This window comes from Sceloporus occidentalis, unplaced genomic scaffold (assembly GCF_023333645.1).
Source record: "Sceloporus occidentalis isolate IW3139 unplaced genomic scaffold, rSceOcc1.0.p SCAF_213, whole genome shotgun sequence".
NCBI classification, from domain to species: domain Eukaryota; kingdom Metazoa; phylum Chordata; class Lepidosauria; order Squamata; family Phrynosomatidae; genus Sceloporus; species Sceloporus occidentalis.
The window spans coordinates 1271953-1344041 of NW_028317193.1; the positions used below are offsets into that span (position 1 = coordinate 1271953).

Consider the following 72089-nt stretch of genomic DNA (forward strand, 5'->3'; position numbering starts at 1 on the left):
ATATGGAACTGATCAGTTGAAACAGAGAATGCCTAAATTTGCATATGGGGTTGGATGATTTAAAAAGGGGTAGAACCAATGCATTTTAAACATTGTTTCCAAATCTATTAACCTTACCAACCATGAAGATATTTTATGATCTTTCGACAAAAAAGGTTAGGATACCAAGTTTATTTTGATTGATTATAACCAGATACTGGAAAAAATATGGTTAACATACCCAAATATATATGCATATACCATGCAATAACCCCCTCCCCCCAAAACTACTGATTCCGTAGATGTTGCAATCAAGTTGTACACATTTTATAGAACTACTGCTACTACTACCAAAAATCCCCAGGCTCACAGCAGGTCATAATTCATATAACAAACCGCTTGCTGTATAGTCAGACTGGCCTCCTGGGCATCTGCAAAAAGATCAAAAATAGAAAGCATGATGTGCAATGTATTGCTCCATTTAACGTACGTTTGACCTGTTTGATGCTTTCAAGAGATAGGAATTTATTTTTGATCTTGTGACACATATGTTGACATGATGTTAAGAACATAAAAGTATCTATTACAAAAGTGAAAATCACACCATCTTGCATGAAATGAATTTAAACATCTGCTACACACTACCTATGAGCAAAATCATTACATAGAATTGCTTATCCCGTTTTAAAATAAACTTTCCTCTTGTACTTTAAATAATTTGTAGCTCTGTAGCTGAGGGATCTGTTGTCTTAGAGGAGCAGAGACCCGTTTAGTAGATGAGGACTATATTTTAGACCTCTTCTTTCCCTTCCTTCCCTCCCTTGCTGAAACCAAGGAAGGAACACATCCCCCAAGGATGGACCCCTGGAGTCCATGTAAATGTTCTATTGGGGTTCTCTTCAATTATAAAGATGAGCCAGGATGTGGACCTCTTTGCTCAGTGTAACCAAAGTTATTCTAAGCATTGTAAATGCTGATAAGTTAGTGTTGGGGTAGTTGGATTCTTTACAAATAGAAAGTTTTTCTTTTTTCAGGTATTCTAGCTAACATGATCTGTGGGAGAGAATTGGGAGAGCTTAACCATGCTATGCAAGTTCATGAAACTGGAGAATTTTTTTTAGCTTAAACCCTGTATAATCTCCTCGGTAGATAAGGGCACTAAATGATACTGCGTGTCCATTTTGTTTTTTCTCACTTAACAATGCTCTAGCTTATGACTGGTGGGTAGATGAGAAATTTAAGATACAAACCGTGAGCTGGTACAGCACAGTACACACATTCACCTGCACACTTGTTGAGTTTGTTTTATGCATATGTTTCTGACATTGGACAAATGTCCAGTGGTTGCTGACCAAAAGCACCCAATACAGCAGATTTGGTGTTGCAGCATGCAGCCGCTGGCTGGATATGGCTGGTAAGCGAGTATAAAAATGTAACACGCGGCCTTCATTGCATAAATTTACAGGTTTAACACATAAGTAAAAGCACATTACTAAGTATCCTAAAAACCTTTTTAATATTAGCTACCACTCCAAAAATGATCCATAATTCAGCATGTAATAGTAGGATATCATCATGCAATAATATTGGCAAACATTGATCATTGCTAATTTAATATTTTTATTATAATCGTATTGTTATAATAAACACATTCAAGACGATCATCAATACTTTTATGTTAAGTGAGGACATTTTATTTATTGCACTTTGGGTTTTTTTCACGGATATTTTCACCTACATGAAAATATTTAAAAAAAATAATAAAAAATGAAAATAAATTAGCTGCTGTGGCATTTAAAAAAGTACTCATTGTTTTATTGTTCTGGATCCCCAGGCAGAGAGCCTGTTTAGGTTGATACAAGCTGGACTGCTTGCAATAATGAAATGTAATGCTATGTATCTCTGAGCCAAGTATCAATATTCATCTAGTCCTTTTTTGTTTCGGGTACCCAGAAGGTAGTTAGAACAAAACTGCACAGCGATGCTAAAACATATCCAGAAGGAACCTGCTTTTTATTTTTACCGATAAGGTGACCAACTTTCTTTCCAGTTGGCTTGTAGGATTGTTATTTTACAACAATGGAAAATATGCAAAGTATAGCAGTGACTGGAAATGTTGAAGCATCATTTTAAAATATAACTAAATGTTCAATTACACTTTCTATATATTCATCCCCAAATAGTGCATGATGAATTACATATTCTCGTAGTCAGGTTCCATATATATATATATATATATATATATATATCATACCATCTGTGTTATCCTTTATCTTTAATAGTCTGGATCATAAAAATGTTGGGATTTGGAAAAGCACCTGCTATTGTGTATCATTAAGGTTTGATGTGCCTGGGCTAAAAGAAACCAGAATCATTTGACCATTGGCCATGTTTCCATTAAACATACATTGACCCCAAGAGCTCTAATTAAGCATCTGCAACACATAATGCACATATGTGTATCGTAGGAGTCGGTGAACAAAACTCAGTATTCCTTATCATGGATCATGTATAGAATGAACTTAATGTGGGTATATAAAGTGGCGAAATACTGGCTGGTAGAATTGGCAGTGATTACAACAGTACTTAATGCTCCTAGATATCATTCATGCTATTTTTCAATATGCATTTAAGCAAAATTAAAGTAGCTCATAACCAGCTTGCAGAAGTTAATATTTACTCTTCTATGTCATTTAAAAAAAGGACCAGTGAAGAAAGTTACAAAAATAACCAAGTATTCATGTTTATTAACCATTCATCATACTGAAAAAACTTTTATCCCTAAATGTTCACTATATGATTTGCAAATGACGGTGATTACGAATGTACAATTTTGATAACAGAACGGCTGTTGCCAAAGTACTTTTACGTTTCTTCATGCCTTCTTCACTCCAATGCAGGGTTTTTTTTCTGCTAAAATTTCAGATGAAATTAGTTAGATCAGTTTTCATTCACAGACCTTCAGATAAACATATGCCTCTATTTGAGAACTAAATGTAGAATAATACACAAAACATGTAAGTCCCGGTTTAATTAGTAGACTTCTAATCTTGAATGATTTTGTATAATCATTTAGACAGAATTAGGTCTTCTTTTTTGTGAGCATAAAACAGCCCCAAGTATTTATAGACATCAAGTTTTATTGTAAAAAAAAGTGTTGAAAGGCTATGAAGTCATTTGGGGATAAGGAAAAACTTGCTACACAGGCAACATGTGTAGAATCCTAAAATGGAATCAGTTGTTTCCTATGGAGCGTGGTACAACGTTAGACATTGCACATGTAGGGCAACCACCATGAAAAATACTGTGTAATAAAATGCCAGCCTGGTCTGACCCCAGAACAAAGTTTTCTAACTTTTAACACCGGACTACAAACGTCTCATTACATTAGGTCATTGTAAGAGCAGAACATCTGCCCTAAACCAAAATTGCACAAGACTCTACCCATTGGCAAATGGGACCAAAACAAAAGCGTACTTTTGGGCAACCCAGACAGCAAAGGCATCCATCCATTTGGGAGTCTCTTTTTCCTAAGATTAAAAGTAACTCCAGATGTAGACCACCTTCCTTATACTCCAGTGGGTTTTTTGGGGGGAGGAGAAGGAAGAGGTGGTGACCCTAAACATAAAGAATGGGAGGATTTGATTTCCATTGTGACCTTAATTGCACTGGTCTTATTTTTCATGATGAGGCAAAATGAAAAATAAGTGTGAATCAAAATTTAGGAGAAAACAGTCGCACCCAACAGAAACCCAACATGAGCTTATTAATGTCTCTGTACGTTAGATCTACTTTAGAACAGAACATCTCAACAGCTCTATATATAAATTCATAGGGCAACAAATCAACTTAACATAGCTTGCCCAGACCTTTCTGCCTTTGTGAAAGCGATCCAAACGTTCGCCCCACATTCATTGAGGCTGCCTTCTTCACTCCAATGCATCCTTTAGATATTAAAATGTGTATGTATGTGTGTACGTATATATATCTATATATACTGATATAAAATATATATATATTTACACATACCAATTCAAGGTGTTAACTTGTATTTCAGGCAATTTATTTAACCTCTTAACGTCCATTGACGGGTCAGGCACGTCACGCAAAAACGGTCAGGTGACGACCTATGACGTGCCTGGCAAGTTATTTCTTTAAACAAGCTTAGAAAAGGGATCAACGATCACTTTCTTCGCTTAAACACCGCTGCTGGACCCTCCCCAGGGCGTTAACATCCACCATACACTATATGGTGGCGGATGCCCCTTTTTAAAGCGTTTAGGAGGCAATCAACGAATCAGGCATTCAGGAACACCGAACACTCTAAACTCAGAACAAATAGTAGAATCTATTTAGCAGGTTTTTTCATTAGCTTTTTTGGATGAGTAAAAGATTATTTTTTTTTAAGTGAGGGTTTTTTTAAAAAAATTTTCAACATTTTTTTTAATAGGAAATTAGATATGATAAAAAAAATGGTATCTGAAGAAAGCCCTACTTGTCCTGAAAAAAACAACATATAACTTGTGTGAGTACACTAAATGAGGAGAAAATTACCTCTAAACACGAGCGCCGCAAAAAGTGTTAAAACAGCCTCGGCCCCAAAGGGTACAAAAAGTTTTTTTTAAAAAAGCAGCCTGTCCTTAAGGGGTAAAATAACAGAGCAAACTCTGAACTGGACATGTAAACAAGAAGCTGTAGCATAAACAGAGTAAAGCTTGAACTGCCAATAATATATTAATCGGCTAATCTGGATCAAGTAAATTATCAATACCAGCTCTTTTATTCACAATTATAAAGGGTCATTTCTTGCAGACGCATTCACAATAATGTTCATATATTTTTTTAACTGGCACTGGTGATCAACAGGTAACCATTAAGAAGCTTACATACGCTCAGAAATCAATACCTTAGTAGCATGGTCATTAATCGTAGCTGCGGGGAAGGGTTGTTTTGAAAGACTATCCTTGTGATGATGTGTTATGTAAGAAAAACATTGTTCTAATTTGCTCTTTTCGCAAGTAGAATCAAATTAAATGCAGTTTCTGAAACATGTATGTCAAATAAGGATGATTCAGCTGAAACAGTTGCATTGCAGTTCCCCTTCGATAATGATAATAAATATTCTTCCTAGAAATAATTATGTGGAATATATAGATGATTGATAAAGAAAAGATAGTAAAACTGATGGTAAAATGCTGGACATTTTTCTTTGTTAGTAGGTCTTCTTGTTAATCTAAAAGTTAAAGCTTGAGTTACCTGAATAGATTCAAGTTTAGCTTGATATATATATGTACAAAAATACCTACTCACATATACACTGTCTACACGCATGTATTTTGTGCTATTGCGTTGTGTTAACCCCTTAAGGGCAATGGGCAGTCCCTAAACCTATTGAAAACAATGCATTTTGAGCCCGTACATGTACGGGCTTTGTCATTAAGGGGTTCAGGAGGCTCCGTTTGTGTTTTCTTTAAACATTACGATATTCTGCCTTGACCTCGGTAGGAAAATACTATATTGAGTAACATCGGGGTAACAGTTGTCAACAAATAGCAATGCATTCAATTGCTGAGTCCACAAGACTGGTATCTGTGTTCACTGTACTAACGTTTTTTTACCGTTATCAGCTTGAACGTAAATTTTGCATATAGACCCAACGATCTACCCCACAGGTGCTGTTTATGGGTAAAGATTACTGTATTTCGGCCGTCTGACTCGGTGCCTGAAATGTGTTGTTTAGTGTGAGAATGGTCGCAAACAGATGCTTTCAGCATTTAACTACTAATTTCATCCTGTAACTGCATATTTTGCAACTTGCCGCAACCTCTAAAGCAATAACTGTTAGAATACCCAGTCTACCCAAGTAGCCTCTTTTTAAACACATTCATAACATAGAATGGGCTCTAATTTAACCCGCGAGTCTTTGATATTTCCTTGTGCTGTATGTAATGCCTAAAGGTTCTATTAAAAACCCATGGCTAAGAAGTACTGCAGAAGTATCATAACGAGGTAAGGCATGTTTTGGTATCATAGGACACTAGAACTGGTATATGTTACCACTTTTAGGGGGGTTTTTTCCCTTTATGTCCAATAAATATATTAGGTAATATTTATGAATCAATTTGGTAGCGAATGACAGTAATAATAATGACAAACATATGTAACCTTTATTAACACCGTAAACAGGTGACTAAGGATACCTATACCCATACAGCATGGTAATGTCACTAGGCGTTATTATTTTACCATTGGTATCATGTGATTTGCAGAGAGGCATTTCCCGGCAATGTTGAACATGTCATAAGAATATATTAATGCTATGTACACTATCTTCTGTGTAGTATATTACTGTATCTGAGTAGTTTTTCATAGATTTTGGTTGGTTCTCTTATTATAAATGTCCTATTTACTTGTTGCATTATGCAGTGTGAACAATATATTTAATGTATTCAAGTATTTGTATGATCAATTCCTGGGAGTTGTTGCAACGGTGAAATTATCATTCCCTACCGCTCTCACTACCTAATGTCTTTCCCCATTTTCTATCTTATTGCATTTCTGCCTCTTGGATAACCCATCAGAACGAAGAACTTCTATGAATAACTAAATAAATTCAATTTCTCAGCAAAAATAGAGTACAAAGTCAAGCTGAAGGAACAAACCCTCTCCAGTGGCACTCAATAATATTGGTGTTGTTTTTTTTAATCATATTCTATAACTTTGTAATGAAAATTACAGTTGAATTAAAGAATAAATTCATATTTCTGCTGGACACAGTAGGTGATAAACAGGGGAGGGCTGGCAGCCTAAGGCCTGGGGGGCAAGTCTAGTCAACTGGCCCGTTGCACCATCAAAGCGGCTGCGAGCGACATTGAAAGCGGCCGTCGTGCGGCAGTCACTCCACCAGCGCCTAATGAAATTAAAGTGGCCGGCGTGCACGCACCGCATGCCTCAGCTCTTCATCCCACCACTTTTAAGACGTGGGAAGAGGAGCTGAGGCATGGCCATTGGGTCTGACAGCCGCATGATGCAGGGGGGTACCGAGAGTATTTGGCACCTGTGGCAGACCCTGTATGTGGCACCCCCCCCACACACACACACTTTAAAACTGCATAGTTTCTATGGTTAGGCAAACATTGACAGGGGTACAGCATATTTGTTATCATTATATGCTTAGGGATTATGCGGTACCACCGTCAATGTGTGCCTATACATTGAGCCAGACACTGACAACCCCTATCACTATATACTAAGCCAAACATTGATGTGGTGTAGGCTTACCACTTTAGTGACTGGCATAGTATATAGTAGGGATGCACCGAAATGAAAATTCTGGACTGAAACTAAAAATTCAGCATTCACTTGGCCAAAACTGAAAAAAAAAACTTTAAAATACTTTATTAAAAGTAACACCAAAATTAGACAAAAAAATCAACAACAATATTAACATATATATACACACAAACACACATATATATAACAACAATCACAATCCTATCATGCCCAGGTTCTAGCATGTGCTGGCTGACTTAGCATGATAGGAGTGTGATTGCTGTTTGCAATTATATATATATATATATTAATACTGTCATTGAATTATTCTGTCCAATAAAAGTGTTAACACACCGAAGTTGGACCAAAAAATAATTTATAACAGCAATCACACTCCTATCATGCCTAGGCAGCCACTACATGCTGGAATCTGGGCATGAAAGGAATGTGATTACGGACTCCCTATGCCAAGCTATCCCCCAACACTTACACATCCATGCTATCTGAAACCCTCATTCACAAACATTCAGCATAACACCCATCACTCTCACACACTTACATTCAGCATAACACCCATCACTCTCACACACTTACATTCAGCATAACACCCACCACTCTCACACACTTACATTCAGCATAACACCCATAACTCTCACACACTTACATTCAGCATAACACCCATCACTCTCACACACTTACATTCAGCATAACACCCATCACTCTCACACACTTACTAATCCACTCTTTCCTACCTTTTCTTCTTTCACTCTTACTTTTCCTCCTACTCCTCTTCTTCTTCCTGTCCTTCCGGTGCACTGAGCGCGGAAGACGGTGGGCGTGGCTTCAATGTTGTGCCGCGCGCATCGTTTCTGAAGGCGTGCCGGCATGGTGGCACCCCTCAGATGAGCGGCAGCCGGGGCGGACCGCCCCCCTCGCCCCCACGCCAGGTACGCATGACGGCCGCATTCAATCCTGCTCGCGGCCGCTTAGTTTTTAACTTTGCGGCCGCAGCCGCATTGAATGCTCGTCCGTCCGGCCCACCGGCCCGGATTTAGGGCGGCCTGGGGGGCAATTGCCCCCCGGCCCAGTCCGCCCCTGGTGATAAAGTATCTTTTTATGACCTTTTAATTAAAATATAGTAAAAACACCTTTTTATGTTTTATTAAATCTAATATTGTGTTATCTGATAGCGTTAGTAAAAAAATTAATAACATAATAATCAGACTATCAATATAATTAAATAAAATAGCAAAAAAAACTAGGATTGTCAGGGAGATCAAGGCCATATTCAAAAGCTTTTTAAGTATGTTTATTTGGAAAATGGGAAAAGAAAGGATTGGACCATAAAACCATCAGATGGGTGATTGATCAGTAATGCTTTATTTTCCTTGTTTACACTAATAGTGGACCGTTCACAAAATCCCTAAGTACTACCTCACATGATCAAAGGTGTGATTTGGAACCCTATTCTAGACTAATTAAAAAAACATTAGTTTTGATCAATATGGACTTCTGTGATTGTTTCAGTTTATGCAGTGCCATACATCTCATCTTTTTATCCTGTGCTAAAGTGTTTCATATAATAATACAAAGGATATTTGTTTTTCAAGAAAGAGAATTAATCCTGAAGGAAAATATTTCTTGAAGGAGAGCAGTGGCGACTCTAGAAACAATATATAGGGGGGGCACACAAGATACCACAGTCAAACTGGGGGGGCATTCATAATTTCCAAAAGTAATGTGCTATGGAATTATATTGGGCTAAAATAATACTTAATCATTCAACAAGGGAAGCCTGAAGCCACAATTGAGTGCGACTAATCCTTGAAATAAATATTATAACACAATAAATAACTTTTCCAATAAATGATTTCAGGGCCTTGAACGTTTTGTCCCCTGAAGTCACTGCAACTTCAGGAGGGCATTTTATCTCTGGATAAATATAAATTAAATAATTCCTACTGTAAGTTAAATGCCAGGAAACAGACGACCAAACACACACACCAACACAGGCTCTGTCACACCAACACCCAGACACACACACCAGAACAGGCTCTGTCACACCAACACCCAGACACACACATCAGGACAGGCTCTGCCACACCCACATCCAAACACACACACACACACACTAGGACAGGCTCTGACACCCAAACACACACCCTAGGACAGGCTCTGCCACACTGACAACTGAACACACACACCAGGACAGGCTCTGCCACACCAACACCCAAACACCCACCAGGACAGGCTCTGCCACACCAACACCTATACACACACACCCGAGGACAGGCTCTGCTACACTGATAACCAAAAACACACAAACAGCAGGACACAATCTACGTCACAGACGTCTACATCAGGATGGATTTTTCACACTGCATTGTTGTTTATACCCCCCTTAGTGTTTTTGCCCCTTGTGTATTGATGCCCCTGCTGCCCATATATATTAATATTAGCCCCAGTTGCCGATAGCAGGTATAGATCAACACATTAACACACAAACCAAGCTTTGCATGTATAGATCAACTGAAATTCTCTTGTGATCTCAGCACTGAAGGTATATTTCAAATAAACAGAATCAGACATACAAATCCTGCATTTGCAGGTATACAATAGTATATGAAACATAGCATTGCAGGTATAGATCAGATAAATACATGGAAACAGCATTGCAGGTATTAATCAACTGAATAAGACATACAAACACTGTATTTGCAGGTATACATAAATAATGTATGGAAATATATAGATATGGATCTACAGAATAACGCAAAAACCCAGCTTTGCAGGTATAGATGAATTGGAATTCACATAAAAACACGTCATTAAAAGGTATATTTAAAACCCCCTAAATTACAGGCATAGATCACAGGTTGAAGCCAGCCCTGGCATCCACACTGCCCACACAGCAATCACACTCCTATCATACCCAGGCAACCAGTAAATGCTGGTACCTAGGCATGATGGGACTGTGATTGCTGTTAGCAATCACACTCCTATCATGCCAGGTCAGCCAGTACATGCTGGTACAGGGTGGCTGTAAGTGATGTGTAGACCCCATACTGCTGGCAGCATCAATACACAGGGGGGGCAGCTAGCTAGGTTTCAGCATGTACTGGCTGACTTGGCATGATAGGAGTGTGATTGCTAACAGCAATCAAAGTCCCATCATGCCTAGGTTCCAGCACTTACACATCCATGCTATCACACACACTCATTCATTCACAGATTAATTCGTCAATCACGCATACTCATTCAAACACCCTCCCCACCCCCTTACCTGCACTGCAGCTCCTCGATGCCGCTCACAGACTTCAGCAGAGGGCGCAGCCTCCCTCTGCGTTCTCTGGTACTGCACAGAGGAAGCAGGACTGGAGCAGAGTCATGTGATGTCACGTGAACTCTGCTAGTTTCCGCTTCCTCTATGCATTTCAGAAGACCCTCCCACAGGTAAGTAGCAGGGCTCGAGGTGCGGCCCGCGTAAGATCGGCTGCCGATCTTACGCGGGCCGCACCCTCTCTCCTCCGCATAAAAAAAATAATAATAATAATAATAAAGGAGGAGAGAAAAGTGGTTGTACAACAGGGAAAGGATTGCAAAAATGAAAACTTGCTCTTTTGTTGCTATTGTTTCAAATCATTGGTAATTTGTGATGCTCTTACAAGCATAAAAAACTAGTGAATGTCCAAATGACAGAGCCAGTAAGGCAAACGACTCACTACTGAGAGCCTGTAGGAAGGGTGAAGATAGCTTTGAAATGATGTGACTATTGTAAAGACACTAAAAAAGTAAAAGAGATAAATACCGGCTCTGGTTATAATTATAACGTTCCTCTGGCCACCTAGAACAAGTCTCTCTTCTTGTCCATTAAACATAAAACTACACATCAAGATACTGACCGTATTAGGTTTTGGATAAAGGAGACCGAAGGCTGAACGTTTCTAGTATAAAACTTAACTTTTATTGTAACAGTACAAAATAAAACAGCAGCACTAACAACCTGTCACGTTTCGGTAATGAAACTACTTCTGTAGTGAATGTCCAAATGTAAGTAGCAAAGATGAACACAATCCCAAGGTGTACTGGGTACGTGTAATTACATAAATGATTGCATCCATGTCTGAAATAAATCAATAAATAAAATGACTTGGAACCACACATATATATATATATATAACACAATATTATGCGGGAAATATCTTCCCTTATTGAATATATATTTGCTGTATGTGGTTGAACAGAACTCTTATTTGCAATTGTAACCAAATTCCATACACCATCCACATAGTTGCAAACAATTAGAGTATATGTGAAATGATTCATGCTCCTAATTAAGTTCGGAGCCACTAGTTACTCAATTCATAATTAAGAATAAATTAAGTTAATATTTAACTATAAAATTAATAAATAAGACTAATTTGAATGAATTCCTTCTAGAAGTCTGAACTTGAGCAAATTACCTATACTAGTAAATACATACATTTATACATAATAATAAGTTAGACTTCTGGATGAAATGGGCCACATCCCATTCAAGGCCATAAAGACACTCGCTATATCTTATCATTTTTCCTGAGGGCTATATGTGGAATTAGGAGTGGTCCCTACTTTGGCTGTAAAGACATACAAAATAGAAAATTTCAAAGGATATGACAGGAACCAACACAACATGCCCAAACGAAAATGATGGCTACATTCCTGATCCTTTCGGATCACCCCTTCTACACATAACATCGGATCACCCCTTCCCTTTGAACACATAACATTATAAATATTACAGTTTAATACTTCTATTCTTACAGAAAAGGCGTGATTATTTTTATAACATTGATAACTGCCTAAACTACAATAACAAACTCTTTTTTCACATGTAATAGAATTCAGTCATTTTATGTAAGGCTGTTTATCAATGTCCAGAGAATAGAGACATTATATTTTATACTCCAATTTCACGACCTACAGTCCCTTGGGGGCACATAGCCTTAAGCACATTTTCAGTATCAGAGTCATGTAATTGATTTCACACAAGATGCATGTATATGATCCCTAACCCCTCGTTTTTGTGTACAATGAATGAAATAAATTAATTTTACAACGCCCAGAAAACCAAGATATGGTATGAATGACTAACACAGCTATTCCAAGATTGTGTGTGTGTATATACATATATATATATATATATATATATATATTTATTATATATATGTATGTAATTTGAAAAGGCAGACCAGCGAAGAGTTAATAGTGGGGATTCTGTTCCTACAGATCTGTTATATTAGCCTTTGATGCTACAAAGGGGGAACCTTGCAGCCCTGACTACAAAGGTCATGGCGCTAACAAGCATAAAGCAGCACAGCTGCAAGAATCCAGCCTCATGTAAATGTAATTATTATAATCAAATAATTCTAATCGGTACTTCTAAGGAATATGAAACAAACAGAAGGTGAAGAGGGATGCAAATATCCTGTGGGGTATTCTAATGTGCAAATCTACAATTTCTAGAAATACATCTTTTTGGCTTCAAACAATGATTAGATAAGAAGTTGAATACAAAAGAATAGAACAAGTGAAGAAAAATGGACATCAAAAACTAACAATGGGTGTTGAGGTTTCACATATATTTAGACATATATTAAATTTTGCACTTTAAAACTCATTAATATGTTTTGTCACATTTGAAAAAAAAGGAATCAATTTGTTGTCATGCTGACTGATTATCCAAATGATTAGGTATAAGGACCTTTGAAACTAGGAGGACTGGAGAGTTTGCCAAAATGCCCCTCACTTCCATAAAGTAGGGCTGACTAACAACCAAAATAAATTTTTAAAGTCAACATGCTAAAATATATATAAAAAAAAATTGTATGTACTTTTGCTTGTCTAATCTTCCCCGACTAAAATTCAAGAGGACCTTACCAGGAGCTCATTATACTTATGGATCCATGGTCACTACTAATAATGATTTAGTGTACAATGTCCATGTTCTTTTGCAATAAAAGAATACATAAAAATATACAAAAAGGAAAAAAAGGTTCATAATATATATAAATATCTATCAGAAAAAACAAACAGTTTTTTCTCCCATTATCTATTATCTGCTCTTTTTAGTAGGTCCTACAGTTTCTTTAATTTTTCACAGTTCCATCATATGGGTGTATAAGTGCCTATGGAGTTAATTAACTGTCAGGGTACATATATGATAACCACATCGGCCATGTTTTCCAGGATACATGTAATTTTTACATATTGCTGACCAGCGCAGAGAAAACGCTGCCCTGTAATATGTGGGATGTGTAGACTCGTGGTAGGGAGGCAATTAGTCAGTTATACATCCACCATACTGCAAATGGTCAATGTCCATGTTCTTAACCACTAGGAGTGGATTAATGGTGTGAATAACATGGTAACCAACTTTCAGTGTAAGAATAGGAGTAGAGTTTGATGAGAAGTTTGAAACAATGGGATACCATTTTTAAAAAATTCGAGATATATAATGTAACATGGTTTCATGGCTTAATCATTGTTCTAGTGCAAAGTACACCCTTTCCTTATCACCAGAGATCTTCCTCGGTTTTTTTTCCTGGTTAACCATAAGTTACGGGTTCTCCTTTCACGACCAATCCTAAGGGACAGGTTGTCTGTTTTGACTGGAAGATTTTGGTCCATCAAGTCAAGTAACACATGATGCACGTTTACGCAAAAAAATAAAAAGTGTCACAAATGTAAGTCTTCTTTTAAAAAGCTTAATATACAATTCATCACCAAATCTAGAAACAAAACAGAAAATTGGGGGTTGCTTTTATTTAATGCAGATAGCCAAAAAAAAGTTTCCTTCTAGTGATTGGTTTCTTTTTAAACATCTTTTATGTGTAGCACCAAGCATTTCATATGTGAGGCTCATCTTAATATGTTTTTTTTTTACACATTTATATCTAAAGTGCAATAGTATGTGTATGTATTTTCAATGTAATAGTGCGCATGGATTTTGGAAGAGGCGCTGTATGCCAGCTCTGCATATCCACATCAATTGCCGTGCCATGAGCGATGTTATACATAAACGACAAAGCTTGATTATCCCTTATCAGATCTCATGGTGAAATGAAAAATGAAAAGCTTTTGCATTTGCTGGTAATATAATTGATGAAATATGACCTTGCTACTGAAATGAATGTATGGTTTATAACGCGCAAGACCAGTGCTGCTTACATGTCCACGTCTACAATATTGCAGTCACGTAGATGATGACAAGCAGGGGTTCTCCTTACCAGATGTATCCTCCCGGACGTGTGATTATTACAGCATCTCATTTTAGAGTGCTTAACAATATCATAACTTGATAAGTGACAACAAAATTGACATCTGAGGGTGATTTGAACATGGGGGTGGTTCCATTAAACCCAGTTAAATTATTTCAAAAGGACTGTGCTGTGCCAGCAACATAATTTGTGGTTTGCCACCTTTGTTTTAATTTATTATACAAATATGTAACCAAATTGTACAGTTTAAGGACACTGCCAGACAAATGTAGTGTTTCTACTAGTGTACCTTAGTGTCCATGCATATGCCCGTCCTATACCTCCCACCATTTCAAGCAACTGAAGGACACTTTTAGTTACAGCGTTTAAAAATATATTATCTTTTATTCCTATACATATTATTGTGGTAGGACTCTGGGACACATTCATACCCAGCAAACATTCTCAGCTTCTAGAAAAGAAGGACAAAGGGGTGATTTGGGTCCCAAACAGTGACACTTGGGAGGTATGATGTACATATACTTTGTAACAGGGACCTATTGTGGGTTTAATCTAAAAGCTATTCCCGAAAACATTTCTTCTCTGTCTTTCCAGTCCATGAACTGTTAGTCAGTAGGTACGTGATTTATTAAGTCTAGTCTAGTCTAGTTTTATTTTTATAACACGTCTTTGAAAGTTAAACTCTCTCCATCGGTTCCATCATATCTGAAATACAGAGTTTGATGCTCAAAGGCTTTCTTTTATTCGATGAATTATGAGTACAGATAGTAATACATCACCTTGAGCATTCCCTTTTTGTTATTGTGTTTTTATTATTAAAGAGAGAAGCACCAGATGTTTAGAACATATTTTTCAAACGATCAAGGAGATAAATTATGTGCCCAGGTTATAAACATTCCAGCAATTACTACAGTCACTAGTCGGTGGCACAGCAGCTCCAACACAGTACAACCCTTGTTTTAGAGGAAAGTACAAGAATTATGAGTCTGATAGTAGACCAACCAATAATGTCGTTCTATCTGGTATTGCATTTTGGACATGCCTCTTTTACTCTGTGCATATGTTGATTACAGTCAAGTAAACATCTGTTACATATTGTGAAAGAAATAGCAAATGTGCTAAAAAAAAAAAAAAGACTCCTTTTTAATCTGGAAGCATTTTATGTGAAATATAAGGTTTATAGGTGGCAGTCCCCTTGCATGAAATATATATAGGCCATTCACAATGTAACATACCTGGGAACTCTCTGGGTTTGGCTTGGAGACTTCTTGCCACCTGTTTGTGTCACTAAGGGAAAACTCTGGGTCGAGGGAGCAGCGTTGTGGCATGCCCCACTCCCTGCCCACTTCTCCATTAAAAATAGCGTGTGTCCTGCTACGTCAACAGGTCCACCCATCGATGTCAGTTTGATCTTGTACCCATATGCCGCAAGGGGGCTCCAGATAGCCAGAACCAGAAAGTTCTCAGGTATGTGTGTCAAGACCTTACATAGAGTTTTTCAGCGTCCCCCCCAGCTTCTCAGAGGAAGCTGTTCCGAAAGGCTGTCGTAAGCACATGTGTGTCTAGAGAGCAAGTCTGGCCCTGTATTGTACTATGACCAACTTCCCCTGCTCTACATGCACTATACTGTATACCCTTAATCTGTAGTAGTGTAGTTGTAATACAATGAAGCCCCAATTCACAACTAACCATTCAGTTGACCTGTAAGTTGGCTCCGACTGGGGAGGACTAGGTACCCTGGCACTTTAAGACCAGTGGCTGCCAAATGACATATCTGTGGCGACATACGCTTTTATACTTGCATAGTGTCTGGCGGCATGTATCCAGCCAGCGTGCTCATGCTGCAGAGCCAAATCTGCTGTTCATGTACCAGTATTGCCAAGTAATGCAGCCCTACCGGCTCACTAGTCATCTTCTAGGTGTGCCACATGTCCAGTCCAGGCTTTCCTGTTATAGTGTAGATATACCCAACGCTTGTTAGTCTGATCAACAAATATTGAGTTTTATCATGCATATATTTATAGGTGAACATTCAACAATGGAGAATTGGAACATGCCAGTTTGGAGAATAGAGTTGGCCAAAATATATATTTTTTAAATTGCTTCTCCACCTGCTTCCACAATAACTCCCGCAGATGCACAAATGACTGAATGTGAGCAACATATTCATATTCATGATGTATATGTCAGTGGGAACAATTGTTCCAGCAGGAGTTTCCCCAAGGTGGTAAGAAGTGAAGTTTCTGAGATTTGTTTGCCCAAGTCTAATAAGGAAATGTAACTAGAACAGTACGCATAAGGTGACTCTGAGTGCATGTATCTGTTGCACTGGTAATCTTGTCTTATTTGCATTGAGGTCACTTGAGTGTATCTGGGAATAGATGACACCATTGACGAGGTGCTTATATTTTCACAGTCTTCTAACTAAGCAAGAACAAAGTTGAATGTTAAATGTGGAGGCAGAAAGCTAACTGATAGCACAATGTAAGCTTTTCAGATTCAAGTGTGACGTTGATGAATTCAGGCAGAGAACAAATTAGGCTTTTAAGACAGCATCTACAAATTTATTTTTATTTTTTTTTTAGTGTTTTGCCTGTGACCTAGAAAGAGTAAATTAAATGTCACTGCCATCACCAGACCATCACGATAAGACAATCCAGTGTGTTAAAGTTGTATCTCAGATTTGGATTTAGAATACATTGTGTGTCATACATATTGCAAAAAGGTCAGCTGTAAGTACTAATCTATGTGGGTCTGTGTTAATAAGGACTTAAGCACAGTCAGCTGGGTGTTTACCTATATAACAAATTTAAGCTTTTCATAGTTGCTATAATTTATAAATTGCTAGATTGTAAGCTCCTTTGAGCAGGGCCCTCCTAACCTGTTGTTTCTGTAAGTCACATTGTTATGCTACATACTACTTATGTCCTGTCTAACCACTACAGTGCTACGGAATTTGTCGCTATATAAAACAATAAATAATAATGTACAAAAAGGTTTGAGGACAGCTCAACCGAGAGTGGACAGCTGCTTTGATAGCATGCCTTACTGTGTGCCCCGGCTCAAGTTTTAGCTCATTTGTTCCATTATACTGGAAAAATGTCCATCAACATATCAGTAAACCAACTACATTGGTTAATGCCAGACCAGCCCCCTGCCGGAAACCAATAAAGTCGCTCTTATAGACCTTAATATAAACAAACATATGGGAAATACCAGATTTTGTGTGTATGGTGCCACATTTGAATATATCGTTTGTGGTTAACTCTAACAGTGAAATCCACATAATCATTATAAATAATAGATATGAGCCAAACATTTCTTACTGTGCAAGCTGATTAACGTGTAAATGCAGCCTCTGCAATATGTTCCAGTGAGTTATGTCACAGAACCAACAGGTCTTTTATCAACTTGAAAAAAGGTTTAAAACTTAATACAATGCAGAGTTGAATCCTATTTTCAAAATATAAGAATAATTTCCTGCCTTTCCTTTGAATTAATTTGCATTCAGAGAATAAGGTGAGTATACATTTGGTTTAAAAGTATATTTCACCTCGGGGAATCTGAGAATACTCACTCTAAACACCATACACTAACAAGCGCACACACGTTAACATACATTAACACACACACATGCTTACACACATGTGCCAACTCCATTCACTAACACACGCTACAAAACCATATGTTGACACACACTCAAACATAAAATATCTTGATGACTTCTATTTATTGCATGGAAGCGAGATTCCATATTATGATATTAAGTAATCTTTAACATGGTACTGGATCCAATAACTCCAGATTCACTAAAATGAAAACATTGTGGCTTCAAGACAAAATAATAGAAAGCATGAATTTACACCAAACTGTCTGCATTTACCTGCTGGTAAAAGTACAGCAAGAGTTAGCGCATTTTAAAAAAAAAATGTCTGCTCACTGCTGTCTTGCTGTTCTCTAATGACATCACAATTCTTGAGATACTATACCTTGACGTGTAAACTGGATGAATATGAAAATCAGCTCATAATGAAGTAAAGAATAACGCTAATACCATCAGATTCCAAATGAAGCTGCACTTAATTGCTTTCCCTGCTGTCCAGTCAATGCCATAATTACCATGACAACATCAATGATCGCTATTCCACCGAGTATCCCAACTACATTTTGACAGAGCTATGCATTGTGGGTACGAAGTTGTGGTTATGCCAGTAAAGAGCAGCAGCGCGTGTGATAGGATTTTTTTTTTTACATGCATTCCCATAGCTTATGTAGACTGCTGGGGTGATATTTGTCACACAAGAAATAGAAAGTGGCTTTCCAAAAAAAACAAAACTGTAATTGCTGTTTATTGAGTCCAGGGACCAGCGTGGTACCACTGATGTGTGGCATTGAAAAAAAAAACTATAATCTGAACAATATGGGAAAATGTTTGGCATTGGTTATCTCAAAAGGAGGATGTTTGATTTGATTTCCTGGGGGTTTGTGGGAAATCAACCAAGAACCTGCTGCACACTGCTAAAGATTAATTCTGTAAATCTCAAAATATACCACTGGGTATATTTTGGATAATGAATAAATGTATTTCCTGCTGAAAATATTCATTTTTGTTATTTTCACGCTTTTGTTTCCTTTTGTTATTATTTTATTTGATGTTCCTGAAGTGAATACCAAACAAAAAGTGCTTATCTAATTGCCTGCATTTCATACTCCAAATAAAACCACTTACATTTCAGCTTTTAAAAGTCTGGTGAGTTATGGTCAGAAAATCATACAATATATAATCCAGATCTCAAATGCTGACCACATACCCCTTAACATAGAATGGAATGGATGGATGACAAAAGTAGTAAATGAGGCAGTTACTCACAAGATTGGGGGTATGAAGGAGTATCACTCGAAGGTAGAGAAGGAGATATGATGGAAAACCATGTATGATGATCTGCTTCTTCGCTATTGATATTGATAATGATATTCAGCAAAAAATCATACATACATACATGCATAGTAACAGCAAAAAGAACCAACCGGCCTACCTAGTCTGACAACCTTTTACATATGAATTCTTTAGGATAGCTCTACGCGCACCCCAAGCCTCCTTGAATTACTTTGTGTCTGCACTACTGCTTCTAATCTATTCCTGGTATGTATGACCCTTTCTGTAAAGAACAGTTTTCTTTCTAGCTTTGTCATACTCTGTAGTGCTGGTACTCCTTTTTATATTAAAAATGCTTTCCCATTGGACCCGGTGAGCTTTAAAATACCAAATACTCAAAGGTGTTGTTAAAAAGCTGAACGACAGGTGCCGTCATCTGAAGATTCCTTGAACATATGGTATCATACACAAAGGATTTTATGAAGTTGTTTTCAATCCTGATTGACCTAAAGTAATTGTAGTTAGATTTTTGTATAGAACTGTGAGATATGGCAGGAAGGTTTCTTATATACCAGCACACGTGCCTAAATATAACCTATTACACTTGACCAAGTAATGCAAATAAATCAACCCATGGAACCTTCTCCAGGCATCCTCCTCCCAGAAAATAAGGACCCAGGATGCCATACTAGAGGTGAACTGACCACAGCTTTAATAAATAAATTTTAAAAAAAACCCTGCTAGTATACAGCAAATATATAGCAAGATGAAACTCGAAAAGGCACATTTTATTGGGGGACTGCTTTTGGTGTGAACTTCCCTCTTCGAGTTTCTTAGTAAATTACCCACATGGCAAGATGTCATTTAAATGTGCCGTCCACCCAATCAACTGAATGTGTCATTAGTAGCATCAACCCTAGTACTGTTGAATGTGAATTTTGGCTTATTCTTATTTTTTGCCAAGGACACCTAATTTCATGTGACACCGATAGGTTGTTATTTTTATGCAATTAACCCTTCAGATAATAAAATGACAGATCTCCTAAAATGTAGAATCCTATATTTTACTGACCTACAACTTTAATACAGTATCTCACACAATGTCAAAATGTTTTAATTTAAGTTTACAACCATGGAAAAGAAAATAAATATGCGTTTGTTCTACACGTTGAATTTGGAAACTGAAATAAAATAAATCTTAAAGCCATTAGCACAGCTTGTTTTTGTTAGTTTATTACACTATGCCAGGAGATAAAACCACATAAGTATATCTCCCAAAGTACATTTCATTCAAGGATGTGTATACATAGCAAGACACAGAAATAAGGCATACAATAATATCCTTAAATAGCAGCTTTTAAATGAATCAAAGACAAATAGGGCCTAACAGGACCCAGAAAAAGTCTCATCAGTACAATGATGTAAAAAAAAAAATTGCAAATGTGGAGAACTTTATTCCTTGTAATTAAACAATTAGTAAAACCTGAAATTTACTCAGTTCAGATCACCCATTTTTTGTACAGTTCAGTATACAGTAACAGTCATTAACAGGAGAGTGGGGGTTTTATACTACAGTTAGTGATAATTGCTTATTGTTTGGAAACATAAAAACTAACTGAAAGAATATCTGAAATAAAAATACATAATAAATCATATGTATTCATAAATTATTAATCTATAAAAACAGACTTTTGTCAGGCCCCATTTAGGCTGAGGAGCTGCTTCTCTCTAGTTCCCCTTGTGCTCTGCCGTTTACTTCTAATACTGTTTCAGTCCTGCTCTTAGCTTCAGCTCCTGTTTTCTTTATAATGTGTGCCCCACTCATTTGTTATGTTTTTCTCAGTCTGCAGTCTAAAGGTATGTCCTTCTCTGTTCTGTGTATAGATTTAATGTTTAGTTTCACCTTATTAGTAATTCAGTAGGCAGGGTTTAGCGTTAGGACCCACCGAATATTGGAGTACTTTGGTGTAGTTGTGGGCTAAGCATACTATGGCCATAAGATGTGACTAAATCTCCAATTGTTATCATATAGTCCTAGGCTAGTCCTGTATTTGTGTGTCAGTCTTTTATGTGCCTTTGCCCTCTTTTCCCTGAATCGTCTGAGGATCTCAGTTCCTCTCTCCTCTCCCCATGTCTCAGTTTGATATCCTATCCTTGCTTAAAGGAGAAGCGGCTGAGGATCTCGGCTCCTCACTCCATCCCTTGTGTTTCTTGCCTTGTGTCCTGTACCATGTATGTCTTGTCTGGCTTTGCTTCTTGCTTGGTCTCCCTGTTCATTGCTCTGTTCTCCTTGCTCGCTCTGTTCCCCTTGCTTGCTATGTTTCCCTTGCTTGCTATGTTTCTGCTGTTACTCTGCTTAGCTTCCCTACTCCCAGCCTGCAGCATCCTGCTCATTTCTCTGTAGAGCTATGTCTCATGCTTGCACCAAGGTGCCTGCAGGATATTACTTTTTGTTCTCGGCTGCTATGTCAGGGCCCTGGTATGTGGCCGCACAACCCTAGGTGTTCGCCACTTGGGTGAGTGTGGTTGCCCTGCACCAGGCCCTGTTCAACTCCGCTACTGCGCAATAACTCCTGAATTCCATCAATGGGCGCTCATCTGTATGGACCCAGTCCCTGACAACTTTTTAATAAAAACAGTACTTTATATATTAATAAATAACCCAATATATTAAAACCACATTTGACAAATTGCAAAGGCAGTAGAAGTGGTGAAAGAGTCCAGAGGCTGATCTAAGCTTCCCTAACATCTGATTGGATAAGACCGATTATATAACAAGTGTTTCAGTGCTTTATTAATTCTATTTTTCAAGTTAGTGCAACTGATTGTAGAGCATAATGTGAATTTCCCAGTGTTCCTTATAACAAATTTCATTTAAAAATGTTTCAAATGGCATAAAGTATGTAATATTTAGACTGATGAGATATCTGTATTTATAACCATTAGTTTGCGTAGAATATAATTATAAACACAATTTAAGTATCAACCTTGTTTTTGTTTTGTGCCCCAGTGTCCTTAAGATAGCAAATAGAAATAAAAAGGTATGACATATACGTATATACACACAGTGACGTATTTACCTTTGGAGCGGCCCTAGGCCTAATCCAGAGCAGCACAGCCTGACACCCCTTCCATGCCATTGTCCTTACTACTGGGTGTCGGGATATGATGTCATATACCAGTGCTCCACTTTTAAAGGAAGTGCAGAAGGAAACTATGGAGTATTATGCCGACTCTGCACATCCTTCCATACTGTTAATGGGCTGTTGGCTCTCCCTTTTAACAGGCCCATTGAGCAATGACGTTGCAAAGAACCCGAGGCTCCATATTACGCGGAAGAGGCCACAGGTCAAGGCCAAAATATGTCACAGTATACACAGAAGTATATATCAAATGTAATTAGCATGTGAAATGAATTTACATTTACAAGGTTCTTCTACTACATTACAAGCAGGAACTCGGACAAAAACAGCTCTTTAATGTGAAATATATTAAAATATTATTGTACCTTCAGATTTAGAATAGGATTGATGATTTCAAAAGAAATATACATTCCAGACATGTCAAGTCAAAGACTAGTGTATCGAAATTCTATGTACAATACTGTATACAGTGTCAATACAATACATAATAGGTAAAATAATGTATATTAATATACACAAATATATTAACTTCTACTATAGTAATAGTTAATGGCTCATTTCCCCAATGATCGTTAACCCTTTCTGCCCAAGGATTATGCAACAAATGTTGTTTATCATCCCAGCAGGAAAAGGTACTACATTTCCTTTTGAATCAATTAAAGTCAATTAAATAACAGCCTAAAAAGTTTGGCGCTAGCGCCCAGGCAGCTGTGGTTAGTAAGTTCTGCCCATGTTTATTTTTTTGCTTAGTCTAGACAAAAAAGGCAACATATGCTTCTAATAATACTAGTTATCTCTACATGTGCCAGGACCTGTTTAACAGTATATAGAACTATATGCTTTATTATTATTGTTAATGTTTTAACTAAGGAGTCTTAAGGATTTTACCCTTAAGAATTAATCTGTACTGAAAACACTCTTTGGTGGAAGATTTTGCACCACTACACTTCTTGGATCTCCTGGTTTCAAAGAACGATATCTCTAGAAGGGAATCTGCCGTGATATTTACGTGAATGTTCCAAGCACATTACATGTAACCATATTTCCCAAAGTCCAGCCTACTATATGATATTCCTAGTATCCCATCTGTAAATTAACTATATGTTATATATTCTATCAAGGTAATAAGTGATCTTACACAAAATGTATAGTTTACATTCTGACAACAAAAACGATTTAATGACAAATTTCCAATAAACCTTTGATTTAATAGGGTTAATCATAAAGACCAGATTGAATACCTATACAAAGTAAATGTCATTCATTTTATTGCTACATCAGGTCATTTTGTCACTAATCAAGAAGCATTTGAAGTTTGAAGGTCTATGTTTGTAACCCCAAGTACCGAAATACACATAACATGTTGGTTTCTTTTGTAGAAAGGAGATCATTTTTAAGGATCCCTTACAATTTATAAAACGCTATGTACTAAATTTTTTCTTAATTGTTTTATTTTTGTTTGCTCTAATCAGGGATGGTATCTTTCATCTTGTGTGCATCTTTCATCTTATGGTTGGTGTCCATTACTAACAAGTGATGAAAGGGAAGAAGAGGGGGAAAAAACTACAAAAGAGCAAATTTCCCCAAACAAATCCATATAAGTTTAGAATTTTGCTGTTATTCCCACCATCGAAACCAACACATTGACTGAAAAATGTACTTGTGGCCAAAGGCACCTCCGGAAGTTTGATAACACCCTTTTCTATTAAATGATGTGAATCCGAATATGTACCAGATATGTTAACATATCTTCTACAGCAACAAAAATGTCCTATAATTTCTTTTCAATCAAAAATGTTTGTTTAGTTCCATATCAGTCCTACCTGGCACCTAAGAGATTAAAGCCCTACATTCCACTAAAAAATAAATACAATTAACAAAATAAAATTTTCCCTCGCCCTCAAGAACTTTGAAAACGTTTTTCAAACTACGTAAGCTTGAATAACTACAAAACTCAAAATATTTTAACATTACCTAAAAAGTACAATTTATATGCATAAAATGTATTTTGTTTTTCCAAAGATGAAAATTGCACATCATACTAATTTGTAACATTCCAAAGCTAAGTTACACAGCTATAATAAAAAGTACAAATACAGTTCAACACTAAATTAATTCTCTATAAAAGCCCAAAAGTGCATTCCTATATTGCACTTAGTAAGAATAAAGTATTTACAGCAATATATTAACATTATCAATCCAAATATACAAATGCATTTGATATCCCTTTTGTAAAAAAAAAAGGGTTGAAATACCCACAAACACACAAATTTAATAGAACATTTTTAACAGTAAGCCAAGATCTGACCCAGCAGATGGAGTATCCTGACAGAGGTCCACAAACATGACCATGGCCACACACTGCCGGACCCAATCTGCCTTTTTAAAAGCAGCTTCAGTAAGTATGCAGCCCTACTGGCCACGGGTGTGGCAAATGGCCAGTCTTGGCCTCATAGGGTCTAGGGGCCATTCAGCTCACGTCTACACTGGCCGACATTGTCTCATGGTAAATGAGAAATTTTGGCGTAACCCACTAATGTTAATGGTGGCATTCACTCAATTTTTTTATATATTTTAGCAAAATGTATTATTGCCTCTTTGGTATTTTCATACCATTGTATGTAATTTACCTTGAAAATGCATTTCAGTATTTGTGGATTGGTAAAGGTCCTAGACAAAAGACATACAGTTGTTCATTTGGAACATAAACATGTTTTTCAAAGTGCATCTCGCAGATTTGGTTCGCAGCACATACCCTAAAAAAACTATGAAAAAAAGTGTTTAGAATTATACTATTATAGAGAGCTATTCAAGAAAAAACTAAGACAAAATCTTTTATATGAAAAATTTACATTTATAAATATATACAAGCAGATGGTCCTACCCTTGCCAGAAGTAAAATATTTGTCATTATTTGTGTGTCGAGCCTAAGGTTTTTAGGTTTTTTTTACATTTTAACGAAGATCAAATACATTTAGATTTTTATTATACATCTCTCCTTTTTAATCTATTTAGTGATACAATAATACGGATATTGGCAAGCGACATATTTGGGACCACTGAACTGCACGGCAGGACTGGGGATGACTAAGTGGACTTGGCATTTTAGGGCCAGCAGCCAAATTAAATGTGTGGCCGCCAGCTAGATTCCTACGGGCACACACCATGTGTCTATATTCATAAACTGCGGTTGTGCATATCCAGCAGGACCCAATCTGCCACTAGAGCGGTGGTATGGATAAGAATGCCGCCCTGTGAGCCACCATTTGCCCGTCAGGGCCTGTTCCTATCCTCTGTTGGATTATTGGACCCTATGAAAGGTAACGCATAGGCGCAGGGGTGGGAAAGGCTTCCAGATAGCAGGACTAGGCAGCAATTGGTAGGAGCTAAAGCTTTATATGTCTGTGAATCAAGACACTACCACGTTAGCTCTTCAGTCAATAAAAAGTATAGTGTAAGAAAATAACAAACTCAATGTGCTGTGAGACATCAGGGTATGTTTGGGTTAGCACCAAATAAGATTTAAATCATTTTTGTAAATATTAGTTGGAAGATTTTCACTCATTTTTCTTTTTTTGTCCTGTAGCGGAAACAATATTTTTCAAATATTTTATCTTCTGTTAAGGTGGAAATTACATACATACTAGTTTTAAGAAAGTTCCACGAAGGAGTAATGACACACTATTTTTTTTTACGAAATAAAAGAATCAAACACAGTGCTGAAATCAGTTACTGCTAGCCTGCAGTCATAAAAATCCATAAACCCTTTGTGTGCCAGTGCAGAAAGCAATAAATTGTATTGCTTACCCCACTCGCACTCAACAAGCTTTCCGGGTAGCACTATGAGTGATCTGGTCGGAAGCAGAACAGAAGGTATGGTTTCTAAGAATTTCAACTTGTGCTTGCTTGTTTTCTTCTGCCCTTGTTGTTAAGGCATATGGTCAGAGTTTAACACCGATGAGTGTGGCCGTGTGTGCGGCACTTATTGTGTTAACAACCAAGTAAAAGCTTAAGGCAAATGCCCTAATCTGCAAGCCCTATGGTACAATTAATAGATTGTGTTTACTTCCCTTTGAGTTAAGCAATATTCATACATATAATTCAAACCACTCCATTGAAAACTGAGTTGGTATTACAGACGTACTCAATAGACTCCAGCACACCTAGCTAATTTGTTTTAGCACTGGTGGAAAAGAATCACACAACTACATTAGAAAACACTGTTACACTTCAAATATTGTATCAGAGACTACACAAACCATTTAGAAAAGAACACGTGAAATAGACAAAATGCACAATAATTCTTTAAGCTGTAATATTCTACAGTACTATTTAAGTATCAAATGTCATCAGTCAGGTTCTTAGTTTGCTAAATTATTGAAATCCAAAGTATTCACTTAAGTTAGGAATTAGACCTATAATACCTGTTATCTCTATAGTTATTGGCTTAACTAAGCACCATATGTAAATAAGATGTTTTAAGAACGTTGTTTCGCACTACCGCGCAACTAAATATCATGTTTCAAAGTCATTTCGCAGTAAAACTCTGTAGATCTTGCAGGATTTTTGTGCCGATAAAAGCAAGGTTTTAAGGGACATCCTGTGACACCAAACATTTCATCCTCTTCCACCGAACACGTGGGCTTTCAGTCTCCAACACCTATAAATCAGGTGACCTGTATAAAAACCTGTGCACCTGCATGCAAAGATTATCAACAGCTTTTTAATAAGATATATCTCCAAAACTTTTCTCAATTTCTATCCTTCAAGGTGAAACTTTTAGTGGCTTTCCATTTTTATCGTATTGATAAACAAACATTTTAATACAATGAGAATTGGCAGGTGAAATCCAGGGGCTACTAGTTATAGAAAAGTTGTAGTTTGTGTAAAACTGAACTGGTTGTTTCTGGCACTTAAAAAAAGCCTTTAGTGTTCCAGCTGCCATTGTACGGAATCTCTTACTTATAAAACAATACAGGAAGAAATTAATTGCAGTGTTTAGCAAAGCTAACATGTTAGCGACATCTGTAACAATATGCACTAACCAGCTGTTATCTATGGGAGATACATACAGATGGTAGAGTATCATAATTATTCTTGGTGCCCAAAGAATGGCAAAAATAGAAGTGATTGTAAACAAAATGGCAGTCGTTTTTCCGGTGGAGTATCCTCTTAATCGAAAACTACTTTTCCTTTGGAGCTTGTATACAATGATTGAGTTAAGAATGAAGAAAATGGAGCATGGTACCAAGTAGACAGTGAAGCAATGGATCCAGATGAGTATATGATGGACCGATGTACTTGTGTAATCCTCAATCCAAATATTTGGCCACCAATAGTATGGGATACTAGTCACAAAACAGGTAATATAAACACTTACAATGACTTTCCTTGTGCGGGCTGGAAATGATACAGTATGATATGTAAGAGGGTGGCAGACTGCTATGTATCTATCGATTGTCAAAGGGACAGTAATCCAAATGGATGTATGAATGGAAGAAAACTCCAGGACTTCGATCACTTTGTTTAGGACTTGAGGCATTTGCTTGTTTAGGATAAAGTCCTCCAAGAGAAAATCAACAAACACGATGAAGAAAAGGACCATGATGTCTGCCGCAGCCAAAGCCAGTAGGTAGTTATAAGAAGATTTCTGCCTGCGGGCCACAAGCTGCGATAAGATGATTACTGTCAGGATGTTAGCTGTGAAGACACAAATATCAAATATTAGAATTGCAAAACAAAATTCACATATTCCATTCACATACAAAGGATCGTGTGAAGTAATTGAGTTAAGATAATGATTATCCAACATGTAACCTGAGAGATTTTACATTTGTGGAGAGATCCTGATCTGTATGTTGCTCAATTTTGACACTGTATGATATTCCTGTTTCTCTAAATTAGACATTAAATGGCAAACTACTGCCCAATTAAAATAAACTGAGAGGTTCATAACACAATCACCTTAATGTTTCTTTTGTAGGAAGATACCTTATTCCTTAAAAAAATTTAATAAACCATGGTAAGTGTCCTAATAATAATAATAATGGTTACCAGGGCTGGACTGGGGATGACAAGGCGGCCCTGGAATTTTAAGGTAAGTGGCTGCCAATTAAATTATCTTTCTACTTATAAATGCCAACAATTAAATTGTTATGTGTTGCTGTATGAAATGCTTACACAATCTGAAACAGTTTTGTTGGGTTCAATTGAATTGCTCTCAATGATATAATTGGTTAAAAAAAGCACTCACTTGGTTCTAATATTGTTTAAGGGGTTATGGACATAAATGGGAATTTTCCGAGTATGGCCCTGAGAATTCCGGGAGAAGAGCCGGTTCTCTGGTCAACACTTGAATCCTCTGAGTCGCGGTAGCGGGGTATTGACATGCCCCGCTCCCTGCCCATTTCCCATTTAAATGGAGGTAGTTCCCACTGTGTCCTGCAAGGGTAGGCTCCGGGTAGCCGAAGCCCAGAAAATTCCCAGATATGGTTAGGAAGAGTGTGTGGGACTCAAATGGCATGCCACAGATCTGCCCCCTATTGTTCATTGACTGCAGGGGTAACAAGCAGGGTAAGCAAAATGGTTGCAGGGGGCAATATCTCATACGAGCATTGGCTTTAGTTAAATTGTATTTACATTCAATGTAAGCAGCCTACCGTAACAATATTATCTTAATAAATGTGTGTTTTTAGCATCCACTGTAAAGAGGAACACAAACATCCGTCTTCCGATAACACACTTACTTTGTTTCATTCAGTAAGTAACCTTACTTCTACTGTTGACTACAGCTATTGTCAACATTTTCACTTATGTTTACACATTAAAATATCATTTTTAATTTAACACCAAAATAATAATAATGTATTAGTCACACCTTTACACATAGAAAAGGTAATTTTTGTGATTGCTAACATTGAGGGGCTGAAGGCTGCCACTACATCTTTGGTTGGCACATGGTGTCCAAACACCCAACATGCATTTCTTTAGAAGACGCTATATGTAAGAAAATGTTTATATCCTCACGATTTCTCTGTAAAGTTTTTATGAATGACGAAGCAGAATAGCGAAGCATTAAAACTGTGAGGGGGAAATAAAAATATTCGATACAATTATAGCATTAGATCTGGCAATTATTGTAGTTATGTTTTGGTAATACAAAAAAATATATATTATAATCGTAAAGGTAGATTGCTACCCCATCCAATTTTCAAGCAATATGACAAACCTGATAAATGATTCACATTTGCCTTTTTACAATAAATCCAGAACAAAACAAATTAAATCATGCAAATTTATGACTTAACTTTTCATGAATTAATCTGTGAAAGTCACTAAAATTAAATATTAAGCCAACAACAGTATCCAAACGCAGCTGTGGTAATTATTTTTTTCTATAATAAGACAGCTTCATAATTTAAAAAAAAAAAATGAAAAAATAAAACAAAAAATATATTTTAGCTTATAAAGCATTATTGTGTAGCCTTTCCCTAAAGTTGTTGACTTTGATCTTAGCAATGAATGCAAATGTACTAGATTAGAATGTCAGTTGAGCAGAGCAGAAAAATGAAATGTATTGCTCCTTTTGTTTGCACCGGCTCCTGTTTAATTTATTTATTTATTTAATGCCTACTTTGAATAAATATTCCCGTTTTCTCTTCCAAGACTGTATTTGCATTAATGCTTACACTAGTTTATGGCTCATCTGTGGCTGTTATTGCTCCCAGAAAGATTAATACAGCTCCTGATTTTCCAGGACAAGCATAAAGGCATTGTTCATATATGGGAAAGATTATACTACAAATAGGCGTGATATTAATACAAAAGATATGTGCAGGGCAAAAACAGAATTTATCATACATTGCTCATTAAAGGGCAACTGCCACCGTCACAGCTTTTAGCATCATTGTATTCACCTGTTAAAGCTGCCTGTAACTAGTGATTTTTGTTGGCGAATTAATGTAGTTACTTTGGATTACTGCCCAAAAAATGGTTCACTCTTCATAATCTGACATTGTTGGTGAATTTGTTAAAATTTGATCATTTTCCATAAAAAGCTTAAATGTTGTCTATCTTATTTACACATCTCTTTTTGTGCCTTGTTTTCCAAAATTATTTTGTTCTAATCTGTTATTACCGTAAATATATCACATTTCTTCATACAACAATATATTTCTGTGCTTCTCTCCTAGAATTGAAATATGTTTTTAGAAATCGGATTATTTAGAAATATGTGTAGCCATTTGACCAGTGGACTCGTGAAAGAACTGTAGGGAATGTAACAAATCTAATAAAACAATTAAATTATCCTAGAAAAAGCATTAGACTTAAACTGAGAAAAATATTAAGAACAAAAAACTTTCAGATGTGTATGCTAAATGATGAAAACCTTTTTTATATGGGTAAATTGGGTAAATATTTGATTCGATAAAGAAAACAGCTTATGTTCTAAATAATTTATTTTGTTTACTACATCGAGGTTACTAGAGCATCTGGAACAAATGAAACATAAGATGCATAACAAATAATTATTTTTAGAATTAAATAGTGAGTAGCAAGTTAGTAGGCAGGATAAACAAAACGGGGAAGAAATACACAAAAACTCTATTCTGTTCTATGGTGCATAGGATGTAATATATTCTAGGACAAGGAACATCTAGGCACAAGGACTACTGGTCACTCTCCAGTGGCTGTGGTTTCCTAAAGAGTGGGTTATTTCAGGATACCCGCATTGGGGCAGATACGAGGAGGAGTGTATGGGTTTGAGGACTTGGCCACCATCCCCCCCTTACAAGTAGGATTATCTTGCCCACATTAGCGACCATACATTCCAACATGGCCACGTGGCAGCTGCAATGGATGCATTGATTTTACAGCCCCTGGGAGATAGCAGGCCAGTGGGGCTGTGCTTGAAAATAGGGACTCTTCCGTGAAAACCAGACTGTTAGGAGGTATGTGTATGTAGGAGCAAGCAGGAAATCATAAATCCTCCTATGGTGCTCCTAAAAATTCGCACTCCGTACACATGGTTTTACCTCTGTCAGTGCATATTAAATTGGTACAGTAGTTAGAACAGGGCAGATGACGATTAGCCAAAATTCATAGAAAGAAGAGGAGATCATAATGTTTCAAAAAGCTTAACTGCTATGGGAAGAAGGGAGAGGCGAGAGCAAGCAGATGGGAGGGAGTGAGAATGAAGGTGGGAGAGAAAGGGAGGGGAAAGAAGGATGGTAAGAGAGATGCAGGGGAGAGAGAGCAGGAGGGGGAAAAGAGAAGGGCATGTCAATTAAATACATAATATAAAAGGGGCATAACGTTTTAAGGAACAATATACAATATGCACCTGTGTATAAATCATTTATTAGACATCCCAGTTTTGTAGGTAATGCTACAGCAAAATGTAAAACTGTATAAAGAAAACAAAAGAAACGGGAATGTAACAACAAAGATGTATTAGTCAAACTGGGAAAAGGCATACTTTACAAAAGATATGTGTGTCACGTATTCAAGATCAATATACAAATAGGCTATATATCACAATTACAGGAAAACAGGTCCCATCATCAACAAAGGAGCTTCTTTTTTTACAGTATGCGTTCAAAATGAATAGTGTGTGCTGCATACCTTCAAGAAGGCCATGTAAATCGTCCAAGATCTGCCTGATAAAATAACATCAAAGACCTTACATGCATTACTTAGAATAATGTAGTCACTGTGTTGGTAAGCAGACCATACTCACGCACAGAAAAACATGAAATGGTGAGAGAGAGAGAGAATAAAAATGTGTTTTTATAATGAAACATGATTTTATTCTGTGCCTGCTTTTTTGTGATTTCACAAGCATTGAAAGTTACTTTTCCTGCTTTTCTATAAGGAAATGTGCTTCAATATGATATTTAAAGTAGTCATATGGGAGCTGAAGGCCTCTACTGATGTTAGAGCTACTGATGTTAGAGAATCATGGTAGATCAGAGGATCTCCCCAACTGGCCCATGATCTCCACTTTGGACAATTTGGACTTTTGGGGGAGGTATGCCTAGGGTACCAATGCAGCTTTTCTCCTGTGTTGGTAAGCACGTTCATATGGGGTAGGGGGAACTGAAAATATTACATTCTGAGTAGAACCAGCCTGGGCATAGGCGTCAAACAGTATTTGTGGTAATACAGGACACATACACAGAAACAAGCCGTGTTCAATAAAAGGAGCATTTCAAGAAAAATGGTACAATAAATTAAGTCAGAATAGTTGGGTACTAAGTTTAGGAGACTGTAACAAGCCCTGCAAACACAATAATCTGGCAGAGCTTTTGTAGGCTGTGATCAGATAGCTGAATACACGAGACTCACAGATGACCATATCTGGGAACTCTCCGGGAAAAGCGCCGGTTCTCCAGGGTAACACCCGAATCATCAGGGTTGCGGGAGCAGGGTCTTAACACATTTTCCCCTTTTTAAATGGTGGTGTTTCCCGGTATGTCAGTGGGACCGCTCCACTGGGCAGTCCCGGCCATGTCCCGCAAGGGTAGGCTCCGGGTAGCTTCCGCTGGAGCCCAAAAGTTCCCAAGTAGGCAGATGACACTAACTCAACTTAGTTATCCAGGGTCTTTTATAGCAGAAGTAGGGTAAACTAAAAAAGCATCTTGAAAAACTGTTAAAGGACACATTCATATTCATCATTATAATGATATAGGCTTTTCTAATTTCTATACAACAATTGATGACTTACTGTTGTGTATCTTTTCCTCCCAGCCAATAAATATTTTCCTAAGGACTGTCCTTAGTGCCATGTGGTTAGCTGTCAACATTAGTGAGTTGCCAGAATAGTTTCTTTGTAATGGACTCTTAAAGGGTTAAGATTTGAACAGTCTGAGGGTCAGCCCTCTTAGAAAATTTCCAGGTACGGCAATCACTATAGCAACCAATGTAATGTTATTACTGATTTCTCCTCGGCAACCACTTTGCACCAGAATCACACTTTGTATATAACCCCCTTTGTTCTAAAGCAGAGTGTTTGATTCAGTTATTAATTGTCTCATTTAGGATTGGATATAAATTGTCCTCTAGTTACCCGGATTAATTAATTGCAAAAAATTCTTTAGAAAATGCCATGCGCTACAACAATACCATACAATACCTGTATCTCATTACAGCACTTGATAAATAGCCCCCAGGGCCTGTTGAATTAGAAGGCCTTAAAGAAATGTCAAACACACTAATTAAGTTCCTTTTTGTCAAAAAGATGAGCATGTTACAGGTTTTCACGGGGTCATGTATTATCCTGTTATCTATTTTCTGAAAGCCGAGTTGAAACAAGTCTGTTTTTGTATTCTTCTAGTTTTTATTGGTCTTGCATTATTTAATTGAGGGATCTATTTTATTAATACACTCTGTTGTGTATAAAATGTTTAGACATGCGCACGTTTGCTCCAACAGCACATGGAGACTCATCAAACAACCTTTAATCATCTTTAAACTAGTTTAGAATTTGAAATACATATTAGTTGCATAGGCAGCACGTTCCAAATCAGGAAAATTTGTTGAGGGGTTTGGCGTGAGTTGGGAGGGACAACAGAGAAGTGAACCGAATCATGTTCACCCAATGCTTTCAAAAATCAGGACTGTACTTCAATAACTGGGACTGTTGGGAGGTATGCACTTGTATATTAAATGCACTTTTTATGTTCGGCTTTGAGTCCTGCACTAGTTGCAAAACATGTTCTTTATCAATATATTAAAGGGCAAGCAACAGGGGAAGTTCAAGACCCCTGCATTAATAAATCAATAATTTGTCATCTTATTTTTTAAATTCATTTTCAGTTATTGTGTCCATTTTGGATTAGTGTTTCCCGACACCTCACTACCTCTTCTACAAAAAGTGGACTGGAGACCAGCCCCATGATACAGCAGACCTTCTCCCTCCATAGTCTTTTTCATCTCATGTACTGGAAGGGATTTTGCATCCCAGTGTGCCAGAGAGACTGGGAGAAATTTGTGCAGCATGGAGTGTGGGAATACCAGGGAACTCGCCAACCGCTTCTCTGGGTCAACTCCGGTCGCAGGAGCAGGGTTGGGGAACGCCCACTTCCCCATTAAAAATGTTGGGACCGCCCACTGACAGCAGCAGGACTTCCTACCCACATCCCACAAGGGGGGCTCTGGGTAGCCAGAGCCAGAAAGTTCCCAGGTATGTGTGTGTGTGGATATCCTGGTTTTCCAGCCTGGAATGTTGAGAGGTGTGCACAAACACTCTAGTCGGGATTCAGATGCTGCCTACAATACTTTTTGGGGGAAACACAAATATGTGGAATTATGTACATACTTTGGTATCTATGTGTGCCTAAAATGGCACAGAGATAGCTGTTTTACTTGGTGAACAAAGGGGAACATTTACTAATCCTCGCATTTGGGAAAAAAAATCAAACAAAATCATAACATAAAACAGCAGTTTACTTTTTAAAGCAAATAAATCGTAATAATGTATACTTATTTTTGTAGGAGGCAAATTATTTCTCTAACACTAGTAACTAGATCAACCAATTTGTCTATCTGCAACTTAACTATTTGGGCACCAGAGGGGTAAGTATGGCTGTGGTTTTATCTGGCTACTCTGTGAAAACTAATTTAAGAATTCCTTCATAAGAAATTGATTTACTTGTTTGTAAACAAAGAAATCCAATACACGTTAAATAGTTTTTACCATTATGAGAAAATAACGTTTCCTTCACTAGGGACGTTCCAGGGACGTTTTTCCTTAGCTCTCCTCTTTTGCTCCTTATGGGAGATACAGGGGGCAGGGTGGAGATGCAGGGCTGGCCATCATTAGATTTGAGTGGGGGGCAGGGAGTAGGCAGGGCCAAATAGGTAAAAGAATACATCTTCATACTTGGAAACTCTATGGGTTTGACCTGGAGTCTCCGGGTGAAGTCCTGCTTCCCAGATGTCCCAGTCAGTTTATTCTTTCTCCTGGCATGGGAACAATTTGTGGTCACACCCATACTCTGCCCATGTTCTGTCTACTTCTCACATGCTGTCCTTGCTCCCTGCCCAGTTTCCTCCCACTAAATGGACGCTATGTGTAACTAGCTCCGCCCATACACAACACCACTCTCTAAAAGGGGGAGCACTCTGGTTTGCCTACCCTGGAAAGTTGCATTTTGTGTTTACATTTACATTAGTTGGATGATCTGGAACATTTAAATGTGACAAAGAAGAGATCAGGGGCAAAAAACCCTTTTCATAGCACTATATATATATAATGTAATGAGTTTTCTCTTCCATTCTATATTAGTGACACTTGATGGATTACAGTCAATGCACAGATGCGAGGAGGTGCTTTATAACTGAAACACATTGTTGTTGACTTGCGAAACCTCCAGAGGGTAATTAAACTGCAAGATGGGCCAAATCATGCCCCCCCCGAAGCGTTTGTTTAAAATAAGATGACCTTCTTACAGCTAGTTAGAATTGCCTTTCCTTGGCTTGTAAAAAAAAATCATGTTCACCCAATGCTTTCAAAAATCAGGACTGTACTTCAATACAGTCAACGTAAGCAGAAAATAGAATACAGATAGAATATACTCATATAGAAAGATATTAAAAATTAGAAAGCAAATCGATTGTAAACAAATAGAAACTAACCAATAAGAAATGTATTGCTCAAAACATATCAAGTAATACTGAAGCATCATTCTTAGAGGTGACAACGAGTTACACATCCCAAATGTCCCATTTTCTGGTCACTGTCCCATTGTTCTGCTGTGTAGATCAGACCTAACTCACCGCTTCACCGTGGCCTGCTTGTGATGTAGTAAAGCTGTGCCGCCGCATATGACATCATATCCCAGTGTTTAAAAAATAAACAACACAATGTACTCACCTAAAGGGATCTCTATCTATCTATATTGCACCAACAGTACAAAAAATAAATATTTAAATTCCATTCCATCGCCCTAGTACTACATGCAAAAGGTATAACTGTTGAGTACCCCATAAAGGCCAGCCCCTATAAGCCTCTGTGTGAGCTATGAATGTGGTCTTCTAGAACATAAAAATATGTATGTTGGTTATGTCTTATCAGGGGATGTTATTTTTTGCGTGTTACTACAGCTTCAAATAAAGGCTTTATTGATATAAAGTGATCAAACTTTAAACCATCAAGTGCCCCTTTTTTGTCACTTTGCTTATTATCTGTCCACTTAAGAGTTATTGACAGCTAAAAGCCTTTAGGGTTTCTGTCCATCTATTTCTTCTTTTGATGCAGTAGGGAGAGATTTTGAACTGTGTAATTAATAGCACATCATTCATTATATAAGTTCCAGCAGGTTTGTCTTGAGCAGAATTTGAAACATAATGCGGCATGATGGATACAAATGTTATCTTAAACCAGTCTACAACCTTAAACATGCAGCCTGGCATCCACCGGAATATGCAGCTTGGGATCCACCACTAATATAATGCATTTTTCTTTTTTAATCTTTGAAGACTTAAGACCTGCAAAATACTCACCCTTAATGCCAGGGCTGGCCCAAGGCAAAATGCCGCCTGGGGCGAATTTTAAAATGCCGCCCGCGCCCTTATCTACCCTTCCTCTCCCTCCGTCCCTGCCGCCTCCCCCCCATTATCTACCCTTCCTCTCCCCCCCCTTATCTACCCTTCCTCTCCCCCCCCTTATCTACCCTTCCTCTCCCTCTGTCCCTGCCCCCCCCATTATCTACCCTTCCTACCCCCCCCTTGTACTTACCTTTCAGCAGTCCTGCGGCGAGTCTCCCTGTTCGGTCTCGGTGCCGGCTTGTAATGCTGAGCCCCGGAGATCTTCCGGCACTCAGCATTACAAGCCGGCACCGAGACCGAACAGGGAGACTCGCCGCAGAGGAGAGAGAGGGGGGCGCCGAGCGGGTACTGACAGCTTGGTAAGCGAAAACCACTCGGCGCCCCTTCCTCTCTCTTTCGCTTTAAAAAAAAAAAAGGGCCTGGAGCGGTTGCCCCATTCGGCTCCATTGTCGGGCCGGCCCTGCTTAATGCTACATTGCCATGATTCTCCATCATAAAACATTCCATATAGGAACTCTATCTGTCCTCAATGTGAGCCACTTACACTTTAGTGTATATGTACATACATTTGTATATGTATCCCTTATTTTACCTTTTTTTTTTTCAGTGGTTTTTGGCCTTATGTTTTATAAACAAAATCCCATTAATTACACGAGATTTGGAAATATAAGAGAAAAATCAAAATGTATTGAGGAGTGTCATAGTTATTTAATTTCACTTGATTAATCCTTAGTTCACCTTATTTCATCTTGATAAGTTTGATACCGTATTATATTAGCTAATATTAGCTAACGGGAAAAAAAAAAATTTCAACTCAGGCAAAGCCATTTGCCCCAACCTAAGTATAAGTAGATTTACTTACTAGCAAGACTGGGACAAAATCCTTGAGTAGAATATGTTGGAAATTTCCCTACACTCTAAAGTTTTCTGTAAGATCACTTTAAATTGTACAGCGCTGCAGAATATGATGATGCTATAAAAATCAATAAATAATAATAAAATTAAGAGCCGCTGACTGAGGAGCACTTCCATTAAATGCATGCAATATAAAGTAAGAACCTATACACGACTGCAATCTTTTTATTCTTGCTTTTATAAAACAGGGTCAATATTTTGTCTATAAATTAAACACTATGCGTTTTCTCTTTTTTTCTCTCTCCATTATTTTCAGGAAATATGGTTAATGCATCCTGTGCAAGGACATATCTATACTGGCATAGTGAAAAGAAGAGGACAGTGAGAAGGTCAGTTAGAGCTATAGAACTTGATAAAATCGACGGTCATGCTCAATTTCGTGGAGCAAAACAGCAATGAAGGTCCATTATATAATAAATTCAATCACGGTTACTGACTGAGCCATAACTGAAACATTAAAACTTCTTACTTCTAAGCACCTGGACTGTTTTTCAAATGGTGCGAATGATAGAAAGGAGGAACATCACACCAAATATATTTAGGTAACAGTTTCCGACCACAAACAGGTCAAACTATAATAAATATGAGTGAGGAAGGCAAAGGCCAGGTAGAACAAAGCTGAATGAAAGAGAGCATAATTAAGAGGTCTAAAGACAAATGTACACCAATATATATAAATTCAGGTGTTTTTCATGGCACATAAATAATATACAAAACTACTTTCGAATCTGTTAGGAGAAAAGGATCGCTGCAATATAAATGAATGTTATCAGTTGACTGAGATATTTTCTTACACGTTTCTATGCTTGAGATGCCTAAATTGATCACAAAGTCTATAACAATTATCCGGTCAGAGTTTGTCTTCTCCTAAATAATAAGCTGTCATTCAGTTAACTGCATATATTGTGCATTATATGGCCTTATTACTCTTTAAAACAAAATGTCTAATATTTGTTATTTTCTCTCAGGAGGTCAGAAGAAGCCCTTGAAGGATACCTTGACGTATGCTGTCTATGGACCATAGTGGCAGCCTTGCTGAGGACAATGAGGGCTACATATAAGGTACAAAGAACAGAGATACTACTGATGATAGTTCTCTGGGCTCCTACCATGCTTGCATTCTCCTCTTTTTACATAACCAGGTGATTAAATAAATGACTTTACTCTGTAAAAACCATTATTATTATGCATAGTATCAGTTTCACAAGAACATGAGAACCTAGCAGGAGCAACTTTCCAAAAGTTCCCTTGTTGCCAACGATTAGCCTACATACTGCCAGACACCTTATGATTCCTATCTCAGACCTTAACACTCAGAAGGTTACTTCTACCTTTGTTTTTTATGTGCCCTTCATAAGGACACATGTCTACAGTATCTATATATTGCAGCCAATTGTGTGTGAAAATCTTTGAAGCCTTGTGAATTTAGCAACTCATTAATCAAGATAGAATGCAAGATTCGTAATAAAGAAATCACCTTCCATCTATATTAAGTTTTAACCGGGTCAGTGGTTTGGTATAGGCAGTACTCACTATAAATTATAGTACACATATTTTATTAAATCTCTGTATTAAAGAATTTGATCACCTAAGTTTTGATCACCTTGCCCTTGACTTCTTCTGCAGCTGGGAATAGATGTGTCATTGAATACGTTAACATATTAAAATTTTAACCATTGAAGGATTTTCTAAATGCCTATTGCTTTACAAACACAATTTTGCAAAATGTTCTTAGTCAAAGATATCCGGTCATATGCAGAAGCCATAGTTTCAGCATGTGTCCAGTAGCACTCCCGTGACATCAATGAAAACTGAGCTCCCATTAAATCCAGGGGTTGCATCGGAACCCAATGGCATGTTTATCACTGTTTAGATGTGCTTGGCTGTGATTAAGCTCCTTTTGACTAGAATGTGAATGCTGCTGAGCATGTCGAAGAAGTCTACCGAGAACAGTAGAACAGCTGGGAGAAGAGTTAAACGACACAAGTCTCATTTGTTTTGTAAATCATTTTTTATTATGGCTTTATAAAGATGTACACTTAAGGATATAACATGCAAGTCCACAGCCTAGACACAATGTGCATGAGCATGTAAAGCCCTCATTGCTACTAACTGTATACCTTCACATTGATTTCACAGGCTTGCTCTCCCAGTATGTCATATCCCTCGAGTGAGAGGGTAGGGGTGAAGACGTCCTCGAAATAAACATAATGAGATAGAAGGTGGGGAAACTAAGGGGGGTGCACCACAGAGACCCAGTCCCAGCACCCAGGTAAACTGTGCGAGCACTGGAGCCCCAGAGGTGGAATATTCCCATATTCCACCTTCAGCAAGGTTTTAAACTCCTCGGACCCAGAGAAATCCAGCCAACCAAACCAGGTGGAGGTGTATAAGGGAATTTGATTAGAGGCAGACTTGATAAGATCTCCCGATCTCCTCCAGATTTCCAGAAATTAGGAATTAAACATTAAACACTGACGCCCCCTGACGAAGCTCATTGCAGCGAAACGTACGTTGGGGTTGGTACGTTTGGACTTGGCACCATTTATCACCAGGCTTTTTTGCTGTTTTCAGCCTTTTTTTAGGTTTGGTTATTTACTTTTGAGCACTGATGTACCATTGCTGTATGTTATTTCATTTGTTCCTTTTTACTTTATTGCTGTGGTCATCCTTGTGTTTCTTATTTGTGCCTTCATATACATACGTATTTCCATCCTAGTTCCTGTAGTTCTGTGCCCTTGTTCATAGGTACCTTCCTATATGTGTCTTGGTGCCGAGATGCTTTTTTATTATATATATTTTTTTATATGTATTTAAATCATATTGTCTAATAAAGATTGACTTTGTATATACCTTTTTCTCCTTACGTGCTCTCCTTACATTAGGTTTTGGAATTAAACATTTTGCAGCGTTCAGTAACTGCCTAGTCAAGGAGCGTTTGTACACATCTTCTGGGAATGTATGGTAAGTATGAACTGACTGGTCCTTCACATCTCTCCAGATCGGAGGTCAGAAAAATTTGAATCATCAATGTTGGTATCCTGTACTAAAAATATTGGACCTTGAACTCTCAAAGTAATTTTTTTAAAGCCAGCCCCACATTGACAAATAATTTTAGGAAAGACATTTTGTGGTAAACAGGGGAGGGCTGGCACCTTTTGGCCCAGGCATGTAAAGCCCATTGTCTCCTGGCCCCCCCTACATACAAACTACACACACTTACGCTAACACACATACACATACGTACACTAACATTTACTCATACTTGGCACACACTCCCTCTCACGCATATACACTAATGCTAACACACACAGACGTGTATGCTATTATAGAAACCCTTACACATACACATCCATGCTAACACAAATACACATTAATGCTCATGCACTTACACATATAAATAGCATAACAAAGACAGAGTTTGACTCAGACCAGAGACTCAGCTATAACACGGAATGTTCCCAGCTATGCATATTAGTGCCACTACACTGTGGCTCAGGGTTGTTTGTTACAACCAAAGGCATATCCGGCTTAGGCCAACTAGGCCTGGGGCATCACGTCCAGGCAGGCAACAATTCTCCTGTGGGGGCTGATTGCCCTGTTGGGTAATCAGATCCCCAATTGTGCTTCTGCTCAATTGGCCAGTTACAGTAGAGATCTCTGATCTCCCCAACCAGCCCATTTACACTATGTATGCTATGCTGAGCCAGCACAGCCTCCACAGACTTCATTAAAAGGCGCTGCAGGCCTTTAAGACATGGAACTCAGGGATATGACATCATATCTCAGCACATTATAGTGGTCTAGGGCAGCGCCAAAGTTAAATATCCTGATCGTTAGAAACCCGCCATCTCTGAATAGTAATTTTTGATACACTGCTAGAAAATGTTACAAACAAAGGTTTAATGACACTCTTCTGTTTTGGAGGTTATATTGGTGTCCGGTTCCGTGTCTTGCGGCCTGCGACAGTAATATGCATCCAGTTATATGTCTGTGCCTTAGTTTATGTTTCTTCAGTTTCTTGTATTTAACCTGCCCTGCCGTGTATCTCTGTTTCCTACCTGCTACTGGTAAGCATCCTGGTTTTGTCTCCCCTGCTTTAGTTTTGGTATTGTACTTCTTAGTTTAGTGCTAGTATAAGGACTTGCCTAATGTGAAGTGGTGGCAAGGTTAACAAAACCTTCACATGTTTTGCATTAGAGTCAGGTTCTGGAGCTCGCCTGAATGTTTCTTTATACTCATATTATATATGTGCTTGCCTGTATTCCAGTCCTTTACTCCTGTATGCATTCTAGATCTGACTATGCACTTGTATGATGAGACAGGCCTGAACATAGATTCTGCAGGAATGGCTCACATTTATGTTTGTTTTTCTACTGATGTCTAATACTGTGCACCCCTCTGCATATTATACTCAATCTCACAACACCAGACCCACTGTGGGGCAGGACAATGGATTAGTAAGGGAGAAAGTGGAACTAAACAATGGAATGGCTTACATTTGACCTTAAAAAAAATAAAAAAAATATATATATATATATAATCATCTAATTTCAGAAAAAATTATATGAAGTGGTGGTCACTTCTCAATGAGCTTTTTAACTACCAGATGACTAAAATGAGAGCATTTAGTCTTAGTGAACATTGCAGATATGAGTCATGTCTCAGTATTCTGGAGCTAAATTAAAAGAAATTGCTGCTCATTTTCAGACCCTGAATGCAGTTGGTAGGACTTGAATATTGTTTGGGCTTTGTTCTCTTAAACGCATCTTTTAGTTTGGGAACACTGTGTATTTTGTACCAATCGTCACAGTCGGCTATACATGGGACAGTTCATATTGCAAAAAGATGAAGAATATGACAAAGAAAGATAAACTGTATCTAAAGAGGTGTCACCTCAGGCTGAATACACAGTTTGACAAAATGTACCCATTATATAAGAATACTGTTCTAAAGGGAACATTAAACACCTATGAAATAGGATATGCGAGACAGGTGTGCTTCACAGTTAAAGATCTTTTGAGCTGCATCATAAAACGGTTTATTTTAATTGGATTATAATATGCTAACAATTACATAGAGAGTTTTCCCATTTATGAATTACACAATATACAGATGGACGCTACGCTTCTACATACATCCAGATCTATGTAAAAAAAAATTCCGACGTGTGCAAACAATGTACGGAATGTGCGGAACAAACTGGTAATTAGACTTGTTCGGTCCATTGATTTTTAGGACAACAAATTTCCCGAATTTTGGTTCAGACAAAATTCGAAGGGCTTTTTCAAGGAGGATTGGGGAGAGGCTGTCCCGCATTAGGTGATGTGGCCCTTTTTTGCATAAGTACTCCAAGAGTCCAGAATATTGCAGACAATTTCACGGAGAAAGAGGAGGGTTTTGCACTCAAGAGTTGTGGAAAGATCCACATGTTGGTAAATTTCTGTATATCCATTTTAGAGTTTGCTCATTTAGAACATTTTTCACAGTTGAATTACCGTATTTGCTCGATTATAAGACGACCCCCTAAATCTGAATATTAATTTAGGAAAAAAAAAAGAAAAAGCCTGAATATAAGACGACCCTATAGGAAAAAAGTTTTACCAGTAAATGTTAATTCTTCTAAACTATTTTTTTTTTAATAAAAGCTATGATTGAGAAAAATATTTTGGTTTTATTTCTTTCTATTTTCCAACCTGCCCCCGAGTTATGCACATCTGCCCCAGAAATGCCTTATACCCCCTATATGCCACTGTGCCCCATGATATGCCTTTTAACCCTCTAAATGCCACTGTACCCCATGATATGCCTTTTAACCCTATATGCCACTGTGCCCCATGATATGCCTTTTGACCCCCTATGTGCCACTCTGCCTCCAGAAATGCCTTATACCCCTATATGCCACTCTGGCATTTAGAGGGTTAAAAGGCATATTATGGGGAAGAGTGGCATATAGGGAGGTTTAAGGCATTCAGGAGGCAGAGTGGCATATAGAGGGTTAAAAAGGCATTTCTGGAGGCAGAGTGGCATTAAGGGGGTTAAAAGGCATTTCACAGAGCACTCTGCCTCCAGAAATGCCTTATGCCCGTCATTTAACACTCCCCCGCCCCCCCCCCAGCTTACCGGTGCTTCTGACTTCCCTGTCATGTAGCCAGGGCAGGGAACTCTGATCTCTGACAGCCGGGGAAGGTCTGCGCGATGGACGCAGACAACCCCGCTGCTAGCCACACCTTCTTCCTGCTGCAGCTGCGGGGGATCTGGATCTTAGTCATCTCATAGTCAGACCTATTTGAGGTCTGATTATAATACGACCCCGATTATAAGACGAGGGGTATTTTTCAGAGCATTTGCTCTGAAAAAAAACATCTTATAATCGAGCAAATACGGTAATACTTGTGGCAAAAATGTTTGATATGGTCTAAAATTTGATATAGCTGGCACCTGTAAAACAATGGGTTGTTATCCATCACATGATCACACCAGAGCTTTCATAGGTGACGGAAAAAAAGTCTGAAGAACACTGATCTAGAGTTTAGGGCAGATTGTTATACAATATTATTTAGCTTTTTAAGGACAATATTTGTCATTTAGAAGGGTATGATACCATTGAAAAATAATATTCAATGTGTTATCTGAAAACGAATATAAATGTATTAGTCTGCTTGTAAATTCCCAACATTCAAGCACTTTCCATGTAGATGAAGAAATGGGGGTCGTTTATGTCCTCCTTTTGATAGACTACAGGACATCATAGAGTCATCATCTTACATCAAGAAAATTACTCAAAACCAGACAATCCCAGGCACTTCATATTGGAAAATATACATACTTGGGAGCTCCCAGGGTAGGATACCTGATGTTCTCCCTCCTCTGTGGGAGTAGTTTGGTGAAAGGACAGGGCTAGCTGCGCATAAAGCCTTTCATGGGTGGGGAGTGCAAGGGAAATAGTTATGGAACAGGCATGTCTCCCTAGCCCGAAAAAATATTTTACTGACCCAGGGAAGCAGGACTTTACAAAGAGACTCCAGGTCAAAACTTGGAGAGTTCCCAGGTACAATAAAAAATATAGTAATCAATACATAACTACAGTGTTATGAAGTTATTTCTTAAAATACTTTTTCAAGTTTCAAAATTCATGTTCTGCTATCACTGTCAGTTTCTCGAAATGTCAAAGGGTTCAACTTTTCATTTTTAAGCAGGAGAGCAATTTCTTACCGCTTTCCTGTTATCTACAGCTACATTTGATGCTTACAGCGTATATCACAGATTGCCAAGCAAACTTGTCATAACTCTGATAAGAGGGTTTTTTGGACTGATAAGAAATATTGGAATTTTCTTCATCACAGTTTTTCATATTCTTTAGCAATACTTGTTTTATGATATAGCAAAGTTACACAAAAAAAAATACTGTTTTATGTTAGGATGTCAGGGAAGAATGACTGATAGAAGAAAGACAGGAACACAGAAAACATAGATGGGATGAGAACGAGACTGGAACATGAGAGACAGGTAAAGATTGGAAAAGACTAATGGAACAAAGATAGAAAATGGTAAAATAGAATGGAGGAGCAGTATTAACTACGAAGCAAAATTCAATACAATCCCCCCCTTTTATTAAAGGATATAAAACATTGTCAGTAGGCAACGTACATAGCTGATTTTGACCCATATCATCAAAGAATCATCTAGAACACAGTGTTCTTTGCAGAGTCCTAATGTATATTTTGGTATATTATACATCATTTCAAACTATTCCTTGGACCAGATGAGGAAATCTGTTTCTATACCACTGTAGGAGGATAAACTCAATAAAACAGTTCTTATTGTGAATTTATGCAGTTCTTATTAAAGTACTCAGCCTTCTTTCAGATCAGATTGTTCTAATTCTCTATGTGTTGAAAGCCTGTGCCGGGGTGCCTGATATTAGGGCTTCTTGTTTATCCTTTTCCAACAATCTCTGCATGATTATACGATGGTGACTCAGTTCTCCTCCATCACACTTTCAGCCTTAAAACGGAGTTTACTTTTATCCTAAGTGACAGAGGAGAGAGCATTGGACTCGTTGACTCTGAGTGGGTTAAACAAATTACATTAAAGCACCTTATGCATTAATATATTACGAAACACACAACCGAATACAGAAATGGAAATCAGAATTGGGATCCCCGGGAACTCAGATGGAAGCCAGGAATTACTCCCCCCTCTTCCCTGTAAGGAATGGGGAGTAGATTAATTAAGTAGGTAACTAATAATTAGTTTATGCTAAGAAACCCCTTCCCTAAAAATGATTAGTCACGTCCAGTTCCCAAACCTCATATAATAGTAATCCTCCAGAAAAAAAGTATTAGAAACCTTGGCCTCATAAAAATCAGGAGGGGATTTTCTTATGTGCACTGTGCGTTATGGGAAACTCGATTTTAATTGCATCATTTATGTACGCCTTTTTTTTTTTTTTTTTAATTAGAAGCACTGTGCTTGTGTTAGATAAATTAAATTGTAGGGTGTGCGTTCATACAGTAGGACAAATGTCTCTAATGTCCAAATATGACAGTGGCACATTATAATGACATCACAAACATCTGGAACTCAGAGGTTCAAGGTACATGTGATACATACATGAAATTGCTTGTTACGTTGTTATTATTGATCGCCAGCATCAGTAACAAAAATATATTCCGGACAAAGAAAGCTGCATTCCCTAAATTGGCTAACTTTATGGATTTTTTTGGGTGTTCTTTTTGTATTTCCAGAGTAAGGAAAAAACACATACCATATATTTTGTACAGATGTTTTCTTATTTCAGACTTTATTATTTATTACTAACTTTAACCCCTAAGCTAACAAAGCAATGGCTTCTATTGTAAAGTTGTTTTTAACATTTAATTCTATTTTTTTACCAAGCATTCCCCTTTACTTTTGAAGAGTGTTTAGACTAAAATGCAAGGTTAGCATAATCGCTACAGTATAATGTTACCATAGGAACCAAAAAGTCGGCTGTGGATGGAGACGGATTTTAATACAGACATAATATTTCAGCTGTATATATCCGATGGGCGTCACAAAGTATAAAATAATTATTTCTAAAAGTCAAATATGTAAGGGTACGTGAGACGGGCAAATTACCATCATGGTATTCCTAATTAATCCCCACAGTGAAATAACAGTGATAATATAGTAATGCTTAACGGGGATCTGCCATGCTTCCCAAACCCTGCATTTTAACCCCAAATAAACCTACGTAATGTGTTTACAGATTAAAATAAGCGATATATATGCACTGCACTAAAACCATACATAGAATTATTAGTTGGACTGTGGTTCTTCTAGTATTTCACCTGCCTTACTGGTAGACAGGTCTCTGTCATTTGTGTTCTGCAAGAAACAGAAGTGCTGTTTTTCGTTAATCCTCTGAATAGCAGGGAATCACAGGAAGAAAGTATATATTTTACAATTCTAAAAAAATATATATTAGTTCCTTGTCCATTCTCTGGTCACTCCTAGGCCTAGACTTTCTACTTTGTTTGGCTCATCTTTCAGATTGTAACCTGCTTTCCAGGCTTCAACGCGAACAATTTCATTGGTGATATATCTACATGGCCTATGTATATTTCTAGTTTACGCATGCCGTCTCAAAGTTTGCGTAACTTTCTCTATGTTGGGCAAATAAAAGGTATCAGATGAATCTAAAGTCTCAATTTTCTCTTGGGCTTATGCTGCGATATCAATTTTTGTTATCATACACTCGCAAAATACCTTTCTTATTTCTTAAAGGAATCAGATCATCTCTATGTATCTGTATTTAATCCATAATTTGCCTTTAAGGCTATTAATAATGTATGTCTGCTCTACAACACAAGCACCCTGTGCGGCTCGAACTCTTAGCAGCTTCTTCAAAGACTAAATGAATAAAACAATAATGAACGGTCTGAATGCCAGAGCATCAAATCCATCTTTTTTTCATTTTTCTATATGAAAATACCTTTCTTTTTCCAAAAGTAGAATTATTTTAATAGACTTTCTAGGGCTAATACTTAAAGGGTCGAGGACAAATTTAACTAATGGGATAACATTCCTTTTCTTTTACACGTCACCAGACCTCATTTTTTTTCTGTGGGCAAATGTAAATTTGATATGATGCTGTACACGATATATTCATCTCTGCCCATCAGGTGATCTCAAGTTAATGGAGAGGAACCACCTAATGAACCATAGCAGTTTCTATACACTATTTCCAGGCAGAGGTAGAAGTAAAACAAAAATCAAAAGTTTTTAAAAAAATGGATCAATGGTTCTGATTAGTCATCTTATAATATTTTGTAGCTACAGATTAGGCCCTTTATCTAGAAAATGCAAAAAAAATGGGCTGAAAAATATATATATATATATTTTTTTTTTAACTCTGAATAAATTCTTTAATCAAGCATTAGTTGATTAATATACTGAAAAAGATACAGGATCAAATAAAATATTCATGTATTTCCATCTAAAATGTTTTGTATTGTCCTTTTTGTAGGAAAACCTTTGAAAATGAGATAAAAAAAAATGCGTATCTGAATTAATGAGCCTCTAGAACAGTATTTCATTTTCATATAAGATCAGTTGATTTACACCACAGATGTAGAACAATAATTTTGCAAAAAAAAAAAAATCCACGTTATCTACACGTTTGTAGAGATGTTGTTAACGCAGTGGGTACATATTTTATATGCTCCACAGATTTGCTCTAGATTTGTTAGGTTCACCAGAGTAGGTTTTGATTTGAGACCTCGACACTGAAGGTTAATTTGTTTACCCTAAACCATGGTAAAGCCAAGTTTCTCATACGATCTCATCACCACCTTAAATTGTCTGCTCTTGTGCGACAAAAGAGCCTCCAGTCATTGGGCCAGATTATCCCATTTTCAATTCTGAAAATAGAACAACCTGACTAAGAACACCACCGAGTTTTTGTCAGCTACTGCATGTAGTAAAATAGAAATCCATGAGTAAACTAAAGGAAATACAGCACATCTGAATAAGGTTGGAATCTTCACAATAACCCTTTATAGAACAGAAAACATAAAATAACCCTTTTATACTACATACCCCAGCATGAAGCACTTCACTATTGAAGGTGCCTCCCTGACTGTGACATCATTTGTGAGTGAGTGATGTGCAATAACCTAAACTACAAACCATTCTGTCCGCAGTTTTAGGGTAGAACCTTTTTTTATTATATGTATTTGCAAATGATTGTTTTGTTATTTGGCTGTAATTCAGAATAATAGGTTATGGAATGGCTGGGACTATTCATGCATTCTTTTTTGCTTTTATTATGGCCATAAATGTTTGCTTTATTGATATGTTAAACCACTCTCCTCTCGACATCCCTTCCATGCTTTAGACTGCTGCGGATGTATCTAGAGGTGCCCTTCTGCCTACTGGATTACTAAGGTCAGGACCACTGTGCGGGTCACCAACAACATATAAATGTAGGACGTTCATTTTACAAACTCAAAAAGACTTAATGACGTCTTTTAGCTTGAGATGTTTAGAAATTGTAATGCTCCCACCTCAAATCTCAAGGAAGAATCTCACCTACTGGATTCATGTTGTGTTATACATTCACTTGAGCTGACAGTTATCATTTACATCCCTGTTATGGATTTTGGGGTTTGATTGGCCACTTGAAAATGTTAGATTACCTCTTATCTGTTAGTTTCTAATTCATTTTATGTTAAACTTGTCATTAAGAGATAAGGAGCAAGGATTAGGGTTTACTATCAACCTAGATTAACAGCCTTTGGTTTAGAAACTGTAGGTGATTATTGGTGATCCATCAATATTTCTGTCACACTGGGTTGATCAATAAAGTTCCTCTGTAACCCATTCATTGGGTTGGGGGGTTTCTCTGTGGATTTAGCATCATGTTACAGAAAATAGATTGCTATCCTTACCAATGGACTAACAATATATACACAAACATAACCCTTCTTATAGTATCAACCCATTTTTGTAAGACACAAGAGCAGGTAGTATCCACCAAGAGGTGAGACTAAGGCAATGCCTGGGCTGAGATTAATATGATGTCACAGTGGGTTTAATGTATAAAAGGTGATTCCGGTACAAAGTGGCCTTATAAAACAAGTAATCAATGAGACTGGTTATAAGATGACTCCATTAGCTGCCATAGTGATAACACCACTTTTTCAAATGTACCCCAGATTCACTATATAACTTGCAGTTGGTTAGATTCCACTGCATTGATAAATCTATCACGTGAAACTAAAGAGCTATCGTACCACAGGCCGCGATGGAAAAGTAATATAAAACCTGAAGCATAGGCTCAGATTCATTAACTAAAAAAAAAAAAAAACTATGAAGGTTGCTATTTAATTACATGTGATAGATTTATCTCTGACATTGAATCCAGCTCAATATCCCTGCATAGCATTAGCTTCAGAGAGTTGAAAGTGTTGCCAAATGCAGGCATTTTACACACACTTTGACACTTTGTCTTACTTATTACATTGGAAACCCCTTTTTCAGCACATTTACTGTGATATTTCAAATCTAATGCTACATTTTCTGTTCTACGACCATGCTAGAAACATGTCTATACATAAGTGTTATGGATGATAACAGTTCAAGTAACTAAGCAGAAATCAACTGACAACGTGAGTTTGTTTTACCCTTGAAAACATAACTTAAAGGTCCATATTAAAAAAATATTATTTTAGGATTTTATCTGGTGCAACACTTTGCATATACTACTTATAGCTGCCCCATTCACAGAACAGGGGTACATTGGAAGGTATGCATGAAAAGTTTTTGTGCAAAGTTTTTGAAATGGTCTTATCACCAAAACAACCAACTGAATAGTTCACCAGAGTACGTTTTGATTTGAGGCCTCGACACTGAAGGTTCATTTGTTTACCCTAAACCATGGTAGAGCAAAGTTTCTCCATTTTTATTCATGTGATAAATACATGAATACCTATGTAACAGAGCATCCGATGGAGCTACAACCCTATCACTTGATGATGGATGTCTAGCAAAGGGAACCCAACATTTGGTAGGTATTTATGGCCAATCTTGCCCATGTCCGTTAGATGTCTCACCTATGCCTTAAGCACAATGACAATGTCTCTTTTATGAAGGGGTTGCATAATTATGGGGAAACGGCTTCTTGATCCAAGGAGAGATCTTACTGCCATTCTGGGGTCAAAAAGGAATTTTTGTGTGCAAAATTGGAAAGAGCAACAACTTGTTTTTTTTGCCTTCTTTTGGATCAACAGCAAGAAATGAACAGATATGGAAAAGGCTGAACTTGATAGACGTATGTCTTTTTTCAGCATATGTAACTATGTAGAACAATGTATTCACCAAGTTGCAGGAGATTGTGGAGAGTCCATTTATTTAGTAAGGGTTAAATAAGGTAATGGTTTTAAAATGTTTAAAGTTATCTTGAATGTTAACACCAGAGCTATGTTTTGGGCACAGGTAGAGCAAAAACAGACTTATTAATAGTGCCTCCTACTGCATGATTCACTAATATTTATCTAAATATCAAAGCTGAATATATTTTCTCCACCCATCCTCGCTAGATTGTGGGTTTTAACAGCAGGGCCCTCTATTAATTGCTTATTAGATAAACCAGTGCCGAATCATGGTTAGATTTTCATTCACATATATTTTGATGCTAAGCCACTAAACTGACAACTGTGCTCTCAATTCTGTGTGCCAATGTGAAAAAAAATTATTTTAATGACTTGTGGCTGGCAAACGCAGCATTTGTCCTATGGGGACCAGATTCCTTGGCTAGCCTGGGAGGTTCCTTCAACTTTCAATTTGTACCCACTGTGTTAAACATAACTGCTGAATTATGCTCTTTGCTGCCAAGTTCCCCTAACCTGAATACATATTCTGAGAAGGTTTAATTTGGCTTAATGAAACTACTTTAATTTATGTTAGGCAGATAGCAAGTACTATAAAGGCGGCAGAAATGAGGCTTACAGACTGAAAATTAAGCAGCTGGTCATTAGCAGATACACCCCAAACAGATTTAAATAAATGAAACATAAATTAAAAAAAAAACAAATGCATAGATAGCAGATACCGGGCACAATATTTTCAGCTTCCCCATGGCCTCCTTGCTGAGCGCCAAGTGGTGCTCTTTGGATTAGATGTGTAGACGATGGGCAGCCGCTGCTTTTCCCGACCTCTGGTCCTGTTCCTCTCCAACTCCAGCCCTACAAAGACCGTTCTCGCGGGTCTCCTTTTTTCACTGCTTTACATTAAAATCGGAGACAAAAGGCAGGTGTCTTGTGGGCCTTTATGGACTTCTTGGACCACCGCTCTATGGACTACTGCTATTAGTTCTAAAGGTCTCTGCAGCTTATTCACACCTCCACTGGATGCATGGACACCAGGACTAATATGACCACACAACTTAACATTACAACGTCAAGTAAGTCATTGCAACTGTAGACCTGAGGAAGGTAGCATTTTCTAGATTCTTTTCAAACAGCTTCAACTACATCACGACTTTAACAAAGGTAACGTTGGAAAAGACCACAGTCTGGTGACAAATGTGAAGACATTTATGCTGAGTTGCCAATATCTTAATACAATATTTGTGTATCTTAACTTTGCTCAGCACATCAAAAATTGTACGTTCACTTTATGTAGTGGCCACTATCATGTTTCCTGGCCTTTCCTAATAACATGCAACTTAATGAAAATCAGAAGGAACCAACAAAATTATTAAATATTTTGTATTCAAGCGGAGGAACCTATACTGATAGGGGATTACCCAATGTGACCTGAGATGGCTTTGGGTTGTGTCTTTTTTCTATTTCCCATTATTTGGTTTTTTTCCAGCTAAATATCTCATGTTCTAATTGTATTATTAACTCCATCTTTTAGGCACAGACAAACTTCAGCATCTGTGCGTGAAAATAATCAATGTGCAGTCGCATTGGAGCTTGTATTGGCAAGCATGATATCTTTGGATTGCAGATGAGATTGCTTCAATTACTGCTATAGAGGATCTCCACAAAACATATCAAGGTTGTGTGTATTCCATTTTCATCTACATAATCTTTTCAAAGAGCACGGAGGCAGAAAATTGAAGAGAGCAAAATGGCTAGTGGAAACATCACTTTAGACCAATAACATTTTAAAATACTGTTTTATACCACTGGGTCAAAATAACCTTTCGAGAAGCCCTGATTTTTCTTGTCACCCAAGACGCCCACTTCTATTTCCAATAAAATCCAGAACGCCAATCAAACTATTCTCCAAAGGGATTAAAACATTTTTCAACTGGTTTAGCTGTCACGCAAACCATATAGATCCCCTGACATTTTTTTTACGGCTAGAACTCTATTTCTATTGCATCGAAACTTCATTGCATATTAAAGTGAATATATTTCCAAATCACACTGTACAGCGAGAAATGAAAAATGTGGATTCTGAACTTGGTATATATTAAAAATCCTTATTTAGAGCTATTGGGTTTATATTTCAAAATAATTAAAGGATCTTATATTACTTATAACCTTAAAAATATATATAAAAAAATGGTTACAATACCCAGTTTCTTTTTTTATTTACTAGAAAACCTTCTTTACTTAATCTTGAACTTGAGTTAAATAAAGGTGTTTAAAAATGATATATACATTCATTTAACTGTCAATGCTTTATGCTGCTGATATAGGTTTATGTGCTTTGATGGCACTGACTGTCATCTATTTAAAGGGAAAGTGTGTAAATATTATTTTAGAAAATACACTTACCTGGTAAGCCTAAACAAAGCAAGAGGCTGTAATATATAACTGGAACATATCCCAAGCCACAGCCATACTTGTGAGAAAGAAGGGAACTGTTGTATATGTGATTGTGCTCCATTTACTTGGGTTTTCTGTGCTGCTGGAATCTGCCTCTTCAAAGCATAAGTGGAAGAAAAAAGATTGTGGTCCCACTCTTCATAAAGATGTGTATCCAGCAAGCTGCTTTGTCCTTCAGAGCATCCCTGCATCTCAGGACTCCCTCCACCTGCTGCTCAGAGGAATAATTAAGAGAAAGTGCAGCCCTGCCACTGCTTGCTGCATGCCTTACTCACTGGAGGGAAGAGCTGAGCTGTCCTTAAAGAAGACCAGTTCATCAACCTTCAGTGTGGATGAATGAGCAGTTGCAGGCAGTGGATGAGAGCAGAGCACTGGTGAGGGGAGAGGGAATGGTGCATGTGCTGAACAGAGGAGTACAGGGGAAGCTACCTCCTCTGCATCACTTTACAAAAAGAAGGTGACAGTGGATTACCCAGCCAGTCCCCTCCCCCTGTGCAAGAGACATCATTTCTGTCATTATTATTATTATTATTAGAGAGGGCTAGCTAGCCTATATTATAATGCGAATTCTTTACCATCATAATACACAATCTAACATCTACACACACACACAAATGTATAGAGAGCTGCTCACAAACCAGTTAATATATTATAAAACATACAATCTTGTATTATTTTACCATAACATTTTTTTTTATTTCTTATATTAGCTGTTGGTTAAACTCTATATATTAGGTCACATCCACCTTTCTTATAATTACAACATTCTTAGGTCACCTTATATCTTTATATCCATACCTAATAAATCTCTGAAATACTAGTTCTCCAGGTATAGCGTTAGTGTCTGGTTCCAATCTAGCTTCACTCTTATGTGCAGATGGTATCACACCTACCCAACCCCTTGAACCATGTAACTTGAGTATTACAATCCTGTTTATTTGGCCCCCACTTATAATATTGCTTGATTCCCTTCATCTTATTGGATTAGTTGATTTTATCAAAATACAAATAAATGCACCAGGTCACCCCATTTTGGGGCTTTCACGCATCAGAGCACAATAACTGTAGTTACCCACTTGTTCACAGGTCTCATTCAGGTAGATAACACCCTGCTGATCCCCGTTTCTCCCATCTCTACATGTCACTATTTTCACTCCCATATTAAGCATTATATTACTTCTAGCCTGCTTGTTACTGCCATATTTTTCTTACAATTCCTCCAATTATTACGCATCCCACTCCTATCACTGCCTGGTTCTACTCGCATTCAGGGTTATCTCTAACCTCACTACCACTTAATTACCATAATTTCCAATTCCTTAGCACTACGTTATTTATGATTATATATGGCTTATCATCGTTTTCTTCACCATATCATATATGAAGGAAGAAGAGGCTAGTGGGACAGGGCTAAATGGTGGCCACTTGCCAGCAATTGTTGGCTATACTCCACATATTTTCACTTACACACTAACCAGTTCAAGCTCGTTTGCAAAAGTGCAGAGCCTCACACAACCTCTCCCCCAATTGGAGGAATGGGGGGGGCTGTTCCAATTGGGCATGCCGTGGCTCCACCATTTTCTAGAAGTACTCCAAGAGACTGGATCCGTCTGCATTATTCTGGCCTGGTGTAGTATTTCAGCAACAAGGCGGAGCAGAACCTCTCCGTCGATTGTAGAAATGGGGAGAGGTATGCAAGGAGGCTCCATCCTTTTGTGGGAGTACTGAATAATACAGCAGACAGCAGGGAGATGCAGATCAAGAAAGAAAACAGAAGATCTGAAGGAGCAAGACTTATGAATTTTGTTTTCAAATGGAAATAGCCCTCCAAATTTCATCCGAACCAAAAGTGCAGGAATTAAAATTTGGACCAAAAACTAAATGAAAAAAATTGTCCAAACTGTTTTTGGTCTATTTGCACAGTCAAATATGTATACAGTGTGTGACCATAATATGCTGAACTGATCATTTATTACGGTGGATAGATTTATGGGCAGACAGGCACACTTCTGATTATTATAGCGTTATATTATTGAATTTCTGTCAGTAAAAAAAAAAAAAAGAGATAAAAAGGCTTTACAAAAGGAAATATTCTACTATCGATGATATGGCATAACAAGGTCACATCATGTTAAGTGCAAAGTTTGGATTGATCAAATTATTGACACCAGTATCTCTTAATATTTCTGAATTAAGAAATAGAAATATATTTCACTACACAATAAAATTAATGGACTTGAAATAGATTGGTCGCAATAAGAAATGAAATGTATGGAGCAGCTGTTCAGTGGCATGTCTACAGCTTAAAAGATGAAGGGCACAGGCTGGTGGGGTGGAAAGTTAATTAGGTATTAAATTGGAGGTTATGGCGAAGGGATGACCATAAAACATAGTCAATATATGTGTAACTACCGTAATATTATACTGTCTAATTTAAATCTTATAAAATGAAAATAAATTATAATTATTATTATTTATTCATTTATATAACACCATCACCCTAAGCAGAGCTGTACAATGGGAAATGTAACCAATAAAACAAACACCAAGTTTGACAAGGTACAGGCTAATGAGGATAGGATGATAGGTTGTAAGCACAGTTTGATTTTTCCGTAGGTTAAGGTACAATTTTACCAAAGTTTGTAAAATTTGTAGAAAACACTTACATACCTCCCAACAGTCCCAGATTTCATGATTTGTGGGAACTCTCCCGGATAACTTCTACATTATCCCGCTTGCGGACAGCGTGGCTCACAGGCCGATGAGGAGATCCTTTGAGCTGTAAAATCAGATCTAAAATTAAAGTTCCATCTTCTCTTGGAACATTACAGCTATATCAGTTATATATATATGACCAGTGAAGCAAACTAAAATTGTAAATTTTATGTGTTACTCTAAAATGACTCTAAGAAGATGCTTTTAAATATGTTCACTGTGTACACTGTCGGTGTAAAAGCGAACAAGGATCTCCTGTTATATTCTATGGTACGTCTAACCACTTTTTTCAGGACATACTAGAGTGTCAATGGGTTAACCATTGTTCATAGTGGCATTATTTTTATCACAATAGCTGATAAATTATGCGGTTGTACATTGTATGTGTGCACTATTTTGTAGTGCCTGCAAAGAGTTACATTTAGGCTTTTTTTACACTATCCATTCAGTTTGTGTCTCTCGGTAGCCGTACCCATTGTATTGTTCCTGATAAACCACTCCTAGTGCTAGTAGTAATGCCCTCAAAGGCATCATCATCAGCCTTAGATAGCAACTCCTGTTCATATCCATATTAAAGCTTCTTTGAGCTAGGTTTTACTTAAGAAACATTTATGAGATCCATTAACTGTAAAGATACGTCTGCCGTATATGATCATGCCAAAAGAATGGCGATCTTCAAAATTAATAGTCTGGTGTAGTAACAAAACCTGAAGTAGAGGTACTTATTGAGCAGACCATTGTCAACTACTCACTAATCATACCTTGTCTAAAGGGTAGAAGTCCCTATTGGGTACCTTTACACCCATGTTCATGTCAATAATCCTATAATAATACTATTACCAGCTGGGTAGGTAATAAACATTATACAATTTGTTAGAGAGATACATGTTTTCAACTTATAGGAAAGCTAACTGCTATTTAAGTTGTGTTTTCTATAATGTGATCAACCAAATAATTCTTCTTGTTTACTATTACAAAGCACTTTCAGTAAGATTATTGTCAAAATATGATTTCTAACGCTGCATGGCACCCAGGGACCCAATTAGATGCCCAGCATGGAGCATACGTTCCGTGATCTCACGGTAGTAGTGCGAAAGCTTGAACACAGTGCACAAGCTGCTCTGAAGATAATGGATATGTGCAAGGGAAAAGGGAAGGGGCATGAAGCAGCATAAGCTATACAACCTGCACTGAGATAGGTAGAGAGGGATGGGGGGGTAAAGTGTGTGTAAGTGTATGGAGTGAATGCCTTAGCGTATGGTATGAGCATGAGTGTGTGTGAGTGTATGGTGTTGGCATGTAGGTGTGTGAGTGTATGGAGTTAGTGTGAGTATGTATCATGGTTGCGTGTGTAGGCTCAGGTAAGTGTCCCTCTACAGGGACAGGAACTTTGCCACAACCTGCTGGAACTTTAATGGGGTCACGTGCACCAGAATTGAGGGGGAGTGGCTGCTACGGATCGCTGAGGACACCCATAGCGACGCTGGATCGCGCATCATCGATGACGTACCTGGTACGTCCCGGTCTGTGGGTGACACCCAACCAGGAAGTACCAGGTACGTCACCGGTACGGAAGGGGTTAATCCTTTGCTATTTATAATGACAATAAAAAGCAAATTCATACAGCAATTTTGGTTTTGGGTTATCTGCTTACAACAATGTTCCACTAAAGTTTGTATTCAAAAAACTACTTACTATACTTTAATCATTTTTATACACTTTTCATCTATATGATTTATCTGTACATTAAATATAAAATCTGTGTCCTTTTATTCAGTGTTCTAATTGTGCTCATTCTACTCTAAATATGCAGAACACTGAGATATTAAATTTGACATTGTCATGAAGTTAAAATATGGCCTTTCAAAGGAGGAGACAAGCCTGGATTTTTAATTAGGCATGTCAAATTACAGCCAAAAAATAAGTCTTTTTGAAGGTCTGCCATTATACACCAGATGTGACCATTAAATTGTATGAAAGTTTTTTTTCTTTTAAAACAATGTATAGAAAAGTTAAAGCCCTGTAGAGAACAATGATCCAACGCTGTAAATAACAATCAGAAAACATGCCTCAAGATAGAAGTCATTCAGGACAGAACTAAGCGACAAGGGGACAAAGTGCTGGAACATTCTTGAAGCAGCTAATGGCAGACATGACACTTGGGCGTAGAAGAGCAGGTGAATATGTCTCTGACAGCACGATGTCGCACTACATCAGAAACAATAAATGTAAGGTGTAGAAAATATGTCCCACCACTTTCTCTAGTCCAGGGGTTCTCAAACTGCGGCCCTCCAGCTGCTGCAGGACTACATCTCCCATAATGCTCCTTCAGCTAAGGGGCTGGCTGAGGAGTATGGGAGATGTAGTCCTGCAGCAGCTGGCGGGCCGCAGTTTGAGAACCCCTGCTCTAGTCATTTCTGTAACCCCCATCACCATCATGGCATACCTCCCTAATGTCACTCTTTGGGACCCTTATCTCTCTGTCCCCCAGTACCCTAGAATGTTGGATGTATACCATAGTGTTCTATGGCCTAGAAAGTAACAATGATGTATATTAAGTTGTGTACATTAAATGCATTATTCTTCTAAACGCCTTGCTCAACACATACACAGTAGTGATCCCAGAGGCTTATATGAAGCTTTATATTGGCCTTCACACATCACTGGAGTAAATGCTTTGGCAGGACATTGTGATTTTACAGGCTTGTTTTATAACTTGGTAACTTAAACATGGAATTAGTATATATCTAGAAATGATGAGACGGCCTTGACACTTTAAGGATGGCGGCCGCTAATGACGTGTTCCCGACCGCTGGATCTGCTCACGTGGTGTGCAGCCGGGTATGTCCACCCAGTGGCTGGAGTGGCAGATCAGGTGTGTACGGAGCAATGTTGGGCATTCCGGAACTGGTCAATATCATTCAAACGGGTAATGGATTTTGACCACATTCACAATAAAGTATATATTTTGTATATGCAATTTTAAAGTTCTCAGGTTATGAAAATGAAAATATTTATTTTCTAAACACATATACTCGTCTTTGTGAGACATTTTTATCATTGTTTTACGTTAAACTAGTTATACCAATAAAATGTCTAAAATATTACCTTTAACATTAAGATTTTATATAAAAAAAAAATCCTTCAATTGACAATTGCTTAAGGGTAGAAACAAACTAAATAAAAATAATTATATCTTTCCAATAACTTCATGGGATTTCATCAGTTCTCCAGTTTGTTCATTACAATTTTACTGTGTGCAGCATCAAAGAATGAAGCATTGTATTGAGTTTCAAAGTGTGCAGTAATTATAGCAATATATCATTGCAACTGCATAAAAAAAACTAGTTTGGTGTAATAGGGAATTTGCAATATAGATCATTCAAAAATATATATTTTTTAGAGACCTATATGAGTGTGTATTAAACTAGCACAAAAAACAGTATATTAAAAAACCTAAAACATGAGAAAAATATCGTAAATCTCAGAGCATCCGCTGCATATATTTGTGATCCACATAAAATAGGTTGTTTATGCCAATACCAATGCCAATTGCAAATTCAAGTCTTCCAAGACAAAATTAAAAATGTAAAAATAATGCTGGCTTGCAGGAACGCTAGAAAAATTGTGGGAATTGGGGAGAAACAGGAACTTAGAGGACTCAAAATTAGGAATGAGTCTGACTAACGTTAACGACAGCCGTAGGTACCACCTCCTTTTACGTGATTTTTTTCTGCTAAAATTGCACTTCATGTTCTGATTTTCACCATATTCACCCTAATTTGATAGCCCTGCTCGTTTTAGTGAGAGCTTGGTGAATGTTGTGTTTTTATGTCTCCTCTACCGTGATATCATAATTGTTCTTTTGCTTTAAAACAGTATAATACAACCCTCCTGTCTATGACAAATATTATATAAGATTTCAATAATGCAGTGATGTCAGGTCAACATTTTATTAAAGACAGGATATGAGTATTATCCCTTTATTTGGTATAACGAGCCCACTCATTTTTTATGAAATTATGAATTATTTTTCAGGGTGATCAAGGTCTGAAAATATTCCGCTGCGTAGCTGATTTGTCTTTCGTTATTACACCTTTCCGGCAGTCGTTAAAATTGTTGTTGGCATGGTTACCTTCCAAAGAATGAGGATGTTGAGACAAAATCATCTCCTTTTATGGACTTCATTCTAACCTCTAAATTTTTACAATATATTAATCTTGTTGTATTTGCATTGATTTGACTTGGTGCTATCTCAGTTTGTGAAGGAAGTTAATACATAATATTTTCCTTGTCTATAATAAAATCTTGATTCAGTCCTTCACCAAAAACCTAAACATGCAGAACTTCTTTCCCTACACACACACACTCTGTCTCTTTTCATATTCATATTGACAAAGGCCATATGCCCATAGGGGGCCCATATGGGGCCCATATGGGGAAAATCCGGGTCACAGGAGCAGCATTGTGGCACGCGTCCCTCTCCCTGGGCCACTTCCCCTTCAACTACGTTGTGTGTCCCGCGACATCAGTAGGACCAACATCACCGGGACTCCATTGACCGCATCCCGCAAAGGGGCTCTTGAAAGCCGGATCCAGAAGGTTCCCAGGTATGCATATCCCCAAGCATTGGCAAGGCGTCTGCTGCACCCTGGCAGGTATCAGGCCTTCTTCCACACATTGGGGTCATATTCTTGTACAGGATATGTGTAGCTGCCGAAGTTGCCTGACACTAAGACCCCACGCTACATTAGCAAAGCACAGTAAATCATAGATGAGCTTGGCCTAGTTGGCTCTCATTTTCCTGCTTCATAGGCCATTAAGCCTTTGTGCAATCATGTAACTGTTGCATATTTTTTATTTGATATAAAGCTTTACATTTTACTTAATATCTGAATACCAGAGCTCTTTTAGTACTTTGTTTAATGCAATTTTCCCATCCATTTAAGAGCATTCCCCTCCAGCTGAAAATGCATTAAATAATATTGATCTTGTCGAAGCACAAAAGTATAGCTGATGCCACCAATGGTCACATAAAGAGAATAATTTTGGTATACTTCCAGTTTCTTAACATCTGGCATTCTTTAGATATATAGAAAGTGTTTTAGCAAATTTCTTCTGTTAAAATGGAAATAATACACTTAAAAAAAGTAAAAATACATTTTTAATAGTGCAACAATTTGGACTCATAAAAAGTGTCAGCTGAATCAGTGATGAATTAGTACTTAGGAATCCAGAATGGTTTCTAGCCACAATTCCTTAAAACTCTGTCTTTTTTGCAATTTGAAATACTGTTCTATGTAGTGATTGGCCACATTATCTCAAAATGTTTTCTTAATTTCCTCTTCTCTGGATCAATACATTTTTTTTTTCTCTATTATCTCATCTCAACCTTTTTTTGTTATGTTGCTAATTGTGGGTGATTGGTTTAGACAGCCTTGGTAAGGGTAAAGTGTGGAAAAGGGCGATACGTTTGGGACAATAAATGTATTAAATATGCCAGTTTTGCCGCTTTTCTTCTTTTTTTCTTTTCTTGACCAAATCATATGCAAAATCTAGCGATAATAAAATACATGAAATTAGTTATCTTTTAGTTATATAGCGCCAAGCATTTTTACACAGCACATGAAATGTGACGTTGACAGATCTTCTTATAATTCAATAATAAACATATTTTGCAAAGGAAATATCCTGGGGGGGTTATAGTTTTTCTTGAAAAAATCTTTTTCTACACAATCTTACAGTTTTTGTTAGAAATGTCACTTTTTTGTATACATAAATAAAATGAGTGTTTTTAAGCTTTAATGTAAGTGCAAAGAAAGTTAATTTAACATGGTTAAAGTGTTTCAAACCAATGCTTTAGTTTGTAAAATCCTTCCTCCACACAGCTTTCTCCAGAATTCATTATAGCAATAACCTCCTGAAGCATGAACAAGCATCGTGGTCCTTCATGTAATATTTTTGACTTTACGATTAATCCTGTCATGTTTATAGTCATTTTTTTTATTTTTCTTTCTTACACGGAGAAGACAAAGCATATAACATAATGACAAAGTCATATACAGACAAGATGACAAAATAGGCATATACAAATACAAGTGATGCACAATACAGTATCACATACAGTGCAAACAATAATCCGGGTGACCGAAAATAAAGTTAGGCAGATGACAATCATGGAATCAACCATAAGGCGTAAAAAAAAAATAAAAAAAAAATCTCCATTTCCCAAAGATGTTAATACCTTTTACAGCCACAATACACGGGTTACAACATGTACACACCCTGTCCGTCAATGAGATCAAAACCCTGGTATGGGGTGAGTACCTTTCAAGACCTGAAGGCAAAACCACCCAGTGGTATTAAATGTTTGAAATAACGACAGCCTGGTATCGCTATCTAGTGTCGCAATATACGGGGACCAACGATTAAACAAAAATTTAACTTTGCTCTCTTTATGAAGAACGGCTTCAAGTCAATCCATTTGAAACAAAAAGCGCAACCGCGACAGGACCAAAGGTAGCGTCGGCGGCTGGGGAGCAATCCATTGTGACAATATAGCCCGTTTTGCCACTGCTGAGAGAATGAGCAAGAGAAATTTAGCTCTCGCTACAGTGGGAGGCACATGGTCAGGAAGTATACCAAAAATTGCCCATTCTACAGAGATTGCAAAACGAATGCCCAGGGTGTCTGTAATGTACAATTGCAATGCGTTCCAAAATGGGGCAATAGAGCTACAGGACCATAGGCCATGAAGGAGATCGGCCTCAGGTAATTGGCACTTGAAACACCAGGAATGGTCTGATAAGCCCATTAAAAACCGGAGTTTGGGGGTGACATATGCTTTATGCAAAATCTTAAGGAACATCTCACTATAGTCCCTAGACACCAAGACTTTAGAATTGCACGTGTACGCCTGGAGAACTCGTTTTGGACTCAAATTCGGAAAATCAGCTTTCCATGAGGTAACACCTGTTCTGTGGGACTCCCAATCGATGACCGGTCTGATCAGATTACATATTTTGGACATTGTGAGCATTGTGGCGGGGGACAATTTCGTTATCTGGTCTAAAGGGTTGTCGGAATTAGCCCCAGAAAGGTAAGGAAGTAGAGTGTTAACATAGTTACGGAGTTGAAGGTAGTGAATAGGGTGAATCTGAATAGTAGAGTATTTAAATTGGAACTGCAAGTAGGACAATAATTTACCCGTTCGTGGGTCAAGAAAATCACCCACAGCGCGACCCCCCACCCGGGCGAGTTGTCTAAAGACACCATCCTCCCTCCCATGCTGAAACTGCGGGTTACGGACCAGGGGCAAGAACCGAGAATAATGAACCTCCAAACCCAGGCGACGTCTAACACGCTCCCAGGCCTTCAACGTATGAAATAACAATGGATTGGAGACAACATCCGACGGTAAGTTAGCTTTAGACAGATGCAGGAGAGAGGCCAAAGAAATGGTTGGAGATAGTTGTTGCTCCAGAGTCACATTAGTGAATCTAGACCTGCCACGCAGCGGATCCGCCACATAACGGTAGTTAGATGCCAAATTATAGTCCAGTAGGTTAGGTAAATTCACCCCACCGTTGTGAGCAGGCTGTTGGAGTTTTACCAACGAAATTCTAGCTTTTTTGTTAAACCACAGGAACTTACGCAGCAACGCATTATGATATTGGATGTCCTTCTTCAAGGTAATGGGCAGCATGTGGATTGGCTATAATAGTTTGGGGAAAAAGGCCATTTTATATAGGTGGCATCTACCTAAAAAGGAAAGATTAAATTTGGACCAGGATTTAAAAGAGTCCTCCATTTGACGCAACAATGGGGGAAAGTTTAGTTTATAAAGATGTGCCAAATTCGTGGGAATGGTAAGGCCCAGATATTTCAAAGAGGGAAGTTGAGTCCAATTGAAGGGGAATGACCCACCCCATCCACGCTTAGCCTGGGGGAAAATGGGAAGCGCCTCAGTCTTAAGCTTATTTATCAAGAAACACGAGGCCTTATGAAATTGATCAAATAAGTTAAGTAGGTAAGGCATCGCTGCTTTGGGGTTAGAAAGATACAACAAAAGATCGTCAGCAAAGGCAGCAATCTTTAGTTCAATATCACCCACCCTGATTCCCTCAAGCTCGGCGGAACGCTCAATGACACGTATTAGAGGTTCAATTCCCTCGGGGAATCCTTCCTTGCAGAAATCCGTTATAAACATCAGTAAGATGTGTCGGCAGGCATGTAGAAAGAAGTTTATAGTATTAGCCTGCCTAAACATTTGAAGCATCATGTCGGGGTCATTGGATTCTGAGGAGTAAAAATCCTCAAAGTACTTAGGAAAGAGTTGCGTAATTTCACTAGGTTCAGTCACAACCGATTGGGAAGTGTCCTGGAGCCGAGTCACATTATGACACTTAGACTTTGAGTGACGGATAAGATTGCCCAAAAGCTTGCCGGATCTATTGCCCCAGCGGAAAAAGGTATTACGAGTATAATTATAAGAAAGCTTTATACGTTTTTAGGGTATCTGGACTTGGGTGGGTTTTATGGGCAGCATATGCCCTGGAGAGATCATCCGTGAGTTGGACAAGTTTGGTTTCGGCCTCTCTCCTGCATCCCACAACATAAGCAATGATATGTCCCCTCAAAACCGGCTTAGAAGCACCCCAGAATAGATCAGGGTCATCGAGATGTTCATGGTTATCATCAACATAGTCATTCCATTTTGCAATCAGGAATTGTTTAAACGCCTCCGAAGTATATAAATAATTAGGAAACCTCCAATTACGGGACACCTGATATGGGGAAGCCAGACAGATATCTACCCAGATAGGGGCATGGTCAATTACAATTTGACCTATGTGGTCATCCTTTAACCTGTGTAAAAATAACACAGGTATGAACAGGTAGTCCAGCCTAGAAAAGGAGTTATGGGGATGAGAGTAGAATGTATATTGTTTATCCGTCGGGTTAAGAAACCTCCAAGTATCCCGCAAACGGAGGTGATCCAGCATAGGTAGGGAGGTGAGGCCGACAGGGCGAAAGGAAGGGCCAGATACATCTAAAGAAACGTTGGCCACTAAATTAAAGTCACCACCCCAAAATGACGTTGGGGCCGAAATTTCCAGCAGGAGCGAATAAACTTTGGCCACAAAAGCGGGCTGATCAGAATTTGGAGCATATATATTGACAAAGGTGAAAAACTCATTAAACAACTTAACCTTAAGAATAATGTATCTTCCCTCCGGGTCACTAATCTCAGACTCTACAACAAAGGGCAATCGTTTGGAGAGTAGGATAGTGGCACCTCTAGATTTTTTAGTATACATGGCGGAGTAACAAGCGCGAAGCCATGGAGCTTTTAGCGCATTTTTGACAGGGTCACACCAATGGGTTTCTTGGAGATAAATAACATCCGGACGCATACGTTTGAGATGAGTAAGAACTTTTTTACGCTTAACAGGTGTATTTAACCTCCCACATTCCATGATACAATACGCAACGAGGATGGCGCATCACATCTATTATCTGACGGTATCACAACAACAGTGACAACGGAGCTAGGATTTCACCCAATGCCCCGCTGAGGAAAAGATAAAGCAAAGAGTGAGCCGGAACATTTTGGCTTAGGGAGGTCCCAGCCAGCCCCCCCAAACACCCAACAGACTAGAGAACAAAACTGTACATCACTAGCTGTAAAGTGCTATGCTTCTCCCATTTTTTGTTTTTTTGCATAAACCAGAACGTGGCACAATGAATTGTGTGCCTAGAAACACAACAGGATAACCAAAAAAAATAAGTATAACTAAGAACCAACAAAACAGTGTACAATGACAAATAAAGGTGAGCCGGAAGATACCTAACCAGACACCAACGCTTTTCAAAGATCTCGAGCCCTAGGGGAGACAGGCGGTGAGGAACGAGGCAGAGAAGCAGGGCGAGAGCGAGAAGAAGAAGGGGGGGAGGCCTCAGGCACTGCTGAACTATCAGTCGGAGAGGGAGGAGATCCGGATCCAGCGTGAAGAAATTCTTTGGCCGCCTGAGGGGTGTCAAAAAAGTAGGCATGCCCCTCATGGGTAATCCTGAGCTTAGCAGGATAGAGAAGAGCGAATTTCACTCGCTTATTGTAAAGTTCCGTACAGATTTCGGAGAACTGGCGTCGCTTGACTGTGACCGCCGCAAAAAAATCCTCAAAAAGTAACAGTTTATTTTTGTGATAATAGAGTGATGTAACTTTTCTATAAGCGTCCAGGATCTTGACCTTGTCAGTATAGTTCAGGACCCGAAAGATCACTGCCCTAGGGCGAGATGTAGTAGAAACTGGTAATTGACCAATACGATGCACTCTTTCGATGATCAGTTCACCTTGAGGAAGCACCAGGCCCAAGGACTTGGGAAGCCAGGTCGTTACAAGGTCATGCAGCGCCGTGCCCTTAACCTCCTCAGGCAGTCCAAACAGACGCAGGTTATTGCACCTACTACGATTTTCAAGATCATCTATACGTTCCAGGAATGATGTAATTAAATGATCCTGTGAGCGGAGGGATGCAGCCATGGAGACGTTCCCATCCTCTACGTCAGAGACCCTGGATTCCAAAGTAGTAATTCTCTGTCCTTGAGAGACCAACTCAGCGAGAACGGCATTGATGGAATCAGACAATTTTTCAAGCTTGACATCCAAGAGTGGAGATATGACACCAATAAGGTCTTGAGCCGTCAGTGGATCTTTGGAGGAGGCGTCGGACACGAAGTGGCCCTCCGCTACAACAGAGCCCGGCCCAGGAGGTGGAGCTGGTTTGAAGGACGCTGTGGATTTATCTCTTGTCTTGCTTTGTCGAGTGGATGTTTTAGGTGGTGGATCCATATATTTCTCTATGTGTAGACTAGAGGCCGTGAGGAACTCACCCCCAAGAGTAGGAAAGAATGGGATAGCACAAGAAGATACGACACAAAACTACAATCTGATCACAAAAATGTTGATAAGGTTAAGCAGTCAAACATACATATGCGCATGGATATAGCACAAATTATAGTCATTTTTCAGTTCCTAAAAGCTTTTTTGACAAGGTCCGATATCCTGCTTCTTCCACGTGCCTTTAGAAAAATACAAATACCAATATGTGTCTTAATTTGAGGGTTTTAGATACTGATCATAGTGTGCTGGACAGTTCTCTGTGGAGTAATGTTCATTCTTTAAAAAAGAACACTTTCACAAAGGCTGTCTGGCAGGCTGAAAATTAACGAAGATAACCTGGTATGTACATGTTCATGATAAGTATGAACTGTGACATTTTAGGGTCCCTTCGGTATTTTTAGGAAATTCCTGCATTTCATCTGATATTAAAGCTGCACTTTGGGGCTCTGGCTACTAGGAGCCCTCCACGTACATGAACGTGGGTAGCCCCAAACACTTTAAATTGTATGCGTGTAGTCGGAGAATTCGGTGGGATTGGATGTGCTTCGGTGCTGTTCTCATTACCTGGAGATTTAGGGCCCTAATCCAGAGAGTTAGAGCTTTCACCATAGTCTGAAACCCGGAGAGTTCCCAGGTATAGTTATTAAATCATACAGCCCATGGTCAATGAGTCAGACTTAATTGGCCTTGTTTATATTTTCTCTGTAGACCATATCTGAGGCTAGAAACTTGTTTATTTCTGAAACCATTATGGTTTTAATTATATTGAAACACATTTGAATACAGGCAATAGAATGCCACCATTTATTGGAAATGTCACGTTTGGCTTGACATGGCTTGGCATGACATGTTTGTGTTTCACCCATCTTTCGGATACATGACATGTAGCTGTCCTTATGGTGCCATTTACCCATGACTAAGGGTTTTCAAAATAAAACTTTTATTTAGGACCAAAATAATAGTACTTTTATTTAATACTTTAATGTTCTTACCATGAAGAACCTGTTTTGGTGCTTAAAGTTAAAATTCCAGTGGCTTTAAAAACAAAATTTCTATAGCAACAACAGAAAATGCCAACTTCAGAAAAATCATATAAACCTCCAGTTGAAGGCATGATTTTTGTACTTGGAAAAGAAAAGATAAAATTCACGTGCAATATTTATAATCCGATGACAGATGCGTTATGGCAGATACGGCTCAATTTTTAAAGGTGTGTTTTTTTCTCCAGTTTTACTTTCATTTACCAAGCCTTCACATCCCATAGTTATTAATAATAGAAGCAATATTATAAATATTTTATTCGTGCATAACGAGAAAAAATGCCATTTTGTCAATATTTGGAAACATGACTTGTAATGCAATGTAAATCTAGAGGTTTATTTATGCTAAAAGCAATTATGAAGATGAATAATGACGCTTTCATGCAGCAAAGCCTAAAAATTCCATAGAAAAACATGTACCTAATTTCAAAAAGCAGTATATATTGTGCTTGGCAGGTAAAGTGTGTGCTTTTTCAGGGACATCTGACCCCCTCTAGAAAGCACCAAATGTCATATCAAGTAAGTAATAAAGGAAGGACGTGTCTATTACTCTATTTGTCCAAAAATGCTTCTAATTACATTTAATTTTTTTTTTAAATGTTTGAAGAATTATGGAAATTCATTACCAGAATAATACTGTGTTTGGCTTACATCATTGTGCAACAGGGGGATCCATACCATGTTCTTCTACCATTTTATGCTTATGGCCCTTCATGTTTTAACCTCTCAGTTTTCTTGTGTCGTATCTGTTAACCCCCCCCAGGTTGTATACCATATAGCAGCAACTGTAGCCAGGGCTCAGAAGATATACCCTCCAATCTTCTCACATGATATGACCCTCATTTTGACATCTACTTAGCCCTTCTGCTAAGTGAAGGCCAAATCCCATCTGGATTGTTTGCAGGCTTTCCTCCCACGTTGCACCCCAAACATGCTCAGGCCACTATCGTATATTCTTGTAGGGTTTTGTGAATTCTTAATTTTGCCAAATGCATCCACAAATATTCATGATCAGTAAAATTACAAAAAATAACCTAATGACAACATTTTCCATGATATGATTATCCATGATGTTTAGAAGCCATGATAATGACCCTTAAAATGTAATCGCATTAAATATTTGTTTAAAAAATGATCTTAGACCTCTGTTTTTACATTCACCGATATTCACATTCACAGCTATTAAACCCGGCAAAAAACACGATAGCAAAGAAATAAATATTTCTAATGATGGAATAATTACTTTGGGTACTATGTTGATAAGACTATTGCACTAAAGTCTTGGGCTGTGTCTATCATTTACCTACTTAGTAGCCATTTACTAAAATACAAACCCACTTTTAGGTTGTATCTGTGACACATATTATAAAATTATCCATTACAGGAAAACACACATTATTATTGAGATGCAAGGGATAGTACTTAATTGGAGTTAGGGACACTACGATGACTATTTCGAGTGTAATTTAGAAATATGGAACACCATTTTCTTCATATTTATGCCCACATAGAATGTTCCGTTTTATACATTACGAATTACGTTTTTCATTACCATACACTAGATCTGCATAATATATTTTAACATTCAGTTGACTTAAGTACCAAGAACATGTTTGAAATTCCCAACTTCTACCAAGGATTAATGTTTAACAACCTAGCTTTGGGCACCGGAAGGACCATGGGGATTAGGGATAAAATATCCTGTCTCTCTGCCTGTAACTCTTTGTACATCTTGTTGGTAACGTTGGTAAATTAATTCGCCACTGGCCAAGTAGAATACATTCTAGATTATTCTATTTTTCATTACACTAAGTTTAGTTAACCTGAGACATTTTGGAAATTCTTTACCGTATAGTAAGAGAGTACACAATGTAAGGAACCTTTAAGATTACACTGTAGCGGCAGAAGTAGTAGTAGTTAAAAGTCAATTACAGTAATTGTGCCCTCCTCACCTAAACATTGTAGAAACATAATGAGAATCCGTCCCTATAGGATCCTCATTTATTAAAATAAAAAACAAATGTTAAGTGATTTGAACAGTGCTCCATAGGCTTATGGTGAAGTAACGCGGAACGCAGCGATATCGGAGACTATGCCTTACGTTGGACTTTAATTTACTGATATGTAAGAGTGGATATTGTTTCTTTTTATTCGTTTATTGCTCATATTCACCTTCCACTTCTGCCTTGTGCTATTTTGGAGACGCTTAGAGTTTATATATTCATAGAAGATCATCGAGTTGCTTTGGGTCTGCTCTAAGGAGAGGATTGGATAGGAGTGCGGATCCACTCTGAATAACATACTTTGATCTACACTGTACCCTACTTGAATAGTTGCATTGACACATTGATATCGGTATTATTTGTTGCGTTTATGTCACACTCAACGCTCTTTGTGCAGTCACTGGTGTTTTTCTTTTTGAATTTGAGTTAAATTTAAACAGCAGAGTATACAGATATATATATATATATATATATATATATATATATATATATTAAGTATTATGTTCCCATTTAATTTATATATAGATAACCCGATAAATTACAGCTTGTCAGTAGGTGCTAACTAGACTACTGTCCCCCAGCTTTTGAGTTAATGGCCACTCCACTCTAAGGAAAGGGAGTAATTCCAATTTACTGGAGTTTTAGTTTTTTTAGAGCTGTATGTCACTAAAAGTATCTGGAATTATAATGCGATTATCATTTTGAAACATTAAAGGGATACTCAAGCTATCATATGTATTTTAATGCATATGATAGCTTAGCGGTCCCTTTTAACTCTCCATGGTGATGCAGAATCGCCCAATATGCATTTGCCTCTCCCCCCCATCCATTTTGTATAGGGAAATGTTTTCGGTTGAACAGATCTCCCTGCATGTGATATACTTATGGCCAGTAAGCTCCAGTGACTTCAATGGGGGTGATGTTTTTTTGTTTATTTTGAAGAATGCATATATATATATATATATATCTACACAATTAGTCTTCTAAATTATCCTGTTATATTACATGCTATTTGATAATTTCCTTATCAGTTTAACAAACATATTCTTAAATGTATTTAGGTCTCGGAAATTAAACATCTTTCTTAAACACAATTTATTCTAAGCCATATGCCTGTCATTAGTACATATGCCTGTCATTAGTAATTTGCGAAAACCAATTTATAACTCCCACTCATTAATTAATATCTCATTCACACTTATAGATAGCAACCACCCATTTTTTTATAGCAAGTGCAAATGAATGTGAAGGGAGAAGCCCTCTCCCATACCCGTTAGCGTAGCGACACGCTTTTTGTATAATTATTATTATTATTATATGCCGTGTTTGGTGATACCCATAAAACAATACATTTGCTTATAAATATGGCAGTGTTTCAATCTACCAAGAAAAGGTTAGAACCAATAAGAACAATAGTATTTATTATTTTTTTTATTATTGGCTACAGGGGCTTCCAAGGTTTGGGCGATTAAGCACCCCAGTGCTCCGCTGGTCAGTGGACCAGTTACAAAGGACATTTGTGATCTCCCCAATTGGCTCATTTACACCATGGAGAACTGCTGAGTCGGCACAGCCTCCATAGTAGGCAGTAACAGGCAATG

At 37.8% G+C, this 72089-nt stretch overlaps 1 protein-coding gene across 1 annotated transcript; it reads right to left on the reverse strand.

Annotated features, from left to right (window-relative positions):
• Window positions 1-27294: 27294 nt before the first annotated feature.
• LOC149277507 (putative G protein-coupled receptor 139) lies at window positions 27295-53885 on the reverse strand. The gene is made up of 2 exons (XM_089502850.1): window positions 53774-53885; window positions 27295-28229 (listed from the first exon to the last, which is right to left on the reverse strand). The coding sequence occupies exons 1-2, from the start codon at window positions 53883-53885 to the stop codon at window positions 27295-27297; spliced, it is 1047 nt and encodes a 348-aa protein (XP_089358976.1).
• Between the last annotated feature and the right edge of the window lie 18204 nt (window positions 53886-72089).

Coding starts and splice junctions, on each gene's coding strand:
- LOC149277507 (XM_089502850.1), bottom strand. CDS start 53,885: ATGGAGCACAATCACATATACAACAGTTCCCTTCTTTCTCACAAGTAT. Junction 28,230..53,773: donor GCTTTGTTTAGGCTTACCAG/GTAAGTGTATTT, acceptor GTGTCTTCACAG/CTAACATCCTGACAGTAATC.